The 71773-nt window shown below is 41.1% G+C and overlaps 3 protein-coding genes and 2 long non-coding RNA genes across 7 annotated transcripts in view; 2 read left to right on the top strand and 3 right to left on the bottom strand.

Moving 5' to 3' along the window:
• Nucleotides 1-22490: 22490 nt before the first annotated feature.
• Nucleotides 22491-28332, bottom strand: RPS12 (ribosomal protein S12). The gene is made up of 6 exons (XM_081855395.1): nt 28225-28332; nt 28000-28045; nt 25671-25787; nt 24141-24243; nt 23617-23718; nt 22491-22580 (listed from the first exon to the last, which is right to left on the bottom strand). The coding sequence occupies exons 2-6, from the start codon at nt 28011-28013 to the stop codon at nt 22518-22520; spliced, it is 399 nt and encodes a 132-aa protein (XP_081711521.1). The 5' UTR covers nt 28014-28045; nt 28225-28332; the 3' UTR covers nt 22491-22517.
• Nucleotides 26669-27693, bottom strand: LOC309338287. The gene is made up of 2 exons (XR_014154837.1): nt 27205-27693; nt 26669-27048 (listed from the first exon to the last, which is right to left on the bottom strand). It is a non-coding gene; the product is annotated as an uncharacterized lncRNA (long non-coding RNA).
• Nucleotides 28333-30436: 2104 nt separating the features above from the next.
• LOC309338903 lies at nt 30437-36851 on the bottom strand. Its single transcript, XR_014155099.1, has 3 exons — nt 36744-36851; nt 35036-35350; nt 30437-30460 (listed from the first exon to the last, which is right to left on the bottom strand). It is a non-coding gene; the product is annotated as an uncharacterized lncRNA (long non-coding RNA).
• A 247-nt stretch (nt 36852-37098) lies between these two features.
• Nucleotides 37099-54862, top strand: SLC18B1 (solute carrier family 18 member B1). 3 transcript variants are annotated; one of them, XM_081856418.1, is made up of 14 exons: nt 37101-37361; nt 39137-39276; nt 40726-40821; nt 41851-41924; nt 42590-42737; nt 43514-43670; nt 45544-45680; nt 46735-46836; nt 48752-48843; nt 49908-50003; nt 50673-50747; nt 52806-52899; nt 52994-53043; nt 54301-54862. In XM_081856418.1, exons 1-14 carry the CDS (start codon nt 37328-37330, stop codon nt 54365-54367), a joined length of 1362 nt encoding a protein of 453 aa, XP_081712544.1. In that variant the 5' UTR covers nt 37101-37327; the 3' UTR covers nt 54368-54862. The 3 variants fall into 3 exon arrangements, with proteins under 3 accessions (XP_081712546.1, XP_081712544.1, XP_081712545.1); XM_081856420.1 differs by lacking the exon at nt 52994-53043 and having other exon boundaries at nt 37099-37361; XM_081856419.1 differs by lacking the exon at nt 37101-37361 and having other exon boundaries at nt 39150-39276; nt 40730-40821.
• Nucleotides 54863-57422: 2560 nt separating this feature from the next.
• Nucleotides 57423-71773, top strand: part of LOC309338252 (pantetheinase-like) — an 18223-nt gene continuing 3872 nt past the window's right edge. The window contains exons 1-5 of the mRNA XM_081855344.1: nt 57423-57679; nt 57936-58066; nt 62861-63053; nt 69734-70028; nt 71183-71553. Of these exons, the coding sequence (XP_081711470.1) occupies nt 57464-57679; nt 57936-58066; nt 62861-63053; nt 69734-70028; nt 71183-71553 (1206 nt within the window). The 5' untranslated portion in view covers nt 57423-57463. The remainder of the gene's footprint in view (nt 57680-57935; nt 58067-62860; nt 63054-69733; nt 70029-71182; nt 71554-71773) is intronic.

The following is a 71773-nucleotide window of genomic DNA, read 5'->3' as shown; positions in this document are numbered from 1 at the left end:
ACTTTTGCATCTACCAAGCCAACAGAGGGGGGCGGGGGAAGAGCGACAGCAAAAGTGCATTTAGCTTCCAATAATGGATAAATGAGTGCTGACGGTAACAGATCCTGGTGAAGATGACATTCAGGCTTTGGAAGCTAAAAGAGGGCAATAAGCACATCTGATGTTGAGTTGCCCAAACAACATCAGCCATGAAAAGTTGCCCTCAAAGTCTCCGTAGGTCAAGGGAAGGGAGACTTCTTTATAGTTTGCTCAGGTAAAAAGCTCTCTCTCTCTCTCTCTCACTAATTTTGGTCACAAAGCATCTGTTTTACAATTTCTACTTTTACATTTTGCTCAGTGAATTTGCCAGCAGGTTTCCATTTTCCTCTGATACTGGGGCCGGGGCCTGTGCAGCAGCAGAGAATAGACTGACCTAGTTGAGCTCCGCCTGGATCAAGGTGCCCACTTGCACATCGTCAAAAAGATGGAAGGTGGGTGGAAGAGCATCGTGCATGCAAGCACATGCACAAACAAAAGAGGAGAAACACATTCCTTCAAAATGTGCATATATGAATTTATAGCTATAGATGTGACTTGAGAAATCATTCCTGTAATTTAAACAGAAGTAAAATACCTCACACCACAGTGGGGAAGACTGTAACGTGTGTGCATGCTCAGGCTGCTGCCCAGAAGCTAAGCGAAGATGGGAAATTTGCCACTGTGGTGCATGCTCTTGAGACCTTGCAGCTAGATTGTTGTAATGCATGTTGTGTGGAGCTTCCCTTAAAGATGGTCCAGAAGTTATCGAACACTGCTGCCAGAGTGCTGCCTGGTCCTTTAACATGCAGTTGTAATGCATGTTGTGTGGAGCTTCCCTTAAAGATGGTCCAGAAGTTATCGAACACTGCTGCCAGAGTGCTGCCTGGTCCTTTAACATGCAGTCATATTACACCCATTGTGTGGGATCTCCACCAGCTGCCTGCCTATATGTTACCAGGCTGAATATAAGACATTAGTGTTGATCTTTATGGCCATAAATGGCCCAGGGCTCAGTTGCTTTTCAAAGTACTTCCTCCTATATCTTAAACCTATGGTCAGCGAAGAAGGTCATTGTGGCGATCACACAAGGTCCCCGGACGTTTGACGGTCTATTGATCCCTGTGCCACCACTGTGATTGCTTCCCCGCTGCCACCAACCCGTTTCTCTCAGGTACACACAGAGTCCAGACAGTTGTTAACATTAAATCAAATAAGCAAGTTTATTTTATAAGCATTAACAAGTTTATGGTTTCAGATAATTTTTCTTGTCAGTTTCTTAATCTTAGTTTCTTTACTGGCCTATACCTTTCCTAATAACTTCTAACTGATTATCCCAACTGTCTATCTGACTCCTCCTAACAGTTTCTCTCACTCTCTCACAACACAACTCGACCAACCCACAGACTTATCCTCCCTCTTCCTTATCCAACTCCCAACTGACTTCCCAACATCTCCAACTCTAACTCTAACTCCTCCCCTTGGGCTCCCACTGGCCAATCACTTCACACTCATTTAACCCTTTCCTTATGACCAACCTAGGAGGACAAACGCCACAGTCACTCTCTTTTGTTGCACCCCCGACTGTGGAATTCTCCTCCCTCAGCCTTCTGCCCTGAGGCACGAATGGCAACATCTTTTCTGGCATTGCACTGCCAAGTTAAAACAGACCTATTTCTTCCAAGATTTTGGAGGAAATTGGTTGTGACGGTCCAAGGTTTCAAGTTTATTTTATGCTGCTCTTTTGAGTGATGACTGGTACTAATGACGACCATTTCTTTATGCTATATGGTGTTTTATATATAATGCTTCGAAATTGCTATGTGGTCATTTTGTCTAATGAAGAGTTGCCTAGGAATCTTCTCAAATGCTCTGCCTTTTTATGGTTCTGTATATTTAAACTGGGCAGTCCAAAAGAGGGCACCTTTATAAACAGAGAACTGCCTTACAAATAGACAACAGTTGCCTTGGTAAAATAGGAGACCCCTCTGTACCAATTCATAAACATTTGGGTATGTTGGTTAATGGGTTACTTGCTATTTAATAAACTTTGCTGAAGTTTCTTTAACGTCCTAGCATGGAAATTGAAAAATGGCTCGGCAAACCCTTTGGCTTATTTGAATGGGGTCTGCGCTAGATTCCATTCCATGTTTACAGCTGGCAAAAAAACCTGAGTTACCCACACATTATTATTTTAGTTTAAATGAACAGGAAGGCTTGACCAAAATTGATGACCCAAAGTAGGTGTCACCGCTGTAACTGTACGGTATACAGTACTGTATTCTAAACTCCAATTTATTAGCTTGTCAGAGACTTCAGTTATATTCATCAAGTGGAGCTTTACATAAAGCATTCCTCCCCTTAATTGGAACCATGCAGACACAGTTTGGTCCACATCCATATTCCTGCTCAAGTAAAAAGGGCACTTTGTTACCAATTCAGCATACTTTATGGTTAAATTATATTTTGCTAGCAATTACAATTAAGTATTAAGTTCACAGTTAACAGAAAAACTTGTAATTGCACGGAAATAGTTTCTACTTCTAAGAACATCCTGCAGTGAGAACTAACAATTTCATCTTAATAATGAAATAAACTGTCCAGAAGCTGAACACTCCCCAAATTTTTTGTTGCAGCAGCGGAAGGGCAAAGATCAGGAAGCTTGTTTAACCTTCTCACCTGCTACTTTGAGCACCGTTGAGAGCCGCACACTGAATTACAGTATCAGAGAGAAAAAAACAAGGCAGAAGAACTAGGGAGTTTAGTAAAGTGGCATGAATGATAAGGAGCTAAATCAAAATGGGCTCATCACACAACTTCTTCGGCAGGGAGCAAAGGTCAATCTGAAACAAACGCTGAGCTAAAAAACTGCAACACAAAACCATTGGGGGGTATCCAATGCTGTGTTCATAGAGTTCCATTCATGCACCACTCTCCTCTCCCTGTATGCCCTGTTCTGGGGGAGGGTCCTCTTATCCTCTGGAACAGAGTCTGAGTTGTGTGGGGAGGAGTTGGACTGGAAATTTCCATTGTGCAGCCCAGTGAATTTTAAGCTTGAATCTGGACTTTCACATTACGAGGGTCATATTATTCAGTATTTTGCTTTGATTCAGCAAAGGCATTCTGCATGCAGGAAATTGTGGGTGCAAACTGTGCACAGAATAAGGGTGTACATAGTGTTCAAAACTTCACGCATCACCTAGAAGTGTGCACATATTTCTAAGCATACGCTTGGCATTATCAGCACTGAGGGTGGAAAGGTGTTTGAACACAGTCACATATCATAATTCTGCTTCCACCTTTTGCCTCTTATCATAGTAAGTGTTCATTAAAGCTAAGTTTCAGGTTGTGTTGAAATTAAATAGTCAGTATTTTTAAAATTTTGGATTTGGGGTTTTCTGCATATTTAAGCTTTTGCTAAAGTGGCATGTACACCAGCATACAAATTATGGTTCCAGAATTCAGTGTTTGTTAGCAATATTTTAATGTCCAAACAAAAAACATGGCACTCTCTCTCAAAAAAAAATAAAAAAAATCCAAACATTTAAACGAAGCAATTCTGAATTCGGAAAATCCATAGGTTCTTAAATGCTGCTGAGTATCTTTCAGCTGCATTGTGCTGAAGTTTTAAAGGAGCACATTATGGAAGTGTCAAAAGATTAGGTAATGCTGGTCAGTTATACTCTTGACAGATTTCATCCACCTTGTTGGTAAAAACTTGGTGGCTAAAGATTAAATATGTTTTTCTTCTCCTTGAAAGAGTGTTTACAGCAGTGGTGCTTATTTTACAATCTATGGAGTTTAATCTTACTTGCCACAAGCAAAAAAGGTTGGTGATGTTAATTCGCAGTGATTGAAACAACATTCCAGGTTAATTATATCAATGGAACTTCTATTCAATCTGTTTTTATTTTGCTTTTCTACTCCTCACAGCTGATTTCTCCCTTCTATTCTCCCATCTTTCATAGGGCTAAACTAGAAAACACATTCAATGTGTACATTTACTTTAAAAATAACAGCTGTAGAGGTCCCCTCCCCCCAATCCAGATCATGACTATGACACACAGGAGTTATCCCATTCAACTCTGTGATGCAATCCTGGTGGAAGTGTCAGATGCTCTTAGCAACTGGTGTCTTGCTTTCATCAGGACTGTAGTGATGGAGAATCCCAAGTGCCATGATCCCAATCTGCACCTTGACATTTGGCCTACACCACCATTTGCCACAAAGCATGTCCATCTTCCCCATACTGGCATATGTGTGGGGCAGGTAGAAAAGTGACTCCCCAGAAGTGGCAAATCCTGCTTGTTGCCATTTTATGCAGAGGTTCCCAAGCTCCCAATGGCCAGCTGGGGTGGGGCGGAGCCAAAAAGATTTCCTTGTTAATGTTATTTATAATTGTTTAATTCGCTCTGAAATGGAGAATGCCTGAAAGTTCTCTCAAACCTTTATTGGCATATATACAAGATTCCAGTAGGGTTCAGTACAATAAAATTGCTTATTAAAATCCTGTATCTAACACTTAAGTTAACATTCAGGAATCCTCATTGTGTGTTGCAGAAACCTGGCTACTATCTCCATCTTACCCACATCTAGTGTAAACATAAAGAAGGCTACATTACATTTGTCTGAATTCCACTCCCTACTAACAATCGATTAATAAACTTAGAAAGAATGGTATAATATCAGGGGCAGTGCAAAAGCACATGCACAACCAGGAGTGCCCACTTGAATAAAATATGGGGGGCAGGTAAACCTCACCCCACATAATCACAAGACATGGCACACACACACCATTTGAATGGCAATGCTCACCAACTTGGGGAGGGGCAGCCTCCTCAAATATTTTATCAGGAGAAGTTGGCTCCTATGTGCATGACTGATTCTATTTGATTCCTTCTACAGAGGCATAGTCATTCTATAAGTGTTATTTTCTGGACTCTCGCCTGTAGTATTTTGAAGGGAATTGCTTTTGGTCTTTTGTTTTCAGGCTGCATGGGAGAAATCATCAAGTTTGCTGATGACACTACGGTGGTGGGGCTCATTTCAGGAGGGGATGAGTCCGCCTATCGGGACGAGGTGGAGCGGCTTTGTGCTTGGTGTGGAAAGAACAATCTGGCTCTTAATACGGCTAAGACCAAGGAATTGGTGGTGGATTACAGGGGAAAAAAAGGCGGACATTCAGCCCTTGTATATCAACGGGGAACGGGTGGAGAGGGTGGCGGAATTCAGGTTTTTGGGAGTGACTATCGATCAGGGCATGACTTGGAGCGCAAATACCACTGCTCTGGTGAAGAAGGCCCAGCAGAGAATTTATTTCCTCAGACTTTTAAAGAAGAACAATCTGAGTGAGAGACTGCTGGTGTCCTTCTACCGAGGCTCCATAGAGAGCATTCTCACATACTGTATTTGTGCCTGGTTCTCCAGCTGTACAGCTAGGAAGAGGAAGGTGCTCCAGAAGGTCATAACCACAGCCCAAAGGATTATTGGTCATCCCCTCCCATCTTTGGAAGAACTGTACGGTTCCCGTTGTCTTAGGAAAGCAAACAATATCCTGCAGGATGCATCTCACCCGGGACACAGTCTGTTTGTACTACTGCCTTCTGGCAGGAGATACAGAAACATCAAGTCAAGGACAAATAGACTGAAAAATAGTTTCTATCCAAGAGCTGTGGCCTTCTTAAATGCAGTAACTCGATAGTGTGACCTGGGAGTTTGATGGGTGTGGGTGTGGGTGTGGCTGGAATGTGGTTTGTTTGGTTGTTGTTGTTGTTTTGCTTTTGTTGTTTTTAAGGGATGGCATCCAATTTCGTTGCACTTGTGCAATGTTGCACTTGTGTAATGACAATAAAGAATCTATCTATCTATCTATCTGAAAATGACTCACTCCAGGAGAACACATCCTCAGGCTGTAATGGAGGCTGGAACTGGGAAAAGACAGAGATTTGATCTCAGTCTTGTTTAAAGTTATTTTTAATATGCTGAGCCTGTGCTGGACATGCACATGAGCTTATGGAACTGTTTGGATGTACCATTTACTGTTTTTGTTCCGTTTCGAAGAAAGTTCTGCAAACTAAGCTTTGACTAAAACTTATGGGTCTGCACAATGATTTATTGCAATAGGAGTCAGTTTGGGGTCATTCAGCTGCTTCATGCTGCACAATATTAATATCTGCAATACTTAAGCCCCCAGTTGTTTTGTCTACTGAGAGTGAATTTGCAAAAGAAAAGAGAATTAATTATGATTTTTTTTTAATTGGTTAAGAAAGAAAGCCAAAACATTGACAGGATTTTAAAAAAATGCAAAGGGGGGGTACATTCTGTGATTTGGTAGCATAGCCTCAGTGTGGACCATAACATAATTGAATCTTTTCTTTCAAAACTATTGAATGAATAGTAGAAGATTGTGGTACTGAGGGGTATTACAGTGGTACCTCGGGTTAAGAACTTAATTTGTTCTGGAAGTCTGTTCTTAACCTGAAACTGTTCTTAACCTGAAGCACCACTTTAGCTAATGGGGCCTCCTGCTGCCGCCGCACCACTGGAGCACAATTTCTGTTCTCATCCTGAAGCAAAGTTCTTAACCTGGGGTAATATTTCTGGGTTAGCGGAGTCTGTAACCTGAAGCGTATGTAACCTGAAGCATATGTAAACCGAGGTACCACTGTACAAGTTTGTATCAAAATGGCTCCTAGGCTCTGCTAGTGTGTGATGAATGCCTTGTAAAATGTGTGGAAAGGCCCTTAGGATCAGTTCTCTTGACAAAATACTGCTTGTGCAAAAGCAACAACCTGCCTAAACAATCTGATCTGCCATCTTTTACTATTTTAAGAAATAATACAGTATGAAAGTACAATGGATCTTGAGTAAAACAAGGCCTTCATTCAATTAGACTCATTGTCATGATGAGCCAAATGCATGGTAAGACTATAGTCATTCTGCTAAACCGAAAAATACTGTTTTCTTTCCAACACCCGTATTCATTCAACCTTCATCTGTAAAACCAAATCTACATTTTACAATTCACTGTCAAATCCAATCTGCTCTTTAAACAATTCTGGTTAAGAAATGTTTTCTTCTGTATATTTTTAATAGAACATTATCTTTGTTGTGTATTATAGCAAATAAGGTATAACTAAACAGCACATTAAAAACTGTAACTCCAGCAGAGGTTTGTTGACATTGATAGCTCACTCAGGTTTCTCTTGCGGGGCCAGGATCATTAGAGTAGCTCAGTAGAATTCTGCTATTCAAGTCTGGTTTTTCATGTGGTTGTGGGCACTGAGGTGAGTTTGAAACATAATTTGGAAATCCTAGCCACAGTTCTGAACACTGAAAACACAGCTTATATTTTCTCATTATGCATACAATTTTGATATACTTTTTTAGCTTATGTATTTTCTTAGGGCATGATCCAGCCAAAGTTAAACACTTTGAAGTGCTGCGAGTTTTATCCAGCTACTGTTCATAAACGGCCTAGAATTAGGGGTGAGCAATGGGGTGGCCAAGTTTGCTGAAGATACTAAATTGTTCACGCTTGTTAAAACAAAAAAGATAATAATAATAATAATAGTAATTGATAAGATATTTTGAAGAGCTCCAAAAGGACCTCTCAATAAAAATAAGGTGCTCCATCAAACTAAATTAGGAATCCAGAGTCACTTTACTTTTTAAAAGAATCTATAAGATAGCAAACCAATATATTGTTCAAAGCAAGAGGGTACCATACAATTAACTTTATCTGCAATGCACCAAATGTCTATATTCCATTTTTTGACGCAACAAATATTTAAAAGCTAGCAGAACAACTGCTGAACCAATTGTTTAGACCAGGAATGTACAACATGTTGATCACGATCTACTGGTTTATCCCTGCAAGGTTTTGGTAGATCACGGTCAATCGCTGGCCACTTTCTGGCCCCACCCCCTGCGCCGGCTACTTTTACAGAAGGGAAGCCGGAGTTTAGAAACAGAGGCTGTTATATGGCCAGCAATCGTAAGGTTAGTGGCTGCTGCTTCTGTTCCTCCCTTCTTCATGAGAGCTGCAAAGAAGTCCCTCCTCCCAAAAAAGCTCAACAACTTTGACCTGAACCCCTAAAAAATGGGGGTAGATCACTGCCAGATTTTAATTTTGAAAGTAGATTGCAGTCTCTTGGGAGTTAGTCACCCCTGGTTTAGACCACACATGTGGAAAGGTATAGAAAAAGGACCTTTCTATATACCATATTAACCCTGACTCATCCCCAGTTTTTTACTTAGCTATCTTTAGTCTAACACTGGAATCTCATCACAGTTTTCAAATGTCGCCTATCTTCCAGCTGTTCTTGCCCATTTATTTACATCCATTCATGCAGACTAAGTGTCTACTTAAAAATATAAACTTTCCACTCAACTAGGCTATTGTTTTAAATTCTGGATTCTTGGCAGGGTATGATTAAACTATCCACCTGATGTAGCTATTTATTTTCTCTGAGTTGAATTATGGTTTGAAATATAATCGGGAAAAGGTGCTTAACTTTTCTTATTCAAGAGTTTCTGCAAGTAGCTGAGTGGGGCTAAATACAGTTAAGTTGTGCTTGGAGAGTTCCACATCCAATTATAAAGAGGGGGGAAGTAAAATTTTGAAATGGTTGTCTTCCTCTAAGAAGTTTCATAGTGTGCAGAACCCCACTGAAAACAAGACTTATACATGGACCGGCTGTTCATGCCAGGAAAACAGGGGAAAGAATAATGTCAACAGTACTTGGAATATGCAGAGAGTACAGTATCAAAAGTATTAAACTAGTTCCAGCGGACCTTAGAGCTGTTTTCCCTCTTCAAACCGTAGTCCCATCACTGTGCCACATGACACACTGCTTTTGAAACTATGCAGAATTTTAGGAACAGTTTGTGATTAGGCATGGGATTCAGTTGCCCAAAAGGTGATGGGAAATAAATCCCATTGGGCCATGGCAAGATCCCATGCAGTTCTTTGGATCTCACTCATCTTCATAACCACCCTGTGAGACAAGTCATTACTGCTCCTTTTTTTTTCCAGATGGAAAACTGTCTAAAAGACACACCCTTGCCATCCAAGAGGCCCAAAGCTGAGCTGAAATTTGCACCCATGTTTGCCAGATCCAAGTTCAAATACATGAAGTATTAGGACAAACTGGCTTCCAGTAAGGTAGCATGCCTTTATAGTCTTGGCCACTCAAGCTTTTGAGGATTAGTTACACTAAATAAGCAACCTTTTAAAAAGCCCAAGATCACTATTAAGGGTAGATCTGTATGAGAAAGGTTTTTCCCACAGTAATTTTAAACTTTTCTTGCAATTATCATGCAATGGGAATCAACTTCCACGTTTCAATGCAAAATGGACACCAAAGCCAACACTTGCTAGATTTCCAATCATCTCCCAGTGAACCTTTTCTATACTGTCCATCAGTTATCTTAACATTCACACCCTTCCTTGCAGACAGTTAAAGGCTCAGTTTTTTCAGACAACTCAGGTAAATTTGACTGTTAAAGTAGGACAACTGTAAAAATCAACACAGGGAAAACAGTAACTTGCCTGAATCCACATAAACTCAGGACCACTTTTCACATGTTGCATTTCCTCCAGATAAGATTTCCACTTACAAGACATTTATCTGGCAATGACCGCTCCCCACTTAAAACGGGGGGCGCCTTTTGCGTGGACGCGTGCAGCCCTGGATCTGGAGTGGCCCCATCAGCATAGGCTTTGCCTTCCCCCAGGTGGGATACCTGGAGGTCCCCGCCTACCCCAGCGAGTTGTCCAATCCCACCTGGGGGAAGTGTTGCCAGGGAAACCAGGCCAGGTAAGGGGAGGGATTACCTGCCCACACAATAGAGGGTGGATCTTAATTGTTAATCCTCACTTGGCCAAGGTCTACCCACATTTGAAATTTAATAAAGTTGTGGCCAATTTAATCCCATAGCACGTTGTCTAGAGTCGTTATTCCACATGACGGGGGGACCACTCGGGATCTGGGGACTCCGCCTGTCCACGCAAATACATGTATGTTTACTTTGCTGTACACATGGCAAGATCTCTGAATTATGGAGGACTCCCATGACATATCTATGTACATATCTTGAAAAATACATGATGCTGCACATGCCTTTTTGTATACGAAAGCACTATCTGTGTAGAATCTGCAAAGATGGAGCTACAACAAAATAGTCAGCACCTTGGACAATTTTAATGTTGCACATAATGCTGCTTAGACTTCCAGTCACTTTACTGACTAGACTCATTTTGTCTTACTTTTGGTAGCATTGGGTTTTATTCTGCTCCCCCATCATTAATAAATTGGTTAGCTAAGTGCTGTTGAAGGAATCTCATTTGCTTTTAGATGGAAACGCGTAGCTTTAGGTTGTTGTTTTTTCACAGCCCTGGTAGAATTTCATTGCTAGCAATTAGGAAGAGAAAAGCAGTATTTAAAAGGAGACAATTTGGTCAGGGATCAATGAAAAATAATTTAGAATTTCACAGTGCTGTTGGACTTTCATGGAAGTTCTACCACAAATATGCAAAAACCCAGGACAAAGCTTTCCATGAGATTTGACTATTCTGCATTTTAAAATCTGCATTACCATCCCACCACCCAACTTTAAGGTAGTACTAACTTAAGGGTAGTAGTAATGAAAAAAAATATTTTGATTAAAGGCAGTGGGATTTGCAGTGTTCTTTTGGAGCAGCAAGTTGTACACATGGCAAATAACTCTCAGAATGTGTACTGCTGGCAGCCACAAGACGACAGAAACTTACTGGCACTCCTAAAGCCCCCCACAGAAATGCTATGTCAAAAGTGGAAAGCAACAGAAAGGCAAAATAAACTTACTTTTCCAAAAAGAATAAAATGTATTTATTTTCCTTTCCAGTGGAAGACTTCAGTTTTTATAGTAGAGTGAACCTGCCTGCTCATAAAATTGTGGCCAGCTCTAAGCATATCACACTAGGAGGCACCATTTAAAGTGCTGCTAGCATTGACCTATCAAGCCCTAAACTATTCAAGGCTTGGGCAACTGAAAAACTACCAGACCAGTATGAATTTGCCATGCTAAGAAGATCTTAATTGGAGGTCCAGATCAAGGTGCCAACACATGGAATATACAGGTTATTTTCAACAAAGTGATCCTGCTAGTGCAAAGACCTTTGCCTGCACAATGGGACTTCTTCTTCCTGTGTGCCTCCTACATCTGCTCCAGAGGGGTGGAGGAGACCTCACCTGGTCAGACCTCACCTGGAGTACTGTGTCCAGTTCTGGGCACCACAGTTCAAGAAGGACACTGACAAACTGGATCGTGTCCAGAGGAGGGCAACCAAAATGGTCAAAGGCCTGGAAACGATGCCTTATGAGGAACAGCTAAGGGAGCTGGGCATGTTTAGCCTGGAGAAGAGGAGGCTAAGGGGTGATATGATAGCCATGTTCAAATATATAAAAGGATGTCACATAGAGGAGGGAGAAAGGTTGTTTTCTGCTGCTCCAGAGAAAAATGTTTTAGGTAGTCTGCCATCTTTTGTCACATTTTGGCTATGTGACTTATCCATGTTGGTCAATGCCACCCCATTCATGTCTCCCATCATGATGATGTTGTCATAGTTCAGATAGTCCAGCATTATCTCATGCAGCTTCTTGTAAAATTCCGATTTCCCCTCATTTGGCGCATAGATTCCTAATATCAAAAACTTTTCTCCTTGGTTTTGTATCTCAATTGCCAAAATTCTTCCTTGCTCATCTTTAAATAAAAATTTTGGTGACAGGCTCTCTTTTGCATATATCACCACACCTCTTTTCTTGACTCTGACCGAAGAAATAAATTATTGGCCTAATCTTTTGTTTATTAACACTTTTCTGTGGAGCCTGGTCACATGTGTTTCTTGCAGGCAAATAATGTCCAATTGTTCTTTTTTCAATATATGAAATATTCTTCTCCTTTTTTCCGGAGAATTGGCACCATTAATGTTCCAACTCAGAAGTTGCAGAGACATTCTGGACAAATCTGTTATTTCTCTAGTGGTGGTATCTTTTCCTCCTGGTCTTCTGACCCCGAAGGTGCAGGTGTAGGTGCAGGCACTGGTCCAGACCCAGAAGGTCTTTCTATCCCTTTCTGAAGGTCCTCTCCGTAAGCACTCGAAAATTTATCTTTATCCTCGGCTGTTTTAATTTTCACTTTCTTCCCTCTAAATGTGAAAGATAATCCTTGGGGAAATTCCCACCTATAAATGATTGAGTTGCTCCTCAACAGTTTTGCTAGTTCAGTATAGGTGGATCTAAGGTCCAGAAGTTGTTTTGGGATGTCTTTATAAATCTCTGCTCTTCTATCCGAAATTTCAAGTGACTTATCGTAATGTAGACCTAGTATTTTATCCCTTTCCTCCTTAGTTCTCAAAGTAATCAAGCAATCTCTGGGCCTGTCTTTCCTTGTTAGTTTTCCAAGTCTGAAAGCAGTCCCAATTTTAAAGTCCTTTTCTTCCTCCAAAGGCCAAAACTTGGAAAATTCCTTTGTCAAAAACTCAATTAAGTTCCCTTGTTCAAGTTCTGGTATGGACCTCAATGGAGCTGGGCATGTTTAGCCTGGAGAAGAGGAGGCTAAGGGGTGATATGATAGCCATGTTCAAATATATAAAAGGATGTCACATAGAGGAGGGAGAAAGGTTGTTTTCTGCTGCTCCAGAGAAGCGGACACGGAGCAATGGATCCAAACTACAAGAAAGAAGATTCCACCTAAACATTAGGAAGAACTTCCTGACAGTAAGAGCTGTTCGACAGTGGAATTTGCTGCCAAGGAGTGTGGTGGAGTCTCCTTCTTTGGAGGTCTTTAAGCAGAGGCTTGACAACCATATGTCAGGAGTGCTCTGATGGTGTTTCCTGCTTGGCAGGGGGTTGGACTCGATGGCCCTTGTGGTCTCTTCCAACTCTATGATTCTATGATTCTATGAGAGGAGGAGGAGGGACAGGAAGTCTTTGTGTAGGTGGAAATCCTTGTACTAATGGGACAACTTCACTGGATACAGCCCTATGTGCTCAAATTACAGCAACAAAAGACAGATCTTTCTTACATGTAGCGCCTTATGTGGTGGGGCACTCAGCTCCTTCCACAATAGCCTTTAAGTGCCAGTAACACTGCTATTTGTTCAATATATTTATGGACTCTAGTGTGTTGTTTTTATTGCTGCTTTAGTTTTATTGGGTCTGCTTCACTTACGGATTGCTTACATTTTGTTGCAAGCTATCCTGGAAACAACTGTTGAGAGTACGTATGTATTTATTTTAAAATATTTATATGCCAGTCTTTATCCGAGTAATACCACAGTGGTTCATAAAATGCAAACAAAATTACAAAAAACACAAGAAGAGCCCTGCTGGATCAGGCCAAAGGCCATCTAGTCCAAAACTACATTCTCATAGTGGCCAGTGGTAGACGTTGGGCTCAAATTTCAGTGGTGCCCTGTGCGACACTAAAATTTGTCCCCTCTCTTGTGCTCCATTCTACAGCATTGTTGTAGCACCCCCTGCAGCACAGCACCCAGTAACACTGCACCAGTCACGCCATCCAAAAACAGCCTCTGGCAGCACTCTCCTCACTTATGATTCCCAGCGTCTGGTATTCAGAAGAATACTGCCTCCCAAAGTGGATGCAGAAGCTACCCATTATGGCTAATAGCCATTGATAGCCTTATCTTCCATAAATAGGCTTAAAGCCATCCATATTATAATACTAATGTCATTATATAAGCCTGCCTACTTCAGTCAGCAATGAATTATTATTATTATTATTATTATTATTATTATTATTATTATTATTATTATACCTCCCTATACCAGGGAGTCTCAGGGCGGTTCACAATGAAATCAAGATATAAAACCACAAAATACATAATAACAATAAAAACAACAACCTAATAGTCCCCCCCCCCAAAAAAAAATTTTTTTTAAGGGCATAGGATGTCAATTAGGTCAAGCAAAGGCCTGGTTAAAAAGGAACTTTTTTTTTGCCTGGTTCCTAAAGGTGTATAATGAAGGCGCCAGGCAAACTTGCCTGGGGAGAGCATTCCACAGACAGGGAGCCACTGCAGAGAAGGCCCACACACCTGTGCAGCCATGCAGGTTCTCTTAAGGCTTTTAAAGATACATATATGCATACAACCCTACCTTTCAAAGGCACAGGAGTTCTGTTCCACAACAGCTAAAATACCTGTACTTAGCGAGCAATTCTGAAATGGATACTTGGGTCTCTCAAGTGCGCCCAAGCTATGCCTAAGTTTTTGGGCTAGCATTTACTTAAATTATAAATTTCATTTGTATCCAAACTGCATTTGTAATTTTCAAACCAACTGCAAAAAGTATGGCACTGACTAAAAAAGCTTAGCTGCTGATACATTCCTTCAGAAAAATAAGCAATAGGTGCTTCAAAGGTTTTTCTTCTTATTGTTATTTTCTACAACATTAAAAGGAACCTGTCCCAGCTGTGAACAGAATTATAGGCTCTCTCGGTAAGGAAAGGAAGGAGGATATTTAAATCTGCTGGGTCTTGCAGTCTCTTTGCATCCTTCCCCAATCTCCAACTCTCCACCCTTTTCCATGTGCCACTAGAAGCATGCGGAGAACTATTTATGAGCTCTTGTGCAAATTCTTCAACTGATAAATTTAATTTCACATTCCCCAGCTTAAGCAAAAAATAAAATATTGCATGCCCCTTACACATGTGGAGATAATATTACACACAGAAAAAAAAAAATCCAGCAAGCTGTACATTATGAAGGTAACCACAAGCCTTTAAGGGGGAATGTTCTAAATACATTGCACTGTGTGTATTGCAATATTTTTGAACTGCCATAATGTATCAAGACAGTCGAGTGGAGAAAAGAAGTTTTACATTGTTGACCTTACCTCAAAACACAGGCAGTGCTGTCTTTTCAAGAGGAGCTCTAAAAGCTTAAAATTTAGCTTTGACAGCCTTGCCCCCCCCCCAATTTCCCTGGATATAAACTACAATAAACATTTAATGTTTAAGCAAAGAGCTGTGCAACCCAGACTGAAAAATGCTTCTCACTTTAGTTACATAGTCAGTGCATATTCCATCGCACATGTCTGTCCACACACATACACACAAATATGATTCTTGAATTCTGAAAGCTCATTTCTGACCCTCTTGCAGCAGTCCATTTTCCGTAGTGTTTAACAATTAATTTTTGTATCTATAGATTATGGAGCAACCAAGAAGCGACAAAAACTTCACTCCTGTATGCATTTTCCTGCAAGGAAACTCCACTGAACTCTCTGATACTTACGTATGAGTAGACACGTGTGCGGTTGCACGATAAATTGCATTATTGCCCAGAGTTATCACAACAATATTACTGGTGGAGTCTAGAACCCGTGAGACTCAAATACACTGAGATCACAAATATGTAAAGATCACATCAATTTGACTCCTAATTCCTCCATCCAAAATAAACAAGCGTCTCCTGGCTGTGTACTCAAGGGAAATTTAAAACCACTATTCTACACAGCAACACAAGTCAAGAAAGTAGCTCCCATAGTGCTGGTCTGCAGGCTGAATTAGTGGCTTCTTAGTGCTGAAGCTCAGCTTTCAATACAAAACTGAGCTGGGTCTATTTCTTTACAACTAATTCTTCTTCTTCTTCTTCTTCTTCTTCTTCCTCTTCTTCTTCTTCGTCTTGTAATACAGAGTTCAGCAAAACTCAGAATGGATCACTGTGGTCCGCAAAACTAATGCAGCGGAAAACTATATAAAAAATGCAACAATATTTTAATACAGATGCCATGCTCTCTCAGAATACAATAGTCCCAATGTGCTCCAGAGAGCGAAAGGAGCGTATATTTTAACAACACCCAGGACAAAAGCTGACAGCTTACTGTTCCAGTTTCTCTAAAGACAGGTGTTTATTGGGGGATCAGGGGGTCCTCACGTATATATTATTATTTTTGTGCAGCAGCCACTCGGATTAGTTGATATCAAAAGACCAACCTGTATTTCCCCCCATTTGCTTCAATAAGTTTAAATCAAAAACAAAAAAAATCTAAACACCTTGGCAGTAACCTGTTTGCAAATTACGGATGGAAGCCCCCCCTAAGCTTAGGGATGGATAGCTGTAAAGATCTTTCTTCCTCAGTCCTGATTCCACCACTACCATCACCAGCCCCTCTGTGTTACAAAACATACAGTAGGTAGAAAGAAAGGAGATGGAAGCTGCTGCTTAAAAAACACCTTTCTAAAATTCTGTTTACAAAACAAAACTCATTTGAATATTTTTGCCAGGGAATGGGCCCCAATGTTGGAAAATGCACAGTCAAACTGCACTGTGTTCAGTGGCACTAAACAAAATCGTTTCACATTTGTTTCCTATGTACTCAACTTGAAGAAATCACAGCAACACCTGCTGCTAAAACTCCACCAGCAATCAGCACTGGCTCCCCGACTGCTCTTGGCATGCACTTGCTGCTTCTGATCTGCAGCAACACTGCCACCTTCTGCTTCAGCCAATTTAAGGAACTCACTATCCTTCCTCATATACTGGAGCATTCCTGGTGGTAACACTGTCGTATTATTATTATTACAGAATATACTACTACCTTCCCATAGAAAGTAATGCAAAATGGATTCATCTGTTCCAGACTTTTAAAAACAACCCCTAAAATAGCAATTTAACATGAATTTTACTATCTGACGAGACCAGTGATCCTTAAAATGAAAGCAATAATCAATGTACTGTACTATAAAATAAATAAGACAGTATTGTAGATGATATTTATTTTTTCTCACCTGCGCTGATGATAGTCATTGTTTGAATGGTTTTTTTTTATCCATTTCTGCAGTCCATTTTTTTATCCATTTCTGCAGTCACATAGTCAATCAATCAGTATCTAAACTGGGTTCCACACAGTCACAAAAACAAATTAACCGGAAAAGCCTCAAAAATAAAAACGCAAAATAAATAGCAAAAGCAAAAGCGCCAAACTTAATCTGTTCTGGAAGTCCGTTTGACTTCCGAAACGTTCAAAAACCAAAGCACAGCTTCTGATTGGTGCAGGTGCTCTGGAAACAATAGTTGGCAACTGCATCAGACATTTGGCTTCCGAAAAACGTTCAAAAACCGGAACACTTACTTTCGAGTTTTTGGCATTTGAGAACCAAGGCATTTAAGTACCAAGGCGTTTGATAAGCGAGATCCCACTGTACTGCGAAGGTTATGGAAAGGTATTGAAAATACTGGTCAGGCCTGAAAACTACATGTTTCCCTCCCCTCTTAACAGAGCAAACCAATTCCTTTTCACGATGCTAGGGGTTGCTTCCACGTGACCTCTTAAATGACCATTCATGTGGATTTGTTTGTATGGGGGTTAGATGACCTCCCTGATAATGCCAAGTTTGTAGGTTTCATCCCCGTACGAGACAGCTGCATTGCAGGGGGGTTGGACTAGATGATTCTCAGGGTCCCTTCCAACTCTATGAGTCTATGACCTTGCTTGCTATCTCACTTTCCTGTGTCTTTTCCCACCGCTGTCCTTATTGCAAAAAGTCCCTATCTTTGGGGAAAGTGGGCTTGTCGTGCAAAACCTCCCCAACTGAGTGTAATTCTGCAACCAATGGCTTCAAGTTACAAGAAATGAGATCCCAATGAAACATCAGGAATAACTTTCAGGTGGTAAAGGTAAAAAGAAAGATGGTCAGAGCTGTTTGACAGTGGAACGGACTCCCTCAGAAGGAGATGGACTCTCTCCCATTGGAGGTTTTTAAGAGGAGGTTGAATGGCCATTTGTCATGAACCAGGGTGCCATCTTGAAGAAAATATTGGGTAGGGAGGTCAGACAAGGAGTGTGATATGGGAGAGAGGTTGGGGACAGGGAAGGAGGAAGAAGTACAGCTAAAAAGAAATTGGTAAAGCTCTGGACAGTATCTCTCAGGGCATTCTGGGGCGTGCCATTCTTGGATCAGCAGAATCTCAAGGCACTGTCCCTCCTGAAACTATGCCAGTGCTGGAGTTCCATTGTTCATTTCCCTCCCATTGTGATCAACCACTTTGGGAAGGGGGGAAACAGGAAGAGGAAGAGGAAGAACTAAAAATCATCCTCACCTTCCATCCTGGTCACAGTGAGCAAACAGCAATTGTCACAGATTCAAGCCCCCTGCTCTCCGCTGAGAGGATTTTGGCCTTAGAAATTTAGGCTTTACCCCAAAATGTTTTCTACACTTAAAAATGTCAACCTGAATGCATTTGTTTCCGTATGAATTCCCCACCCCCCACATTGAATAAATGTGCCCCTCACCCCTCAGCAGTCCTCCAGTATATTTATTAATCAACTGTGTAAATCTGAAGTCTAAAATTCCACAAGTCAGATCTGTTGCTACTGTAATGCCATTAACTTGAGCATAACTACAGAATGGATTAATTGTTCCAGAATACTTACCAGCAGATACCGTGCTTGCTGACCCAGTGAACTCATATATATATACACACATATAATTTTTAGAGACAGCACACATCAAAATCAGAACAAGGTTGTAATTTTGCATTAACGTTGATGTTAACATTTACTTTCTCCATTATGGAATACAGTATTTATTATTTTTATATCTCCCCTTCACACATAATAATCTCATATGTCAGCAATATGAAATATCATAAACCTTTTTAAAGAATGTTTGTATAATAAGCCAACCAGGTATAAGTAAGATTTTTATAACAGTTTATAAATTTTAAAGCATGCAGTAAGGTTAAGTAAAGGGGAAACTGGGATAGTTACAGAAGGGGGGGGGCAGGAGCCGTGTTATACAATCCCACATTGTTTGTGTGTCTCATGGCAAAACTATTTAAATACTTGCACTTTAAGTGTGTAAAAATAATGTTCTGATTTAGGTAACCTTTTGCTAGCCTCAAGGGTCCAAAATCAATTTTAGAATTATTTTTGCTACATCTTTTAAAATGTAGACTTGAAGTTTTATAGCATAGCTTTTCTGGGAGTGGAAAAAAGCAGGTATGGGTCTTAGTGCCTGAAAAGGAATCTGAAAAAGCAACAAAGACCCTACCTTCCAGAATGGCATAAAATGTTTACTGAAAGTAGCAATAACCAACTTCCCACCACCCCAATGGTCTATATCTCAGCGTGGTTCTATTTCTACACTATCGAGCAAGGAAACTAGCCATTGCACAACACAGGGGGCAACCAGGAATACACGCCTGGCAATACCATTGTCTGGTCTTGAGTTCCACCAGCTTCAGTGTGTGTTGTTGCTACTACAAGAAATTGGCCATCTATGATCTGTAATAATAGAGCAGGATTTCAACCTGCTTTCCATTATCTGAGCTGTGTGACTGCTACCACCTCTATTATAGTTGCTCTCAGGGTACTCTGGTAATGTGTAAAAACTCCACTATATGCATCTGGCAAGCAATTTGGTTGTGTGCCCACACAACATGGAGGTCTAATCAAGGGACCTACTCTAATTGTGTGCAAGTTTTGCCTCTTAACAGAATGACAGCAACCTGTCATGGCTAGTCTCACCAGATATACTGTAAAAATCTAGTCACCGCTAGACGAGTCCAAGATTTTTAATCGGAAACTTGCAGATAAGGTTGTTACTTGAAATGAATCAATGCTGGAAGCAACCAGAAATTCAACCACTGTTCCAGCTTCTCTATTTTTTATATTTCAAGTAACAAAACATACCCATACAAGGAATACAGAGCTTACAAGTGGTCCAGAACAGAAAGGAAAATATCAACTGATGGTTGTAATTTTAAACGTTCCAAGAAAGGCAATCAAATTTCAGCATTTTAATGCTAAGGATGTTGGCATGTTTGTAACATATGGCAACAGACCGGCTGGAATGAGACAGGTCGTGTCGGAGCCAAAAAAATGAAAATGAAGATTAGGCATAATTGGCTCTTCTCTGAAAGCACCTAGACATCATGACATTTGTACAAGTCCTGAATTATATTTCTCCTTACAAAGCTTTAGTGCAATCTTAAGGTTTTGCTTTGGGGTAACTTACATTTTGATTTTGAATGAATGTGCGCATGACTTGCAAAAGTGTGCAAGTAAAATAAGCAAAATGTTTTTAAAATGTTTTGTAAGGTATGAGGGGTGCTAGAAAATGCAAAGTGCAATGTTTCCCCTTAACTTGCAAACACAGGATCTTGAAGCAACATTTTAAAATTACTTATAGTAAAAACATTAGTTCACATAAACTTCCATACCTATTTGCATTTTGTTTGTTGCTTTCTATTAAAATATATGGGCCATTCTGTTGCTCATCCATCCTTTTGGAGCTTGCGTTTTCACCATCCTGAATAACTGGGTGCCATTCACAAACTTGACCAATCCATTCTTCAATGAATTTAATCAAATACCAGCATATACATTTGAAAAACACCCAGCAGGTGGAGATGGCCAGAGATGGTCCACTCGTAAGCCCTCCATAGACCACTGACAACCATTTGGTAATTAGCAGATAGATGAAGGCAACCTACTTTGGTCTAAACCACAAGCACGTGAGCTCCATTTGCTGTTCCCAGTTCCTGCCAACCTAGCAGTTCGAAAGAATGCCAGTGCAAGTAGATAAAATAGGTACCGCTGCAATGGGAAGGTAAAGGGTGTTTTGTTGCGCCAGAAGTGGTTTCATCATGTTGGCCACATGAGAATTGTCTGTAGACAAACACCGGCTCCCTCAGCCTGAAATGAGATGAGCACCATACATCCATCATCTTTGACTGGACTTAACCATCCAGGGGTCCTTTACCTTTACTGTGCAAAGCATTTGAGTGCATTTTTACTACCAGATTGTGTAGTCCTTCATTGACAAGGATATAGTGTAGCTTAAAAGGAATGACTGGAACCAGCAACCAAGTGCTTGCCCAGTCTACTGATTTCTTGCCGTCAGTCCCAGATCCTTTGCCACTGCAAAACTTAGCAGTTTATTATATTGGGAAATCCTAATGTGAAATGAAAAGATCTGTCTGCATGATAGATTTTGAAGTTATTTATGCAGACATTCAGCTCTCATGGAACACTGGCAACTTGAACTCCTGTTTCAGTACAATTTGTATAAGGGACAAAACTCAAACATTAGTCACCCAGTTTCAAAATGCCACGCAAGAAGCCACGTTGAGAGAAATCTTGGCAAGAACTAAGCAGGAATATTAAAATCTTTCTGCTGACCTGTCGCATTACTGCAAAGTGATACGGAGTGTTCACAACACCTTGGTAACACCCTAATTTTGTGTGCTATGGGAAAATGTGAGATATGGATACCCAGGTAGTTGCTGACACCACAGTAGAAAAAGCTGGGAGCAGCTAAAATGGTGCCGTCATTTGGAGCAATGAGCACGGATCCTAGGCATGCAGTTTCTGCGTTTTTCTGAAATGACATCAGAGACCATTTTCTGCTTCAGCACAAACCCAAGTTTAATGTCTGTCAGCACATGTAAAAAAGCACCACTGTGCTCTGTATTTGACATACCTGCTGTTCTCTCTTGCATCCCTTTTTTTAAAAAAAAAATCCTTTATTTTCTGTACATTCATTTGATAAAATGGACTCTGGCCCATTAAACCTATAGCCTCAGTACATTTGTTCATACTTATCTGGGAATACCACCATTGAACCCAAACACTGTTGAACTCAGTGGAGCTTGTTTCTGAGCGAAGTGCATGGAACTGCAGTGTTGTGTGGCCGCCCCTTAATACAGGCTCCCAGCCAGACTGTTTGGCTGAGCAGGCACTGCCTGCCCCTACCAGAGGGTCCAATGCGAGCAGAGGTGGGTGGTGCCAACTATCCCCTGAAAGATGGCAGCACCTGCACTTTTCCCATCTTAAATTAGTATCCCAGCTAAGACCCAAGGCCAATAACCTGGCTTTAGTCCAGAAACTTCCACTACTGAACAATATGGCAGCAATTATGACCTTATTGCACTGGTTTGCTCCTTGACTGGGTTTTCATTAGCACATGTTCTGCCTATACACCCCAGCATGGCATGGGACTTCCATACCAAAAAGGAAGACACGGCTCTCTAAAGTGCCTACTTAATGGAGGGTGGTTTCAAAGAGTGTTCAAACCAGCTGTCTCAAACATGTCTGCAAGTAGAGACAGCATTATGTATAATCTGATTCAAGTTGCTTCCTGTATGGTTTCTCAATAAACTTATTGAGATTGACTTACGATTACATACATACAAAACTGTCCTGGAAGGAAATGGGAGTAATCTATCTGTAGCCTCTCTACATAATTAAAAGTCCAGAATGAACACAATACCCATGAACATATGACATAGAATTCAAATCACTCCATTCTTCAATTTTCCTTGTATTAAGGCAGATAATATTACTGTTCCAAAACATACACCGGTACTTTAGAAATTAATGCATGTGTAGAGACCAACTAGTTCCACTGGGGCGGAGGGGGAGGGGAGGTTGTCTATCTCAAGACCAGCAAAACACAAACACTGTCAGGCGCAAATATATTTTATTGGTTCATTTCTTGCACTTGAAGTACTCTTCGATGACATCTTTGGCCTGAGATTCCTTGCCATAGTCCTACAATAAGACAATGCATTAATAAGACAATAAGCCAAATGTCAGAGCCCATTTTGGGGTACTAAAAACAGGGCATTCAGTAAAATAAAGTCAACCCATATTTAAAAACAAAAATGTAGCCATTTATTGGGACCTCAATGACTACCTAAGTCTTCAAGGCTCGTACCCTGGCTTTATTATTGCCAGCAATAGTTTGCATTTCTGCAGAACACTTGAAAGTTAAGCAGATTTTATCCAGCTGGCAGTGCTGCCCATTAAACAAAAAAGGGAACAAATAATCAGTTTGTGCACCATTACAGAACAATCATTTAAAATGTTTTACTTATAAGAAATATGAGGTGCACGTTTTAAATTTGGCAAGTATTTAGAAGATTAAAAGAGCAACAAAACATCAGTTAACTGTATGGGTAGGGAAACTGCATCTCTTTCAATATTCCCACATGCAGAAAGTCCCCTCTAACCCCAATTTCTCATTCACCCACCACAGGCGCCAACCAAAAATTTATTTCTCTTCAAACAGTAGCAAAGCAGCAAGTGGTGTGCTTCTTTGCTGTTAAGGTCAGCGGTTCGAATCCCTGTGACGGGGCGAGCTCCCGTTGTTCGGTCCCTGCTCCTGCCAACCTAGCAGTTCGAAAGCACGTCAAAGTGCAAGTAGATAAATAGGTACCGCTCTGGCAGGAAGGTAAACGGCGTTTCCATGTGCTGCTCTGGTTTGCCAGAAGCCGCTTAGTCATGCTGGCCACATGACCCGGAAGTTGTCTGCGGACAAACGCCAGCTCCCTCGGCCAGTAAAGCGAGATGAGTGCGCAACCCCAGAGTCAGTCACGACTGGACCTAATGGTCAGGGGTCCCTTTACATTTACCTTTATGCTGATAACAGTTAAGACATTCAGGTCTGGATTAATCAAGCTCAAGAGCTGCAATTTGAGACCAAAATGTAGGCAACAGTATGTAAAGGCGCAATAAAACACTTAGCGAATAAAACTGCTCTAAAATATGTACCCATTTTTTTAAAAGAGCACTTTCCTCAACTTACTTTGACAACGACACAACTGCAGCCCACAACTTTACGGGGTTTTCCTTCTCTGTCGATCTTGCAGAGACCTACCCATTCACCCAGTTTCTTGTTGTCATCAACCTGTCAAAGATTTTTATATTCCATTAGTACTGCCTTCAAAATACGATGGTAAGCACAGAAATCAAGCAAGCTGTACACTCAGAAATAAAGGGTAACGTTAGTGGTTGTTCTCCTCACAAGCCTCAGTAGAGGGAGCCAAGTTATCATCACTGTACAGCGTGAACAGTACTTAAAAAGTCAAGCATCTAGATCAGGCATAGGCAAACTTGGCCCTCCAGATGTTTTGGGACTATAACTCCCATCATCCCTAGCTAACAGGATCAGTGGTCAGGGATAGTGGGAGTTGTAGTCCCAAAACATCTGGAGGGCCAAGTTTGCCTATGCCTGATCTAGATGCTACATTCAGTAGAAAATATTTTACTGAACAAGCAAAACAGCTTTTGCATTCAATTATCAATCTAAAAGATGTACATAATCATTACCTTTATCAGGTTGATTTGATGTTCAGCACAAAGTGCTTCAACCAGTTTGACATACATGGGCTCGTCACAATTGGATGCAAGAACACAAAGGTGGGCTTGGCGTCTAAAACAACAGACCATTATTAGTTACACACTGGACTACAGCAAAGATCCAATTCCAAGTTGCTCTTCTGTTCACCCAGAGAGGCCAAATTCCACTGACTCCCCACCTGCACTTTCCCCAAACCATTCCCATTAGTCCACAAATCAATAGGACATTATCTGGGCAAGTATAACAGGAAATCTCTTTCTGTGTGTTCTTTTCAAGTCACATGAGGGAAACTGGGATCAATGTCATGGATCATAAACAGTATTTTTCTTTTCTTTAGACTTTGAAGTTAGTACCAAAGAACGGCACAACCAGTATACTAGTGAATTTCATACCACTGCTGCAATTTAAATGTAGCTTAAAGTACCAGATGCCCTGTCAGTAACAATTTAGTCCAGGTTTTGTGTTTTATTTACCTAGTTATGAGTAATGTTAACACAACCAATTAGAATTTTTCAAACTACACTGGGTGCTTTTACCGTATTACTCTCACCACCATGACCTTACTAGACTATTTGTGGCTCCTACTCTTAAGACCAATCTGTATGTACAGGTTTGTCAGACTATTATTCTCACTCATAGTAAGAGTGAAGGGGTATCCGACTTTTTAAGAGAGTCATCATTCAAAACCTGTAGCTCTCATCTCATAAACTGTTGAACACTTTGTCCTGCAAGCCATAGAAGTTCTTTCTCTACCCGTCTTTCACTAATTTCTAAATACATTTTTATTCTAGCAGCCTGTTACCTGCTAAATACAGTGGTACCTCGGGTTACATACGCTTCAGGTTACAGACTCTGCTAACCCAGAAATATTACCGCGGGTTAAGAACTCTGCTTCAGGATGAGAACAGAAATCACGTGGAATAGATACAGCAGATAGATAACCAAGATAACATTATCCGAAATCGAGATAAAGGGAAGTCGATCAATGTTGTTGTAAAATTAATGTTAAGTTGTGTTGTTTATGTAGTATGTATTGTATGTTTTTCTTTTTCTTTTTTTCTTTTTTATGTTTGTTTTATTTATTTTTGTCTTTTGTATGTCTGCGAAATATATTTATGCAAAACTTAATAAAAATATATTAAAAAAAAAAAAAAGAGAGAACAGAAATCACGTGGAGGCGGTGTGGCAGGCCCCATTACCTAAAGTGCTGCTTCAGGTTAAGAACAGTTTCAGGTTAAGAACGGACCTCCAGAACGAATTAAGTACGTAACCAGAGGTACCACTGTATATGCGGTTTTAATTTTTATTTGTGGTCTCTGCCATGGTTGTATTTTAATTTTAATTATATCCTGTAAAAATTTACAGGATATAAGGTTTTTTTTTACTATTGTAAAAAAAATTTAATTTACTATTGAGCAACTTCCTTTTCACATTTACAGGAAATGCACGACCAAACTCCAACATGGAGGCACACATACTAGTTAACATCCAGCACTTACTTGTCTAAGGCTTTGGCAGCTTCACGAATTCCACGGGCTAAGCCATCGTGGATAAGTGCGGTCTTCAGCACTTCTTGAAGGGCGGTGTTGACATCCATTACACCTCCAGCAGCAATGCTAGCAAATGAAAAATCACAGAAGAACATGAACTTGCTTTATCTCACCAACGTTCACCTAGGCCCCTTTTGCTGTTAACAGTGGCCAGCCAGATATTTTTGAACTGGCATGGCACTTAAATCAACATCTGGAATTGGACATACATTGTACCCAAACACTGATTCATTCAACTGCGACAGCAACGAGATTTTTTTGGCACAGGTATTAACAAAAGGTCATGGCTTAATTTGTTAAATGCATGTATTTCTTAACAAAGCCCAGGTCAGCAAATGTCTAATACTTAAACAATACAATTAGAACTTCTAAAAACACCTTACTTATAACAGTGGACTCCATGACGTCTTTGCATTCTAGTTCCTCCTCGCTACCCCAAACTATCATTTTCATTGACAATTTGGGTTTTAGGATGGCAGGCAATACCAGTGTCTTCTTACGTATATTAAAAGTACTGAGAATTTCAAAAGACTACTTCTGGGTATCTTTTTAAAACAAAAGCAACAGCAGCTTATACCTTTCCTTATAGGGGAGGTCTGCCCTTGTTCATCTTAGTTGCACTTTCCTGAATATTTTTGAATTTTATGATCTCATGAGAAAGAGCTACCAGAACTGTACGAAATATTCTACATATGGGCACAATGCGTATTTATGTTTCCCAGATTGTTCTTTCCTAGAAGTTCCTAAAATTGAATTTCCCACATTACTGACAACTTTAAATGAATGTTTGGGAACACAGAATATTAAATTTGCACACCACCTTGTTTAGTAAGCAACACTACCAGACTAATAAGATCTGTTTAAATTGTGTATGCACAATTTAAAAATAATGTGCCATGGAGTTTTTGTTACTTGCAAGCTTGCTAACCTCACTGATCATTTCCCCCCCAGATCAAATAAGAAATAAAGTCAATCCAAATATGTTATCCTTTCACTTCTCAAGTGGCAAAAACTGTATCCCCAATCCCTACTTTTGGACCCAGTTTTCACAGGTGTCTTTAATAAGAGTGGCTGGAAAAAGACAGTTCTCTTTTAAACAGTCCCAAGTTCAAAACTGCAGCTTATGAGGCACAATGCTGATTTTAAGCTGATCAAGGCCATAAAAAGAATGAGGTCTATATGAATTAATGGAGTATTGTTTCGTAAATTACAATTCCAACTCTTCCACTCTGCATGCAGCAACCCATGAAGCTGCTGACTACAGCAAAATCAGCACCCTGATAATTTAATATGTGGGAGAAAGGGCAATAAGCCAAACACTGGAGATCTATCACTAGTAACAGTGACAGATAGGTAGCCGTGTTGGTCTGCCATGGTCAAAACAAAATAAAATAAAAAAATTCCTTCCAGTAGCACCTTAAAGACCAACTGAGTTAGTTCTAGGTATGAGCTTTCGTGTGCATGCACACTTCTTCAGATACACAAACCACTAGTAACAGTGGTTTGGCATGGGTTTGTAAGGAGCATATCAACACAACCAATTACAACTCAGAACACTAATAATTCTGGGATAAACTTCTACAGACTTTAGTGCAACTTTATTCTTAAAACAAAGAGGCAATGAAAAATACATGGAGTAACACCAAACCGTAACACTCCTAGGGTGCCATAGGGTTATGTTGCATAGATTAAATAGGAAGGAGGATCACGATGGAGGATCAATGCTGTAATAATGGCAATAGCAGTGAAGTCTACACGGGACAGGATGCTTTTTGAGTCTCTGTACAGCAGGCTAAAAACCGGTCTGAAATTTGCCAGGACCATTTGCTGCTCCGCTGGGATCCCACGATAAATCAAATTAATGTTTACAGACGTCCAGTTTCCCATCATCCTCCCCATCTCACATTGGCGTCCAGAAAAACAACAACCCCGTTCCCTTTCACCGCATGGAGACTCCGGATTCGCGGGGGGGGGGGGGAGAGGGCGCGCGCGCGCAGAGTTGTCCGCCAAGGAGGAGGAAGAACTGGAAACTTTCTTCCTGCAAACTTGCAACACGGACGGAGTGGCCTATTTTGCACTGAAGCGCCATGTTCCAGTTATCTGAAAGAGGAGAAAGGCTCTGCGGGGCCTTCGCTAAGCACGTGGTTCAAGCGGCCGCGAGGAGAGCAACTCGGGCCCAGCCACGTGCAGCCAGAAGGCGAAGTCCCCGCGCGGGGCCCGGAAATCGGGGAAGAGAAGGAGGGAAGCTTCCGCCCCGTCGCCGCCCGCTCGCACTTACCCTTCCTCGGCCATGGTTGGTGGTGACTCTCCCGCCCGGGGGGTGGCTGAAACAAAAGAACGGAGCCTGTTAAACGGGGAGCGGCAGAAAACGAGAGGAAGCGAACAGTAAAGAGAATCGTCTTTCCCCTCTCCCCCCCCCCCCTAAAAACAAGGAGAAACAAGGGGGGGGCGAGAGAGAGAGAGAGAGAGAGAGAGAGAGAGACCCGACACGCGCTGCACCCACCTCACAGCTTCCACGAACCGATGGTGAAAAGGAAGGGGCGGAGCAGCCCGCCCGCCTATTTAAGGCCGCGAGGACCCCGCTCTCCTTCCTCGCGCAGCCGCGCGCGCGCCTACAATTTTAGGCGCCCTACCATTTCGCCTGCTCGGAGGCGAAAAAACAAACGGAGGTTAAAGCCCCGTTGCCGGTAGTTCCGTAGGAAACCTTTCGGTTTTGCTGAGCGAATCATCAGTTTGCCTTAATATAGAGGGGCGCCCGGGTGCTATAAGTGCCCGTTATCTTGCCCGGCTGGCGGCAGCGGCTGAGCGAGGCACTGAGACCCGCCGTGCCTGCTCCGCCTCCAGCTTCCCTGTTGTCCTGCGCAAACACACAGCGCTCCTCACACTCGCAGTTCGAGGCTTCTTGGCGGTTACTGCGCGGAGAGGAGGAGGCTGCCTAATTCTCCACGCTGGAGAGACAAACACACAAACACACAAACACACACACACAACACCGAATCATTCAAAGGGCACCGGCGGGCGGACCAGGCTGCTCCGGAGGAGATTCGGGTCTCTGCGGAGACGCCCCTCCAGGGTCGCCCTCCTCCTCGCCAAGAGTCGCTTTTATTGTGGATCTTTCGGGGTCTCTTGGGTAGATTAAGTCGGTGTAGGAACGGATGATTTGGGGAAGAAGAGTCCCGAGATCATGGCAAGAGATGCGCCCCACTGTTCCTTGGAGCGCCAGCTGGGAATTGGCCGGAATGGGCAGGAGGGGCTGGGATTGTAAAGATGGACCTTTGCCAAATACCGTATTTTTATGCCGGTGGTTGGCTGGGAGAGGTTTTTGAGGTTTTTTGGTTTTTAAAAAAACTTAAATGGTGTAGGCATAAGTTGGCCACATCACTGCCACACGTGGTAGCTTTGGCGCTTCCTAAAAGCTGCTTGGGGCGTTTGTGGAATGCCCTTCTACGCAGAATCCAGAAGGAGTGCATTTGCTGGACTAAGATTTAGATTATCCAAGTAGCAAAAGTAGACTGCATCATGTCCTCAAAAATGCTGTGCTCTGCAGAGATGGCAGGATCCAGTGCAACACACAAGAAACAATGTGTGTGTACTGTACATTGTGCTAGAAAGTACCCACACATTTGAGTACACTCTGCTACATGCAATAGGAAGGTTTTGGTTTTTTGTATTCTTAAAACCCTTTGAGTGACAAGTTCATTTGTTATCAAGAAGTATATCCCACCTTTATAAAAGATAGTCAAGACAACTTACAACATACCAGCAAGGAAATAGTCAATGGTAATTATGCAATAGGCAGTTATAATTCACAAAACAGTTGTTGGTAACACAGGCATCCTGGTACAGTATTGGTAACCCACTGAACACATATACCATGCAAATCATTCATTGTATTGCTTTGTATTAAGTCATCTTGAGTAAGGAGGACAGAGGAGCATTCATTTCAATGCAATTTGCTTTAAGTAAGCGTGTTCAGTATTTCAGGCAGCTCATATTTCCTGATCCATCATGTAATGATTTTGGGGCAGATGTCCAGCCAGCAGAATGAGTAGGACTCTCCCCAAATGGGGCTGGCTTACCACACTCTGGAACACACATGGCCACCTAAAAGGGGTGACCCTCTGGAAGGCATGGTTGTCAAACAATAGAAATACTTAACTGACCAATCACATCAATTCTGCCCACCCCCACAAAAAGCCTGGCTACGCCCATGCTGGAAGGTCAGTGCAGAGTCTAAAATTACCAAATTGCTTCTGGTAACAAGTTATTTTAAAAAATAATAGTTCTATCCTCCTCATTCCAAAGATGCTCAAGCTGGCTAACAGTAATACACACAGAATATTTTATTTTATAATAATTTTTATTCAGTTTTTAAAACACACAATTAAAAAACAAACACATCACAAAATACAAACAAACACAAACAAATCAAACATAAACAAATTCATAATCTTATTTTCTTGTAACTTCTTTCAATCGACTTCCCCTTACCTCCCTTTCGCTGCATCCTTATTTTAAAATTTTTTAGCAACCCTTTAGTCAATTTATCAACAGTTTTTCAATTTTACAACAGTTTTTAAGATATATTTTAAATTTCTTCCAGTCTTCTTCCACTGCCTCTTTCCCCTGGTCACGAATTCTGCCGGTCATCTCTGCCAGTCCCATGTAGTCAATCACCTTTGTCTGCCATTCTTCAAGAGTAGGTAGTTCTTGCAAATACACACAGAATAAAAACAAACCTATTGAACTTTACAAGGACATTCCTAAACAACTGCTTGACCTTAGATCTGACTATTTGGAATTGGTCAGACTGCTGAGGAGCAACTCAATTATCTTCAGGTGGGAATTTCCCCAAGGATTATCTTTTACTTTTAGAGGGAAGAAGGTTAAAATTAGAACATTGGAAGACAGAGATAAATTTCTGACTACATACGGAGAGGACCTTCAAAAAGGAATTGAATTACCTTCTGGGCCTGGAGCACCAGGGGTACCTGCACCCTTGGACCTTGAAGACCCAGCGAATAAGGTACCACCCCCAGAAAATTAACCAGATTTATTCAGGATGTCTCTGCAACTTCTGAGCTGGAATATAAATGGCTGCAACATCCCGGAAAAAAGAAGGAAAATTTTTCACATATTAAAAAAGGAACAATTGGACATTATTTGCTTACAAGAAACACATGTGACTAGGCTCCACAGAAAAGTGCTAATAAACAAAAGACTTGGTCAGGAATTCATATCTTCCAACAGAGTAAAGAAGAGAGGCGTGGTGATATATGCAAAAGAGAGCCTGTCACCTAAATTTTTATTCAAAGATGAACATGGAAGAATCTTAGCAATTGAGATACAACATCAAGGAGAGAAGATTTTGATATTAGGAATCTATGCACCAAACGAAGGGAAATCGGAATTTTACAAGAAGTTGCATGAGATTATGCTGGACTATCTGGACTATAACAACATCATTATGATGGGAGATATGAACGGGGTCGTATCAACTAATATGGATAAGTCACAAAGCCAAAACGTTACAAAAGATGGCAGACTACCAAAGACTTTTTTTGAAATGACAGACAATATGGATTGGATTGACATTTGGAGAACAAAGAACCCCTTGGGAAGAGAAGGAACATTTTTCTCTGAGGCCCAGCTGACTTGGACAAGAATCGACCAAATATGGATATCTAGAGGTCTGGCACCCAAGATTAGAAAGGTGGAAATCTGCCCAAAGACCTGCTCCGACCATAATGCACTGAAGATGGACATGACATTACTACCAACCTGTTCCTTTAGATGGAAGATGAATGACAATTTGTTTAGAGATCAGGAGATTACTAAGAAGGCCCAAAAAGCTTTGAAGGATTACTTTGAGATAAACATGAACACTACGGTGGAAAAAAGAATTATCTGGGATGCAAGCAAGGCTGTGATGAGAGGTTACAGATAGGTAGCCGTGTTGGTCTGCCATAGTCAAAACAAAACAAATTCCTTCCAGTAGCACCTTAAAGACCAACTAAGTCAGTTCTTGGTATGAGCTTGGTATGAAGAAGTGTGCATGCACACGAAAGCTCATACCAAGAACTGACTTAGTTGGTCTTTAAGGTGCTACTGGAAGGAATTTGTTTTGTTGTGATGAGAGGGTTCTTGATACAACAGAATACTGTAAAGAAAAGGATACAAAATGAGAGGAAAGATAAGATTTTGGAGAAAATCAAAGAATTGGAGAAGAAGTTAAGACTAAATCCGAAATCACAGCCGATATTGAGAGAAATTAAACTTCACCAAGCACAATATTCTAAACTGATAAACCAGGAAATAGAGTGGAAGATTAAACTAATGAAACAAAAAACTTTTGAATCGGCAAATAAATGTGGGAAACTGCTAGCGTGGCAGTTGAAGAAGAGACAAAAATTAAACACAGTTACAAATCTAGAAATTGAAGGAAGAAACATTCAGAACCCCGCGGAGATCAAAAAGTGCTTCCAGAGATATTTCAAAAAATTATATACTCAAGGGCCGCAAGATGAGGTTGAGATTAAACAATTTTTGGAAAAAAATGGACTAACAAAATTGTCACAAGAAAACAGATCAATCCTGAATAACAAAATAACACGACAAGAGATTGAACAAGCCATTCAGAATATGCAATTGGGCAAATCCCCAGGGCCAGATGGCCTGACCTCCAAGTATTATAAGACATTAAAAGACTACTTGATTCAACCACTGATGGAGGTCAGCAACGAAATTATGGAGGGGAAGAGGGCGCCGGAATCGTGGAAGGAAGCTTTCATCACATTGATACCAAAATCGGAAACTGAAAAGACACAACTCAAGAACTATCGTCCCATTTCCCTTTTAAATGTGGATTACAAAATATCTGCAGACGTCTTGGCAAGTAGATTTAAAAGAGTTTTAAATGAAGTAATTCATAAAGATCAGGCAGGCTTTCTCCCAGGTAGACACATGTTTACTAACACAAGGAACATTATTGACATTTTGGAACTTTTGCAAACAGACATAAACACAAAAGCAGTGTTAATCTTTATAGATGCGGAGAAGGCCTTTGATAATATCTCTTGGAAATTTATGAACGGAAATTTAAAAGAAATGGGAGTGGGACGGGGTTTTGAGAATGGGATTGATGCAATATACTCAGAACAAAAGGCCAGTTAGTTAACAATGTGGTTACAGAAGAGTTCAAAATTGAAAAAGGAACACGACAAGGCTGCCCGATTTCCCCTCTGTTATTCATTTCGGTTCTGGAGGTGCTCTTGAATATGATCAGAGGGGACCGGTTGGTGGAAGGGATTCAGGTCGGAGCGAAACAATATAAACTTAAAGCCTTTGCAGATGACCTAGTTTTGACTTTGCAGGAGCCAGAATCTAGTACAAAAAGAGTATTGCAACTGATACAAGACTTTGGTCGGGTGGCGGGATTTAAACTAAATAAACAGAAAACTAAGGTGTTGGGAAAAAATTTGACAGATACAGAGTCAGAACGGTTTCAGAGAGAAACAGAACTAACTGTGGTTAAAAAAGTAAAGTACCTAGGGGTAAACATAACAGCAAAAAATCTGAGTCTATTTAAGGATAACTATGAAAAATGTTGGTCTGAAATTAAGAGAGACTTGGACAGTTGGACAAAATTGAAGCTTTCTTTGTTAGGCCGAAATGCTGCTATTAAGATGAATGTATTGCCAAAAATGTTGTTTTTGTTTCAAACACTACAGATTGTGGACAAGACGGAGTGCTTCCGGAAGTGGCAGAAAGATATATCTAAATTTGTCTGGCAGGGCAAAAAGCCCAGAATTAAGTTTAAGATATTAACAGATGCGAAAGAAAGAGGGGGCTTTGCCCTGCCAGACCTAAAGTTGTACTATGAAGCCGCAGCTTTCTGCTGGCTAAAAGACTGGCTACTTCTCGAAGACACTGACGTACTGGACCTGGAAGGTTTTAACAATGCTTTTGGTTGGCATGCATACTTATGGTATGACAAGGTTAAGATCAATAAGGCCTTTAAGAACCATATTGTCAGGAAAGCAGTGTTTAATGTCTGGACAAAATACAAAGACTTATTGGAAAATAAAACTCCAAGGTGGCTTTCACCTCTGGAAGCTAAGGCCCGAAAAAGACCCAATATGGAGGCCAAATGGCCAAAATATTGGGAAATATTAGAAAAAGATGGAGACAATTGGAAATTGCAGAGTTTGGAGAAAATGAAGGATAAAGTGCGAGACTGGTTACATTATGCTCAGATTAAAGAAGTCTTTAAAAATGACAAAAAGCTAGGGTTCCAGGTGGAGAAATCGAAGTTAGAAACAGAATTGTTAGAACCAAAGACTAAGGTACTTTCAAGAATGTATAACTAGCTGTTAAAATGGAATACACAAGACGAAACGGTTAAATCAGCTATGATAAAGTGGGCACAGGACATTGGGTATAATATCATGTTTGAGGACTGGGAAAGGTTGTGGACCACTGGGCTGAACTTCACTGCATGTAATGCTTTGAAGGAAAATGTAATGAAAATGATATATAGATGGTACATGACCCCAGTTAAACTTGCCAAGATATACCATTTGTCTGATAATAAATGTTGGAAATGTAAAGAAAATGAAGGAACATTCTTTCACCTCTGGTGGACTTGCCCTAGGGTGAAGGCCTTCTGGGAAATGATATATAATGAGCTGAAAAAGGTATTTAAGTATACCTTCACCAAGAAACCAGAGGCCTTCCTTCTGGGCATTGTCGGCCAGAAGGTGGTAAAGAAGGACCGAACATTTTTCATGTATGCAACAACAGCAGCAAGGATACTCATCGCTAAGAATTGGAAAACTCAAGAACTACCCACACTGGAAGAGTGGCAGATGCAACTGATGGACTATATGGAACTAGCAGAGATGACTGGCAGAATCCGAGACCTGGGAGAGGAGAGGGTTGAAGAAGATTGGAAGAAATTCAAGATTTATTTAAAAAAACACTGTAATTTGGTTGAATGTTAAGAAAGGATGCTAGATCATAAATAATTGTGCACCACTAAATTAGAAAGAATTAAGATGATAAGTAAATTTGAGAAAAAATTATAAACCTTTTGGAGAAATTTATAGATTATATTTAAATGAATTTGACACAAGAGTGTAAACAAGATGATAAATTGCTGGCAAGAATTGACAATGATGCAAATGGGAGCGGGAGGCGGGAGGGAGTCCAAGGATGTTATGAAAAGATGTTATGATATTTGTTATACTGTTCTTTATTTTTGCATTTATGTTTAAAAACCCAAATAAAATATATTTTAAAAAAACCAAACAAACCTAATCCCTACAAACTTCCAATGCACACTGACCTTAACAAGTTATCAATAACTAACAATTCTGCCTTTGATTATAAAGTCAGTGATACAGAATAAGCAATTAACTATTTCTGATCTGACCTTGCAGTTTTGAATTTCTGCTCCTCCATTATGTTAATGAGGCACAGCATTACTTGGAATACTATTGACCATATTTTGCTTTAGAGAGAAAACTAAGAGAGAGTTAATACCCTTGATAACCTCTGAATCTCCACCAAGTGTCTTCATTACTTTATTTCTACTAACATCTTTGGCTTTCTTTTCTTTTCTTGTCTATCTGTGATGGAAAACAGACATACTTGGAATATTGCTGTTCTCTACTGAAAAGCTGAATCTTTTAATTTGTTTCATGTTCAGCAGTAACTTGAAAAAACATAGTATGCTGCTGCTTAAAAGCCTAGCATGCAAGTAGGTTGGATTTGAAGGAGGTGGGGTGGTGAAGTTATACCAGACACAATTACAACTGCTCAAAAAGAAATGAGATGCTTGAAAAGAAGTGGGAGATCATCCCTCCCCATTTCAAGAACCTGGTGCATCAGATATTAGTTTAAAGGCATTTTGATGACAGGACTTTGGAATATAAAACAGCCCAATTATGGGGTTGGGAATTTTAAAACCAAGAAATGAATCCTACAAAGATACACATATATTTTTTTTAAAAAAAATATTCTACTGTGAGTAAATTGTACACATATATAACTGCAGAAGTAAGCCAATCATTCTAGGCCTGAAAATTTAAATACATTGTGTGTGTGTGTGTGTGTGTGTGTTTTAAGTCCTAGGTGCCACTCCTAAGCAGCAGTGTGGTGAAGCAATACCACTTACATCACAGCAAAGGTCAGTGATATCAACTCTTGGTGCAATAGTCTGTGTGCCAAATAAATGAGCTTTTGTTAGAGAGACAGAAAAATACACACTAATGAGGCTGAAACATGCATAGCTAAGTCTTAAGCTAACACATTTATTCTGGAAAATCCCAGAATTATTTTAGTGCAACCAACCAAAATATCACAAAATAGTGAGCAAACTCTGAAGTGAGCAAACTTTTTATAAGGCTGGATGTTTTGTAAATGGGGTGGGGAAGCTGCCTTGATTCCGAAGCCAAATTGGCTGCATTGATTAAAAGTTCATTTTGCCATATAGTCTTAGAGGCGTGTTGCCATCATGAAATGAAAAACACAGCACTTAGCTCTGCTCCTACAGTTATGGAAGAGGAAACGAAATTCATTGATGAAGTGGGTTCAAGGCTGGACTCAACGCCATTTGGTTAGAATTACAATGGCAATCAGAGAGCATGTGCATTGCACTTTTGAGAATACAAATGTTTGAACTGCTCCTGGGCTGAAACCACAGAGAGGCAATTTGCCCACATTTCCGTATGAGCGCTCCATCCTAGGTAGTTTTCCACAATGCAGTTCAGACATTTGCTGGAGATGCTTCACATATAGAAGAAATGAGGTCTATTTTAGCTTTCTTACTATTCTGTGGTCAACACGTCCACCCCCTCACCCCCTGCCCAGAGGCATGCAAAAATAGCCAGTGAAATACATTGGCTCCTTCCAGAGGAGGGAATCACATTTCTGAATGGCCACTGAAACCAGAGATGAGCTGCTTACATCACTGTCGCGAATGGGTCGGTTGCACCTTGGGAGTTGGAGACACCCACGTACCTGGGAGTAAGATACATCGACTTCAATGGGTCTCACTTCGAAATCAGGCATGCTTGCAGTCGCAGCCAAGTTAGCCCCACTTAAGTAGCTCCATCAGATTTTCAGCAAGACAATTTGCGGGTGTCTTAAGTCATAAAAAACGAAAAAACCCTCTTTTCAGCTGCAAGGTCACTTCTAAAACTCCCCGCGGCCTCAGGCTCTAAGACTAACAGGACCAGTGGCTGAACCAGAGGAGGAAGTTTTACGCCTTTAAAAAGCCCCCACCCCGAGGAAAGCTTGCGGGATGAGGCAACTTCCGAGCGCAGCTTTCAACTAACCGAAGTGAAGCCTGCCGGGATCCGGAGCGGGATCCGAGTTCGGCGCCGGTTGTTTCCTCGCTGCCGCCCGGCAAAACCATTCTGCCGAGTGGCTGCCCGGGCTTGAACCTACTGGGTCGCAGCAGCTGAAGTCGTTGCCCCTCCTTGCTGGGAAGATCCGGTTGTTACTTGTGGAAACCCGGGGAGCCATCGCTCTTTTCTCGCGGGGGGAGAAAGTGGCCTGAAGCTACAGCATCCAGCCTTTTCTTCCCTTTTCCTTATTTTACAATGGGCAGCCCCGAAGCGACGGGCGAGCTTCCAGGTGGGTGTAAAAATGCTCGGAAATGCTGCTGTTCGATTAGCCTCGCTTGGAGAGGTCTCTTTCCCTCTCCCCGCGCTCTCTATCTCCAAATCCCCGGGAGGGATTGAATCCTAATAGCGAGTTGACTTGAATCCTAATAGCGAGTTGATTTACTCAGAAATGTATCCCACTGGTTTTAGAGTTTACTCACAAGTAAGGGTGATAGGGTCGCAGCTCGCATGCAATTAGTTATGCTTTAGCAGCCTTTTGCTATACTACACTCCAAACAAGATAATCAAAACAAAAATAACAAGGTAAATTGGCTATAATCCCAACAATTAACCCGTGTTTTTTTTAAAAATTGTGGAGTTATATACAACGACGGGGCAGTTTTATTCTGGTAAATATATGTTGCTAGAGAGCTAATTACTTTGTGCCAGGCTTCCTTTCAATATCTCATTAATTTGACTTTCTGCCTTTTTACCTAACTGTATACAGTTACATGGGAGTAAGTCCCATTTGACTCATTGGGGTTTACTTCTGAGTAGACGTACATAGCACTAGGCTGTTACTTTCCCCCACCTGAGCCAACTCCTTCCAATTTTATTCCCCAAGAAGTGAATAAAAGGGGGTGGTCTTAAGTTTTGAGTGTGTAAAGATATCTGAATAGTAGAAATGACATGAGTCTCCCTGCAGAAATGATTAAATCACAGTAGGACACACCCACTGACACTGCAATTGCATGTGGGCTTATCTTACATTAGAACATGAAGGTAACAAGGTACAGCTATTTTAGACCCCTGTACTGCTAGCCTGCACATGTTGCTTATTTCACTGTACTATTAGACTTGGGTGTGGTCCTTTCTCAATGGAGCTCAGGGTGGTTCTTTCATACATTATCCACATAACCAAACCGGAAAGGTAGGTTATGGAATAAACCAGTGTATGTGGTTAATCAAAGGTCAAATGCAGGTTTTGTCTCTTCATTTCTCCCCACTCTCAAATATTAATCTGCTTTCTGCAATAGCATTGTACTATAAATATTGCAAGAAACGGTCTTTTGAATGGAAGAGTTTACTAATTTGGACAAAATGCATGTATAGAAATGCATTCTCCTTTCCAATGTCAAACTTAAAGCTAGTACCTCAAGGATAATCTCCAGCTCACCATGTTTGTTAAGAAATATCTCTATGACTTGAGTTTCAAAAGCTCTTAGCAAATTAAGCATGTGGATCTTAAACTGTATGTTCTTGTTACAGATAGGTAGCCGTGTTGGTCTGCCATAGTCAAAACAAAACAAATTCCTTCCAGTAGTACCTTAAAGACCAACTAAGTCAGTTCTTGGTATGAGCTTTCGTGTGCATGCACACTTCTTCAGATACACTTCTTCAGATACACTGTGTATCTGAAGAAGTGTGCATGCACACGAAAGCTCATACCAAGAACTGAACTAGTTGGTCTTTAAGGTGCTACTGGAAGGAATTTGTATGTTCTTGATCATACCAGAAGACTTTCTCAGGCTAGTACAAAAATACAACCTAATATGTGCTTTACAACTTAATAAGTTTCTTATTTCTACCCTTTTAGCACAAGTTTATTTAGAATGTTGGCCCAGATTACTGGACTCTGAGGGTGCAAGTGGATCAAAAGGAATTGCATTGGACTCTTGAAAAATCTGAACTTTTTAATATTTCTAATTTAACCTGTGAAAACTGTACATGTATTTGTTTCTACTTTTAAAGTCATATGCTATCTTGCTTTTTACATTCTAAGAAATATATTGTTTTCCTTCTAAGACAATGACATACCACAGGTGGCAACTGAAGAATCCCGAAGGCTCTCTAAAGAACAGATATTTATACTGGTAGCTACAGCATCTATCAACTTCAGTTCAATGATTTGCTACTCAATCCTCGGACCTTTTTTCCCAAGAGAGGTAAATGGATATACAACTTGGCAATCCAATGCTTACATCATTACAACTTTTTAAATGAAACCTTTGATAGAATTGCTTGATGACACTTTGCCCAGCAACATGTCTAACAAAAGTCTCATTTCCCATCGTCTTTTAAAAATCGGGTTTTTCCTTGCAATTTTCCATTGAACTGCAAATAAGGAAAAACAGGGAGGAAACACTATATAATTAGAATCATAAAAAGCAAGGGTGGAATACAAGGAGAGTTGGGAGGAAGAGAAGGTTAGAGAGGAAAGTGTGCTGTGGTGTTTGATGTAAAGAAAACCCAACAGATAAACTGCAAAATGTTGCTGGTGAATCCAATTTCTCTACCCATAATTTTTTAAAATCTTCTATTTGGGAGGTGTCTGAAGGCACTTTTTGCCATTTGTTCTCATGGATAATACTTGAAGGGTTGTGAACTCTCTAGACCAGGGTTGGGGATCTTGTAGCCCTCCAAATGTTGTCATCTCTAAAGAACAGATATTTATACTGGTAGCTACAGCATCCAGCATCCATTAGTCATAGTTCCTGACCATTGGCTGTGCTCTCTGGGGCTGATGTGAGTTGGGAGTCCAAGAGCTTCTGGAGGCCTGCAGATTTCCCATCCTTGCTCTGCTAGACCTCTTCCCAGAGACCTGTCCCACCAACAACTTTCTACCGTGGGAGGAAATATTTAGATATCTACTTTTCGTGTAGGTGCATTCGTACACCCCTGTGTATAAAATGCAGTGTGGAAAGCAGCTTTGAACCCATGCATAACAAATGCCATATAAGCAGAGATGGGGCATGTGGTGTGGTGTTTTGTTTTCTTTCCATGACTAGGTGCAGGGCACATTCTCTTCTTCAGAAAATAAAACACCTTGGCTAAGTGCCTGGTAGATTGCAGGTCTGTTACAAAGTTCTGCTCAGGTGAATTTTGCTTTTTCTCTCTCTCCTCCCCACATTCTTTTGGTGCAGAGATTCATAGATCCACAACCACAGGGTTGTTCAGCAGCAAGCCAGCTGTTCTGCTACTGTGTTTCTTTGGACTTCCTTGTCAATACTAAGGGAGACTTGAGAGACTTCTGAATTGGAATTCCAATGTTCACCAGCAACGTTTTGTAACAATTAAGCCATTTTAACTGCCAGTATTTGGAATTGGAATTCCAATGTTCACCAGCAACGTTTTGTAACAATTAAGCCATTTTAACTGCCAGTATTTCTGGCTTGACATAGATTATTTTGTTCTAAGTCATTGTGTTTAAAAGAAACCTTTTCTCTGGTGGAATCCACACACACACAAAAACGCTGTAAAAATGCTTTTAAAAAAAAGTTTTAAAAATACATTGAATTTTGCATAGCTCACTATTTGTATATTACACTTTACAACACATTTAAAGTGTTTTATTTGCATCTGTAAAGCTGAGTCCTCTTTCTTTCTTGTTTAAGGCAGAAAAGAAAGGTGCTAGTAACACTGTAGTTGGACTCATTTTTGGATGCTTTGCTTTATTCAACTTCTTGACTTCTCTGATCATGGGAAAGTATGTAAGTATGTTTGACAATTTCCATAATGTAAGCTTCGAATATCCTCAGAAGAGCAATGTCATTTTCATTTGACTATCTTAAACTCCTGTCTGTGTACATCCTTACTAAGGTGTTCTAACACATCTAGAAAATCTCAAGCTTCCTAAATGAATTGCCATAAATTAAAGGGAAGGGTTTTCCATGCTTATGGAGTCATTACTTTGAATACCTTTCAGTCTGTCTTGTACCCTATGCAAACAGGTAGACTCACTTGAAAGGTCCTCTCAGCAGATCCCAGAATGTGATGAGACAGGAGGTCTGTAAAATTCATACCACCCAATGAATCCAGGTCACTATAGCCTAATACCCATTATCCTGAATTGTACAGACAATGAAGAGACATGTGGCTTGAAGCAATGTGCTCCCATTGAGCTTCATCCACCATCTGCTATACCAGTTCTTGGAGGTGGTGATGGACTTAATGCGGGACAATAAATGGAAGGTGAATCCTAAGAAGACACAGGTGTTATGTGTGGCGAGATCTTGAGTCCAAGAGGTATAAAGGCAACCTGTTCTGGGCAGGGTTGTAGTCACCTGGACAGAATAGATCTATACCTTGGGAGGATCCAACATGGTCACTGGAGGCTCCTAGCCTTGGTGGCTAGGAGTGCCTTTTTCCATCTGTGGCAGGTTCACCCCCGTGACCCCCTCTTGGACAAATGACTTGACCTTTGTATTTGGACTACTGCAGTGGATTTATTAGCTAATGGGAGTGCTGTGGTGCAGCATGAAAAATAGCAGCAGCAAAGAGTGTTGTAACAGTTAATTGCACCTGTTGCTGTTGTGAAAGTAGGTTAATTCACTTATCCATTTAGAATATTTTTAGGTGTGATAATGAGCTGGATGTAAATCTGTAGAGTGGGGATGTTAAGATCACAGATTTGTAATTTTGTTTTCATAAAAAACTGAAGGAAGAACAGTAAATTTGAGTACTAATACTTCTATAAAACTTGCAGAAGCACTATAACTTTATTGTTCTGTAATTTGCAGCTTGTACAGATTGGTGCAAAGTTTATGTTTGTTGCTGGAATGTTCATCTCAGGAGTTGCCACAGTTCTCTTTGGGTGAGTGTGTGTTGGGATTATGATGCATCTTAAAAAAATAAAAATAAAAATTATTAAAAGTACTTTATACAAGACTTCAACTCAGTAAGCTAGGGCCTAAACCATTGCTGTTCTCCTGGACCTTATATATTTGGCAGGATATAGCATCTATTAATATTTTTTATATTTTTGGCCATTATTGGAACTGCATTTTTAAATTTTCCATGCTTTAAGAAATATAAATCTATACATCGTTTGTATGATCCAAAAGATTTCTTAAATGCTTTGCCCAAAGCAGCTCCTAACCCTTACATGCAAAAGGACACAGGCTCAAGATGTGGACATGGATTCTGCTTCACTCCAAAGTACATTTCCCTTTGAAATCCCAAAAAAGTGGAAATGTAAATTGGTTATGGGTCTGTTCGTTGATGCCTGATGTCTTGTCCAAAGCAGCTCCTAACTTACCAACCTTTGCTTAATTGCAGTTCTTTTCTCAGATATCTTTTATGGATTCACTGCAGACGACAACTTTGCCAGGCAGATTTGACCCAATACTTGCCATAAGGTGCAGCCTTCACTACTTACGCAGGAGGGCCCTGCCAACATGTCTATTATACGAGAGCACTGTACTAGATGTTTATGCATAAGAGGCCTAGGAGCTGTATTAACTTTTCTTTTGATTTTAGGATGTTGGACAGAGCACCCGATGGGCCGATATTCATAGGGTTGTGTTTTGTAGTTCGAGCCATGGACGCGATTGGCTTTGCCACAGCCATAACAGCCTCGTTTTCTATTCTAGCAAAGGCTTTCCCCAACAACATTGCTACAGTTATGGTATGTATGAAGCCAGTAGCTGATTTTGAGTAATGACAGTTAATAGGTAATGTGGCATGATACTGCTTTAAATGTGTGGCAGCATTCTCTGCAGGGTTCTGGGCTGGAGTCTTTTCCATCCCTGTCTGAAGAGACAAAAGGGGGGAGGGGTTGAACCTGTGACCTTTTGGCTGTGAAGCAGAAGTTCTAACACTTCAGATGCTTTTGGGACCTCTTGGGACTAGGAGACCTGCATCACACAGATAACATCTTGGGTGTCGTCTCAATACACTGAAATTAACTTGGGAAAGTTTCATTTGGTGAGGGATGTTAAGATCGTGATGTTTTTATTTTGCATGACAATCACAAGTAACTAAACTACAAAGGCAGGTCTGTGTTGTTGCTTTAAGAGCTGACCTTTTAGCTGAATGCTGATAGCACCAAACCAGAAAAAAACATGACTAGATGATAGTATATAATAGCTTTCACTACACCATGTGAGCTTAGCTTTAGTATCCTTGGACCAATATTGTTGTTCTCTCCACCCCCTTTTATTTTAAGAAAACAAGCTTGTGCTTTGGCATTGGGGTAAAGATTTATTTTTTAAAAAAGAGATTAAAGGTTTATATATACTCAAACGCTCCATAAGCCAAGGGGGAAAATAGTTAATACATTCATAGTAGCAAAACGTAGCACTTCATTGATGCTAATGAAATTTGTACTTATCACTAATTCTGTCCTGCTGCACCAGTTAGGCCACCTGATCTGATGTCATTGTTGTCCTTTCTTTTTTTAAGGGCAGCCTTGAAATTTTTACTGGACTGGGACTAGTGCTGGGCCCGCCTCTCGGTGGCTTTTTATACCAGTCTTTTGGCTATGAAGTCCCTTTCATTGTACTTGGGTGCCTAGTGCTTATCCTGGTGCCGCTGAACATGTTCCTCTTACCAAAATATGGTAAGTGGTGTCTTTATTGCCTTTCAGTTCGAATTGGGTTGGAACTTCCCTATTCTCCACTGTGAAGATTGTCTCTTGGAGGCTGTTTTTCCACACATTAATGTAGGAAACCTTCCTCTCACCTGTGGTAATACTGGTGATGGTAATAGCTGTGCCCAGTCTATCTCGCCATGCAGACTGTCTCGCCAGAGTGGTGCATGCTCTAGTTATCTCCCGCTTGGACTACTGCAATGCACTCTACGTGGAGCCCCACGTAGGTGACCCGGAAACTGCAATTAATCCAGAATGCGGCAGCTAGACTGGTGACTGGGAGTGGCCGCCGGGACCACATAACACTGGTCCTGAGAGATCTGCATTGGCTTCCAGTATGTTTCTGAGCACAATTCAAAGTGTTGGTGCTGACCTTTAAAGCCATAAACGGCCTCGGTCCTGTATACCTGAAGGAGCCTCTCCACCCCTATCATTCAGCCCGGACACTGAGATCCAGCGCCGAGAGCCCGGACACTGAGATCCAGCACCGAGAGAAGCGAAGTTACAGGGAACCAGGCAGAGGGCCTTCTCGGTAGTGGCACCCACCCTGTGGAACACCCTCCCTTCAGATGTGAAGGAAATAAGCAGCTATCCTATCTTTAAAAGACATCTTAAGGCAGCCCTGTTTAGGGAAGTTTTTAATATTTAATGCTGTACTGTTTTTAACACTTGATTGGGAGCCGCCCAGAGTGGCTGGGAAAACTCAGCCAGATGGGCGGGGTATAAATAATAAATTATTATTATTATTATTATTATTATTATTTATATTACAGTGCCCATGTATTATAATAATAACATAAATAAAATAATAACAATAACAAGAATTATACCATTCTTCATCAAAACATCACAGTATAAAACACAAAATACATAACATAATAGCAAATAAAAAAAACCCCAAAACATGCATACTCAGGAGGGTTTTTCCAGTCTATCCTGAATGCTAGCTTTGCTTTATTTTCCCTACCAAAGGCAAGGACAGTACTGGAAAGGAGAAGATGCAGCTGATTTGGGAAGCGTAGTAAAAAGTCCCTTTGGGTGTTGCAGATAGTGGCTTTCTGTGTGTTTCTGTGATACTTTTGAAGTGCCTTAAAGGTGGAGATGAAATTGATGCAGGTTTTTGTAGCATTTTGAAAGCCTGAGAAACCTGTTTGGCCCAAGTCAAGATATTGGCAGTTTCGTTTTCAATTCTTTTCCTAATGATCCCAATTGTGGAATTTGCTGTTTTCACTGCAGCCGTGCATTAGCTCTGTTTTCATTGAACTAGCCATCGCAACCCCAAGATTGCTTTCCTAGTAATCACTTCCACCTCAGAGATCCTTGATATATATGTATGAAGTTAGGATATTTTTTGCCCAAATGTGCCCCAGTATGCTCTTGTTTGCATTGAGCCAGCATTCTAATGTTCATTCCCCTAGGACAAAGAGATCCTTTCGGAGCTCTTTGCTATTCCAATAAGTTGGTGTCATCAATGAACTTGGCTGTCACAGTATTCACTTCCTTCCTCTAGTCTACATAATTTATGAACAATATAAAAAATAGTGGTGCCTACTAGTATTGATCAGGTGGGGGTGGGACGCACTGTTCACTCTTTATTGCAAGAACTTTCCACTCCATTTATTTCTACTTTCTGCTTCCTGGTCTCTAATCAGTGCTTTCCCCATGACTGCTAACTTTGCTCAGGAGTTTTGTTTTCCTTTGTCTTCCTCTGTTTTCCCAGTGTCAACTTTAAAAATTGTATGCTCCTTTGGGGCAGGGCCCTATCCCATTCTGTAACATGTTATTCATACCGAGTGTGATTAAAATAAACCTGCCCAAAATGTCACTCTTTGTCTTGTTACAGATTCCACTCCTAGCAAAGATTCATTCTGGAAGCTTGTTGTTCTTCCAAAAGTTATTTTCCTCTGTTTAACTATCTTCACACTGAGTGGATGCTTGAGCTTTCTGGATCCTACCATGTCACTATTTGTCTTGAAAAAGGTAGGTGCAATCGGGGGGAAAGCCTTTCATACAAATGCTTTATCTAAAATTATCAAAATCAACTAAAATTGTATAAAATTGTCAATTTTGCGAGGGTCCTGGTGGGAATTTCATAAGGGTCAGTCGCAAGAGGTGTCCTAATGGCAGTTGCTGTCTTGTAGCTTTAAGGCCAGATGAAGTAGTGGAGTAGGAAATGCAGTGCTGCAGGTAGAGCTCAGCCAGGTGAGCAGATGACAAGCTCTTCCTCTCTATCACTGCAAAGTGGAGCCAAGTTAATTGAGTTAGTGGACATTCCTAGCATTCATAATGCTAAAGCCTAAGTGAAATAAACACGAATACAATTTTCTGCTGCATCCTAAGCAGATAACAACCCTTAATAATTTTTGTTTGGTTTTATTTTTGTTTTTAAAGAACTAGGTTTAAAAATAAATAAATCTGTTACTCATAACAAAGTTGTGCTTTGTGTTCCAGTATAATTTGTTTGATTTCCGACACAAAGAATATCTAAACGGTGTACAGAAATAAAATGTGAAACATCATGCCAATGATAAAAGAGTCTTAAAACTAAAAAACAAGATTCTTTAAATGCAGAGATTAAATAGACTAATCTTGGAGAAAACTAAAAGTATTCAGCAAACACTGAAAATATTAAACTGTTGGGGCTTGTTTTACTTCTAAATAAGAGCCCATTTCTCTACCAGTGAACTTTTTCATTTTGTCCAATTTTGTTGAGGTTAGAGATAGGAAGGCCTGGGGAAAAATACGGGGGTGGGGGTGAGATGCAGATTTTTGCCCTCCCCCCCCCGTTTCCCCCCCAAAGTAGTTTTATTTATTTTTTATTTTAAAAAAGTTGCAAGTTTTTCTTTTAAAAATGCAGAAATGATGCCTTTTCATTTTTATGTTTGGTTGTGTGTGTGTGTGTGTGTGTGTGTGTATAAATTGCATAAGAATATATTACTTGTAAATCTAATTTTGCCCTGCTGCAACAATGAACTTTACTGAGGGTCAGATGCTATTTTTATGAAATATCAAAAAATCTGCTTTCTTTTTCTAGTTCAAATTGCCTGCTGGTTATGTGGGATTGGTCTTCTTGGGGCTAGCACTCTCCTATTCCTTATCTTCACCATTGCTTGGTTTTCTCAGTGATAAATTCCCGGTGAGTTCAAAATCCTGCTGTGATTCTACATTATAGAGTGATTAAAGTTCAGTAGGCTTCATAATTAGAAATTCCTGTTCTGAAGTCAAAACACAACCAATCCCACAGGCCTCACTATGGGTAGAAACAGTGGTGCCTGGTGCCCATTTCAGCCAAGCCATATCCCACTGCCTATTATGTAAGATTTTGGTGATTGTTCTAGGTCCTGGAACCTCTGCAAAATGCAGATGCCACCTTTAGACAAATGAACAGGGAAAACTTTAAATTAATGGGTAAAAGCTGCAGTGACAATAGAAAGCTGAAAAACCAACCGGTTTTGAAATGTTACAGATAGGTAGCCGTGTTGGTCTGCCATAGTCAAAACAAAACAAATTCCTTCCAGTAGCACCTTAAAGACCAACTAAGTCAGTTCTTGGTATGAGCTTTCGTGTGCATGCACACTTCTTCAGATACACTGAAACAGAAGTTTCCAGACCCTTCTATATAGTGAGAAGGTGGGGAGGGGTATTACTCAGAAGGGTGGTGGGAATGGATGATTGGCAGATAGCTGTGATGAGCCTGTTGACGACTCTTAACGACTGCAATAGGTCTTACAGGAAAAAGCAAGGGGTGAAAAGGTGAAAAATGGCTTTGTCATGTATAATGAGATAAGAATCCAAGGTCTTTGTTCAGACCAGGTTTCTCCATTGTTTTGAGTTTGGTGATAAGTTGTAATTCAGCAGCTTCTCTTTCCAGTCTATTTCTGAAATTCCTTTGTAGTAAAACAGCTACTTTGAGATCTTGTATAGAATGTCCTGGGAGATTGAAATGTTCTCCTACTGGTTTCTCTGGGAATGTCCTGGGAGATTGAAATGTTCTCCTACTGACAGTTCTCTTTCTCAAGCTCTGGGAGGAAGACCTTTCATTGCCTACAGACAGCCACCCAGTCTTAAACAACTCCTAACCCACAATAATACTACAACCAGACCTAACACGGACACTGGCACCAGAGCCTGCAATAAACCCAGATGCCAACTTTGCTGCCACATACACCCGGACAACACCATTACTGGCCCCAACAACATCACACATACCATCTCGGGACTATTTAATTGCTCATCGTCTAACATTGTGTATGCCATAAAATGCCAACAGTGTCCTTCAGCTCTCTATATTGGACAAACAGGCCAGACCTTACGCCAAAGAATAAACGGACATAAATCGGACATCAGGAATCACAAGACAGAGAAACCAGTAGGAGAACATTTCAATCTCCCAGGACATTCTATACAAGATCTCAAAGTAGCTGTTTTACTACAAAGGAATTTCAGAAATAGACTGGAAAGAGAAGCTGCTGAATTACAACTTATCACCAAACTCAAAACAATGGAGAAACCTGGTCTGAACAAAGACCTTGGATTCTTATCTCATTATACATGACAAAGCCATTTTTCACCTTTTCACCCCTTGCTTTTTCCTGTAAGACCTATTGCAGTCGTTAAGAGTCGTCAACAGGCTCATCACAGCTATCTGCCAATCACCCATTCCCACCACCCTTCTGAGTAATACCCCTCCCCACCTTCTCACTATATAGAAGGGTCTGGAAACTTCTGTTTCAGTGTATCTGAAGAAGTGTGCATGCACACGAAAGCTCATACCAAGAACTGACTTAGTTGGTCTTTAAGGTGCTACTGGAAGGAATTTGTTTTGTTTCGGTTTTGAAATGACTCCATCAATTCCAAAGACGATCTCAAAGTATGAGGCTGGATGCTGGTTTTGTTTGTACAACACAGCCTGTCCTGAATGTCACTGTTCTCCCTTAGAAAATATGAAGTGACACTTATAAAGTACATAATTTTTCCTCCTGTCAGTTGAATTAATTCAAATGTAGTTATTTTGACAAAATTCAAGTCTTCCACTTCTCTGTTTCTTGCAGTACTTAAGGAAGTGGCTAATGATTTTTGGAGGCATACTGACAGCGTTATGCTACTTGATGTTAGGACCAGCTCCCATCTTGCACATCGAAAGGTAATGCACACTTGGTGTATGTGTCTCTGGCACTGGCAGTCTGCCCATGTTCTGAAGCTTTCATACTTATTCAGAAATCAGTAAGCAGGGCAGTGTATGTTCTGCCCTCAAATATTCATATTTTGTACCCAAAAGCTGTTGAATTCTAACACCACATATGTGGTCCCCTTATGACCTTATTCAGCCTGTACACAGCCTGCTGTTTATTCTGCCAAGAAAAGAGTGTGTACTATTGAGTTTTTGGTATTCCTTCCCTCTTACTTTTAACTTGAAATGTTGAGAAGCATGCACCCCCTTTTTTGAAATAAAAATGAAGACATTTACTTCCATCTCATTTGTGTCTAAGGAGCTTGGGAGATAGTGTAAACGGGGGTATCCCAGCAGTTAATGCCACAGATTCAAGCTTGGCCTTCCCAATTCATGCTCAGAGTGCCCTGACAAACAATATTTTCTCATTCTGTGGGAGGTAAATTTGAGGTCCTTTCCTTGAGCTGAAAGGCTAGTTATGGAGCTGGCATTAGGCAAGTCATCATGCCACACATCGCCTCTCAACTCAACTCCTCATGGCAAACATAATCTCTGAACTACATTTGGGAAGCTGCCTGCTTCCCAAATGAAGTTCAGAGATTATGAAGGGTTTGTGTGTTCAGCACAGTCCAAAAATCATGACGATTAGCCTAGAACTTCAGGTGCCTGTCTGTGACTAACAAAATTGCAATTGCATTTTAGGAATTTTGTATTCTACATTATTGGTTAAAATTTTGGCTCTTTATTGATTTTATCTGTTTTTTTTATTTTGTATAAAGCAATTTAGCAAAAGTCACTAACACACATTGTTGTCAGAATATATTATTATTAATACTACAATTGGGGAGGGGGGAGGGACTCCTATAAAAGAAATGTTGCCAATGCTAAAAAATGTTAATATATGAATTAAAGGTATAATGAAGTGTTTGTTTGCTTATTTTTTTATTTATTAAATCTATATCCAGTACCTTCCTCCAAATGAGGAATGTTGCACCATTTCCTCAACTTATTTTAGGATTTTGATTTCCCTCCCCCAGCAAACTCTGGCTCTTTGTTCTAATGTTGGTCCTGATGGGGTTTTCCCTTGGAATGAGCGGTATCCCGATATTCCCTGAAATGCTCAATCATGCATAGTAAGTTATCGTCTCTCCATACACTTTGAAAAAAAATGTTATTCTTTGGCAGCTCATTGCAAGCTAATTGGAATAGGGTTCCCTTGTTCTGTAGTGAATTCCTTTGATGATTATAGGTCTGTGCCAGGAAACTTTATATTGAGAGGCAGAGAGTCTGTTCCTCCAAGATGTTGTTGGACTCCCAGCCAATATGACCCAAAGTTCAGAGATGATGGGAGTTGCAGCCCAGTAACGTCCAAATGACCACAGGTTCTCCACCCCATTTCACGTGCAAAGCTAAGATAACATATGAATTAAGATGATGGCAGTGCTTTTATTTTTTAGAAGAACGGCCTCCCCCCCTGAGCTAATGAACCCTTTCCCCAGTGCGAGTACCACTGGAGTTTCCAGTGTGGTACCTTACGTTTGCCACAACCACGTCTCACTACAGAATGAGATGTGGTTTCATGGACGCAGAGAAGATTTTGAAGAGACAGCACTTCATTCCTTTATTTTTCCTGCAGGGAAGATTGCAGTTGCTTTTGAAAGACAAGGCAGGTTTGTTTTGGATGCTGCTATTTTGTGATTCTATGACTTGTCTTCCAAGCTGCAGACCTCCAAAACTTGCATTTCAAAATGAAAAGTTGGTACCTTTGGAAATTATCTGTTTGTTTGCCTTTTGTCCTGCAGTGAGAATGGCTTTGAGGAAGGATTAAGCTTGTTAGGCCTGGTATCTGGACTCTTCAGCGCAGTATGGTCACTTGGGTATGTAGAAGGTCATGGATGGCCTATCATTTGCACTCCCATGACCTCCTCTCTTCTCCGTGTGTTGATACTTACAGAACCAAAGCAACCCTGCTCACTCACAGGAGGAGAGGTCTCAGTAGGTTTGGGGCTGGGGGGGGGGTGAGTACACAACATGAGTTTACGTGGGTTACATAAATAAGAGTTCCATTGGAGAAAACCCCCAAAGTATTCATTGTGTAAGAATGTGAGTGTTGTGTGCAGGGCCAGATTTAGGTTTGATGAGGCCCCAAGCTACCGAAGGTAATGGGGCCCTTTATATGTCCACCTGTCCTTTGTCAACAACAAATTGTCGCTGTTTTTTGTGTTGAATATATGCTATATATGCCCATTACTTACACAATACACTGTTGCTGTGTGTAGGTTTTATTTTGTTTTGTTTTTTATCTTCTATTTTGGAAATGTACATCCAATTTCCCCTCCCCCTTAAAATGTTTTGGGGCCCCCAAAAGAGTGGGGCCCTAAGCTATAGCTTGTTTAGCTTCTACGTAAATCCAGCACTGGCTATGTATATTGACAATGGGGAAGAAACTAGAGGGGAAATCATACAAGTAAAAATAAGGACCCTTTCAGACTCTTACACACATTTCTAAGCCTCTGTTCAAATAATTCAAAAGACCTTTTTGTTTCTAGAAATAGATACTGGACTTGATCCAACAGACCACGAGCACAGCTCAGAACACAGAACTGTTTTGACCAAGGGGAGGGGCAGAAGGGGGCATGCCCAGGTCACCCTTTCTTATAGTTGTTTGATTAGGGGCACGCCCTGTTATGCCCTTTGGGGACTGGGTTGAGCCCATGCATTTCTAGACTCTGTGGCGGCATTAGGTATTCTAGGACACACCCACAACCTAAATTTAAAGCGCAAAGCTTTCCTACCCCAAAGAATCCTGGGAAACGGTAGTTTGTTAAGGGTGTTGGGAATTATAGCTGTATAAGGGGGGAAACAGCAGCTCTGAGGATTATTTGGGAGAAGCCATAGCTATTTGATTGGTAAAAATGTGCTTTAAATATACCAAAATTGTGGAAACCTTTTAAAAAAAAAGTATTTCTGAGGTTTGATGGCTCATAACACCACTTTTTTTTGGAGTAATACCATGAAATTATTCAATGGAAAGATAATTCAATGAAGAATATCATGCAAAAAAGTTTGTTCAGTTTTCTGTATTCTATCAAAAGGAAAAGGAAGCACAACTTTCTTAGGTTGATAAGCAGCAGCTTTCCCTCATTTGAATGTAGCCAATGAGCACGAGTGTTTCATAGAATCATAGAGTTGGAAGAGACCACAAGGGCCATCGAGTCCAACCCCCTGCCAAGCAGGAAACACCATCAGAGCACTCCTGACATATGGTTGTCAAGCCTCTGCTTAGAGAGCCAATCGGGTGTTATGAGCCATCGAACCTCGGAAATACACTTTTTCCAAAAGGTTTCCACAATTTTGGCCACTAGTGTGTGGTGCGGATGTGAATCTAGGTTAAATAATTTATCTGGATCCAGAGGTGATTAGTGATGTGGAGCAGAGGATAAGGGCGGGAAGGGTACCAGTTCAGAAGACTTGAAAAATTTATTGGAAATCTAGGTTTCAATCCATGATAAGTTAATTGCACTTTGTGAAAAGTTACTCTTGACTAAGTGAAGTCCCATTGAGAACTAAGAGTGACTAATGTAATAATAGTTTATAAACTCAACATGTTTTGAGCTGTCAACATGTTTTTTTTAGGGGCACTAACTATGCAAACCAGTCTTTTATAATGTCTTGGGCTAGCCACACCTTTCTGGTCTCTTGTCTTGCAGAACATAGTAAGCAGCTGCTGCTCTGGCAGGGGGCAGAATTACCCGGGATCCTTCCAGTGGCCCATACTGGGGGGAAGGGATGTTTTCGCTTAGCTTTTCTTAAGAAGTGGTGCAAATTCTTCAAAGCACCTTGAATCATAACCCGGGATGCAAAGTCTGTGCAAGCTGCATTGGTCATTATTTCTCAGACCTACGTTAAATGTGTGTTTCGCTCCCTTCTCCTAGGTCTTTTGTAGGTCCAACATTAGGTGGATTTCTAAATGACAAGCTGGGTTTTGAATGGGCTGCAGCCATACAGGGAGGATTTGCGCTGATAAGTGTATGTAAACCAGTGTTTTCTTGATATGAGCTTTTATTACGTTTGTATCTGAAAATGTGGCACATTGCAAATATACTATTTGTTTTCTCTTCAGGGGTTAGCTCTTGCAATATATTATATCTACGAGACCTTGCACAGAAGAAGGTACTGTGACTACTTTTTTTATTTAAAAAAATGAATTAAAGGGGGAAATGACTATTTTCATTTAAAGTTACAAATAACCATTTGAGCAAATTGTTAAGTCTTTCCTGCTTTACTTCTGGATTATTCAGCTTGCTGTAAACTAAAAATTATTTATTTATACTTATAGCCCACCTCCCCCCCCCCAAGAAGCTCAAGGTAGCAAACAAAACCCCTTCCCATTTTATCCTCACAACAACTCTGTGAGGTAGGTTGGGCTGAGAGAAAGCATGACTGCCTCAGAGTTGCCCAGGGAACTTCATGGCTGAGTGGGGACAATATTTTTAACAGGAAAAAGAGACCCAGCAGTAGAAATACACAATAAGTCAGAAACCAGACTACAAATGATTTCAAAGGCCTGGGTGAATTAAAAAAAGGCACCCTCCCTATGAAGAAGGAACCGAGCGAGCCTCTGTGAGGAGATGATTCCACAACTGGGATACCCCCCTCACTGCTATGTTTTCTATCAAAATACAGCTGCTGGGGGTGGGGGAAGCTGATCAGGATAGGGGCCATGGCATAATCCTGATGAAATCTGTTATGTACTGAAGTTCTCACCCTGGGCCAGCAGGGGGATATTGTAGATAGTTATGCAAATGAAGGATCGAAAGTGACGTTCAGTGATTGGATAGTTTTAGAAAGTTGTTACAATAACGTTGTACTGGAGCTCTATATAAGCAGGCTGACTGAGCCTTTCAGTTCAGTTCTGTCCTGGCCTGTGAATAAACAAGAGCTGTTTGAAGAATCGCTGTGTCGTCTGATATGTTCACCCACAACTTAACAAAATCTTTCATCTAAAGCTGCTATTTCCCACAGGAGGGAAGTTCCCAACAGCAACTTCAAGGCAGCTTCAGGGAGAGAGATTTTTCCTGGGACGGAGGCATTGGCTGGTTTAGCTCTGGCACTTAGCCATATTAGCTGTGGCAGCTTGTTTTGATTCCCCCCACATTGAAGTCCAAATATTGCTGTGTCGTGGTGGTGCATAAAACCGTGTGTGTCATCACAGCCACTAAGACTAAATCATGGTTTGCAAAAGAAAGAGGAAGGAAGAATGTGAAACCGCACTGAGGCAACACAAATCCATTTGCAGCTCTATAGCCTTCTTCCCTTTTAACAGGCAATTTTTTTGTGGGCATTTAAAAAAATTATTTCGCCTTTCTGTTTTAATATTGCTGTGGATGCTGAGAACATTTCGAACCTTGTCTTTCTTCTTTTGCGCAGATCCCATCCCCAAAACCTTCCGGGCACAGAGGAAGAAAGGACTCGTCTTCTGCCAAGTGCAACGTAGCTGGAAGCCTTCCCTGCTGCCAGTTTAAAGCTACTTTTGTACGGATAATTTAGGAGCTTGATACACAGGGAAGAAGCAAGCAAGTAACCTTTGCCTCATGCCACATGGTGGGCTGTAGGTTCTTGACCGCTGTACTGTGGCATTCTGTTTCTAGAGGGAATGCCTGTGTTTTTGGACAGTCGTGTGATAGACCTCTTTGGGCTGGTTCTACGTGAGAGCAGCAAGGTTGTCTGGCGGACAAAAGTACTTTGCACAATGTGAAAATAATATATTCCACTATGTGAAATATGTTCTGTAATGCTCTACTTTTGTACTCTAATATCACCGATGGTCAGCACTCAATAAACTTAGTTTCTTCAAAAGTGTGTGAGATGTTCTAGGGCATTTTGGTAATATTTTTTTAAAAGATTAATATTATTAGAAACTTTTAAAGGTATATTGTGACCTAAAACTTTTGTTTGCCTGCTAATTTAAAATAAAGAACACTAAAAGCTGTTTTATGTGTACTTTTTTCTGATTGTGGAAAATTACTGATTGTCTGAGAAATTGATTCGTGTCCAGCAAAATCGTCCCAATGATGCAAAACCTTTTGCTTGTGCAACTGAACTTCCATTCCCTTTTCTCTTTCTCCACACACCCCAGTTCTGTTCTGTTCTGGTGGCTCACTGTAGCCCCCCTGAGCAGATTGGTGGGGGGATTTAGAGAGAGGGGAAAGGAAGGAGAAGTCAAATTCTACAAGTGGAAGCCCTTGTGCAAACGGGGCAGTGTTCTTAGATGCCCTCATCATGCCCCAGCTGCTTGTATTGCATGCACAGTCTAACCCCAGAGAATTGTTTTGCATTCCAGTGTGTGTGCTCAGCTCCAGTAAATGTGGACTTTTCCATTACCTTCAATAAAAGAGACAAGCACATTCCTTTTGCAAGATGTAGAGCTGCCCTCTTCATTTGAAAAACATTGCTTCCTGCTTTGTTAATTATAATAATTTAATAATAATTTATTATTTATACCCTGCCCATCTGGCGGGGTTTCGCTAGCCACTCTGGGCGGCTTCCAATAAAAAGATTTAGAATACATTAAAACATTATTTTACTCATTGCACTTATATCCCACCTTTTCCTCCAAGGAGCTCAAGGTATACATGGTTCTCCACCTCCTTATTTAATCCCTTCAACAACCCTGTGAGGTAGGCTAGGTTGAGAGAACATGACTGGCCTAAGACCACCCAGTGAGCTTCATGGCTCACGGGGGATTTGAACCTGGTCTCCAAGATTCTAGTCTGACACTGCTTCCAGCAGACATTATATAAGAAAGAGGTCTTGGAGGAAATACACATGTGGGTACCTTGCAAATAAAAATCTAATTCAATGTAGCCATAAATTTGTCTGGCTTCTGTTGAAGGTAGATCTATGACTCCTGTTAGCAGGCAGAATTGCCGTTCTACAAGTGGATGGTGGGGCTCTGCCAAGATGGCATTAAGTTTTGAGTTTCCCTAAATATATTAGTTCTATATTTAATAAGATGTTGTTGAAACTTGTCAGAACACAGGAGGATGCTTTCTGCTGAGACACACACCACTGGTCCCTTAAGGGATTGTGTACACACGGGATTTTCAGTAGCTTGGCAAGATGTTTCCAATTCCCAACTGTTAGCAATAGCAGCAACCAAACAGATGTTCCTACCTAAAAGTAGCCTGCTGAAATGAAAGCGAAGCAAGAGAGGATTTCTGTGCAAAAGGACAGACTGTAGCTCTGCTCTTATCTTGAAAAGTTCCTTAGCTCTGAACGTATTCAGAGGCACACTGGGTGTTTGTTTAAAAGCACTTTTGAACTGTTTAAGAATGCATACAAAGCTATACAAAAAATGCCCCATAAAAACAAAGGGTGGGATTCAACTAAATGAGTCTCATCAACAGAAACCCTTCACAAGAACTTGCACAATGGGGCTTCTAACCTTTCCTCCCTCCTGCATGCCCCATTAAATTGCCTTGGTGGAGGGGGTCAGGAAACAGCATGGGGGGTGTGTGTGGAAGAGGAGACTGTTCCATCTGGCAAGCCAAAATGCAGTGGAAAGATTGCCTTAGAAGGAGATTGAATAAAAAAAGATTTATTGGTAGAAATTCAAACTGTGTGTATTAGGCTTCTAGCTCTGGAAGGTAGATCTTCCTGGGCTTCCAGTTCAAATAACAAAATACACAAAGTAGATTTGGCAAGCCTGCCCAGCCTCAGTCTACACTGGCTGGCAATGGCTCTGTTGCGTTTCAGACATGACTCTCAAATCTGCCTGAATATGCCAGGGATTAATCTGGAGCCCCCAAAGCAAGTTCTCCAACACTAAGCTATGGTTCCATCCCCTAGGCACAGAGGAAGATCACTGATCACCTGCAGGTCGCATAGGGAGCCACCAGCATGTGATTTCAAAAGATGGCAACAGAGCTTTCCCCCCATGAAGCATCATCATCATCATCAACAGCTAACAAATCATCCATCGTGGTGATGACTGGGTGGGAGGGAAGGACCAGATGTTGCAGTTGTCCTTAAGGAGGACTGGCCACCAACTTTTGGGAGCTGTGAGCAAGTTTGAGGTACAGTACTTCAATAACTGAAAGTAGACACAGGACAAAGGAAGCAATGTTGCCACAGAAACTCTGCCCCATGTTCTTGTTGATCTCTGCATCTGGGATTCAAGACATTACTTGGATCCCATGAAAGTCTTACTGTTGAGTGATTCTGCAGGAAAAACCTGCTGTGACTCTGCTCTGACTTTCAAAGTAGTCTATTTGTTTTTCTAGGATGAATCTTTGAACCACAATTTTCAAGTTCTTTGCCTGTTCTGATGCACCTTCTTCAGCCCTCTGCATGAACTCACCAGCTTTAGATTGGCAGCGCTTGCTTTTAGGTCAACAAACACTGTTGTTAGAAGAGCCTGCTTCTCTGCCTTGTGCAAGACTAATCCAAGGTTAATTCAGTTTGTTGAGTTTGGCAATCTGCGTTTCACAATTTTACCTCCCCATGACTGGAGCTTCAGGAACTTCTTTAAAAATCAGGTAACCTCCTAGTCTTTCTCATTTTGAGCAGCAGACGGGCAGATTCCACCAGCATGGCGATCTTCCAGCTTCACATTTGTGCTGCATTTCTGATGGGAATGATTCTCCCTTCTTCTGCCTTAGAGGATACCTTCATTGCCGCTGTCTATGAGCATGCTGTGATACTGACAGGAGACACTCCGAGAAACGTCTCTCGAGCAGAAGCCTTGGAGCTGATGAACAGAAATCTAGACATCTTAGAAGGAGCCATCAAAGCAGCTGCCCAGCAGGTACTACTGCATACCAGTTAGAGCAGATCAGCAGCAGCAACATCAGGGACTAGTTATCCTTTGGTCCTCCAGATGTTTCTGGACTGCAACTCCCATCATCCCTGGCCACTGCCCATGATGCTGTCTGGGGCCAATGAGGGTTGGAGCCGAACAGTATCTGATGGCCACAGATTCCCCCACTCTGAGTTGGATAGCAACCTTTTGATGGCAGTATTTGTCCTGGGGTTAATATGTCTGAATTGATGTCTTTTTGCAGGGCGCCCACATCATTGTGACACCTGAGGATGCCCTTTATGGCTGGGTCTTCACCCGAGAAACTCTATATCCTTATCTGGAGAATATACCAGATCCGCAAGTAGACTGGATTCCATGCAATGAGCCAAAAAGGTATTTTCTTGCCTGTTTCATGTTATTCATTAAGATAAAAACAGAAGCAGCTCCGGGGTGTAGCCTCAAAATCAGAAAATGTGACTCAGATTCTTCTTTACAAACACACCTTCATTTGTTGTGGTGAAGTAATAGTGGAGTTCCCTGGTGCTTTTCAGGATATGTGAGGAATGGCAATTCCAGTACAATGTGGCATTTGTTCCTTTTTTTGGTTGGTTAAGAAATCCTGCCTAACACTATTGACCTGTTTAACCTAGAGAAGAGGAACTTAAGGGAGACATGGGAACAGTCATTCATCAAATATCTGAAGGGCTGTCAGGGAGGAGACGGAGCACACTTGCTCTCTGTTACTCCAGAGTAGGACTAGAACTAACGGTTGGAAATGGCAAGGGAATAGATTTCAGTTAAAGAAAACTTCCTAACAGTAAGCTGTTTGGCAGGAGCACAAAGGGCTTCAGGAGGTGATGAGGAAGTTAATTAGAGGCTTAAGCAGAGGAACGTTGTCATCAGGCAAGTCCCAGCAAAGGAAGAATGGATACAAAAACTTATGGAATATGAAGAAATGGTGAAACTTACTGGAAGAATAAGAAATCAGGATAAACTTTTTATAAAAGAATGGAAATGGTTTATTGAATATCTACAGATAAATTGTAAACAGATTAAAAAAAAACCTGGCAGGATTATTGTAATAACCTGCAGCTACATAAGAGTATATATATAAAGAAAATAAATAAATAAGTTAAGTTAAGTTGGACATGCAGAAGATATTAAAAATAGATTTAAGGAACTGCAGAAAGAGGGGGAAGGAAATCAAGTTTTAAAATGTCAAAATGACTGTAAAATCAGTGAAATGTATGTATCTGAAAAATATTTAATTTTTTTTTTTAAAAAAAGGAATGCTGTCCTCAGGCAAGGGGGGTAGGCTGGATGGCTTCTTGGATCCCTTCCAACTCTATGATTCTATGTTCGCACACTTTTATTTATTTAACAAAACTTTTTTATACTGCTGGATTGTTTAAAAGCCTCCAAACAGTTTACAAAGAGATAAGATGAAACATTGCAGATTATAGATTTTAAACAGTTTTTAACAGGTTTTTTCAAAATATATGAACAATGATTAGAATCAACAGTAGCTAAACACACACGTGACATTTACATTAAACAAAAGTATATTAAACAGGTGCCAAAAAGAGTACAGGGAAAGTGTCTGCCTGAAGTCAACTGGTATGGGATTCCAAATGAGAAGATAAAAACCAGTTTGAAAATTCATGTCAGCATTCTGTTTGCCTGGATAGGCTTTCTGAATTAAAATATATATTAAGCAGGCAGCAAAAAGTACAGTGATGACACCTGCCTAAAAGATTTATTGCTTATACATGAAAAAATGAGTATGATGTACATGCAACAGTGCAAGTTCCGCAAGTCAAAGCAATTGTCTGGGCAGCTACAAGGTGGGGCAATCCTGCAAATAAACCGACTCCAAGGTGTTACGGATTTTATATGCCAATAGTGACACTTTGAATTTGGCCTGGTGACAAATGGGCAACCGGGGCAGAGATGCACCATTTTGCGCCAGCTGCAGTTTCCAGATCAAGCACAAGGGAATCCCGACACAGAGTGGATTCCTGTAATCCAGTCTTGAAGTCAGCAGTGTCCCAGCTTCTGTAACCACGCTCTCCAGTTCAGGAACAATTGCAGATGCTGCACCAATCACAGCTGATAAAAGCTCTTTCTAGCCACTGAGGTTACCTGGCCCTCCAGTGACAGAGCTGGACCCAGAAACACCCTCACGCTGCTCTTGTTGTTGTTGTTGTTTAGTCATTTAGTCGTGTCCGACTCTTTGTGACCCCATGGACCAGAGCACGCCAGGCACTCCTGTCTTCCACTGCCTCCCGCAGTTTGGTCAGACTCATGTTTGTGGCTTCGAGAACACTGTCCAACCACCTTGTCCTCTGTTGCCCCCTTCTCCTTGTGCCCTCAATCTTTCCCAACATCAGGGTCTTTTCCAGGGAGTCTTCTCTTCTCATGAGGTGGCCAAAGTATTGGAGCCTCAGCTTCACGATCTGTCCTTCCAGTGAGCACTCAGGGCTAATTTTCTTAAGAATGGATGTGTTTGATCTTCTTGCAGTCCATGGGACTCTCAAGAGTCTCCTCCAGCACCATAATTCAAAAGCACCAATTCTTTGGCGATCAGCCTTCTTTATCGTCCAGCTCTCACTTCCATACATCACTACCGGGAAAACCATGGCCTTAACTATACGGACCTTCCTTAACTATTCGGACCTTTGCTCTTGTTAAGAGTACTAAAATCAAGAAACTCTTTTGGGATTGCTCTCTTGCATTTTATTTGAGCAGTGTTTCCATTCACAAGTTTTGATAGTGACCTCATTGGGGCAGCCGCCACTTAAAAGGAATTCTCAGTGAAAGCTGGAGATGCATCCATCTACCTACGAGAATCCATGTCATTTGATTTTAAAAAATACTTACCAGATCCCATTAAAGGTGGGATCTGGTTCCTAGGAATAGTGATCAAAAAGCACACTATACTTAACCATGAACCTAGTAAATTTGCTTCAAGTAAACACATTTAGGAGCAGATATCAGATTACCTACAATGAGCAAACAAAACAAAACCCAAAATTCTAGACTTCTGTAAGTATTGTACCTGATTCAATTTAGAAGCAATGCATCTGTTTGCTCAATTGTCTGCCACGAGGTGGCAGCAAAGGGGCGCCTTTTCCGCATGTCCTGTGAGATTTTCCTTAGTCATTCACCGGACTTCCCTGCTTATTGGATCTTGGTTCTCTATAAAAGAGAAATTCAGTCATGTGCTGATTCACTCCTAGTGAATTATTTAGCAGTAATACTAAACAGAAAAACAAAACTGTCATTGTATAAATGGCCTGATTCATGTCTGCCAAATAAACTTTGCAGGAAGTATTTCTTTTAACAAATTTACCTGGTTAAAAATAGCATGTTGAAAAAGTTTTCCTTTTTAAAAAGAACAGTTTAGAATGCAGTCCTGTGCACCCTTACTTGGGAGTAAACGCTGCAAACTCAGTGAGACTTACTTCTGTGTAGGCATGCATAGGACTGCATTACCTGAAACTTATAATTCAAACTAAGTTGCATTAGTGCAAAATTACATGTAAATGTTTAATCATTTGCTGATAAATGCTGCAAAGGTAGTTGGCAGATGGCTTAAATTATATCAAAGTCAACTGGGTTTTAGCAGCCTGTTGGCAAGATTGTAGACAATGGTCTAGTAACAGGTAATAATGTTAGTAAGATGCAAAGGTTGCTCCTGGTTTCAAAAAACTGTTCTTTGCTCAGGGTGCTACATTAGAAGACCCATAGAAAAATAAATTAAAGAGGACAGATTATGCATGATCACAGAATTATCTTGAGGACAGATGTCGAAAGGACACTATGGATCCTCTGAGCCAAACCTGAAGCATTTAAAGAGCATTATTAAAAAACACCACTCAACTGCCTTAAAACAATAATATGCATTGTAAAAATTATTAGCGGAGAGACAAAGCTCCTCATCGTAAAATAAGTTGCTATATGTCCCAGGTCTTCTCTGCTTACATCATTCATTCTCATAGTATAGTCCTTCTATAAATTAAGATAATGAATTAATTAGCATAATGAGCATGAAGGAAGCTGATAAGCCCAGACTTGCAAGTTGGACAGAAGAGAGTATCTGTACTGGATAATCCAGGCTGTTCAAGACTTCTGCTGATGCCCAGTTGCATCCATATGCTTAGCACCAGAGCTGCCAGTTCAGTCACGGTCTGCACTGTGCTCCGTGACTCATTTTACTCTCTCTGCACTTATATTACCAACATGTCCTGCCTACACTGCCCACATGCTACAGAAGGTGGATGGATCATATGGGAAGGGTATACTTGCATATGAATACAGTCGTACCTTGGATCGTGAATGCCTAGACTCCTGAACAAATCAGCTCCCAAATGATTGAAACCTGGAAGTGAGTGTTCCAGTTTTCGAACGATTTTTGGAAGCTGAACATCCGATGGGGCTTCCGCAACTTCCGATTGGCTGCAGGAGCTTCCTGCAGCCAATCAGAAGCCATGCTTTGGTTTTTGAACTTTTTGGAAGTCGAACGGACTTCTGGAATGGATTCTGTTCCACTTCCAAGGTACAACTATATGGGCATAGGCATCATTTTACACCAAGGAGACTACATGCAGTGGAAGAACATGCACAGGCCTCAATCTTGGGCCTGTGCTGCATTCAAAATAGAGCCAGTATGAAGCAACTCAGAGACAACTTGTTTGGTTGTTGTTGTTGTTTTTTTAAAAAAATATTATACCTGTCACTGTCACTATAATATAAACAGAAATGTGACACAGTTTTATTGCTGCTTAAGATATTCTTGATCTTTTCTCTGGTCACTTCAAGATCTTTTCCCACTCACTCCATCTCCATCCCAGGACAAGATCTTTCCAAAGCAACATTTCCCAATCTGGTGCCCTCCAGATGTTTTGGACTACAACTCCCATCAGCCACTGCTGGTATGGCTGGTCATTTCAAGGGCACCAGGTTGGAGAAGGCTGATCTAAAGCCATGACTATTTATTGGACCAACTTTTTTTTCTCTGTCCCCAGCCTGGTAAGAATGGTCTTTATTAGACCTGAAACCATGCGTTCTTATTTTAATCTGCCTCATTCTGAACTGATAGGGTTCACAAATGATCAGAATTAAATTGATCTCTCCCCATTTTAATAGACTTTGTATCGATGATTGACTTCTTCCTTTCAACATTAGGTTTGGGTCGAATCCAATACAGGGAAGACTCAGCTGCATAGCAAAGGAGAACTCCATCTATGTGGTTGCCAACATGGGGGACAAGAAGCCATGCAACCGCAGTGACCCCCAATGCCCGAGTGACGGTCGCTATCAGTACAATACAGACGTTGTTTACGATACGGAAGGGAAATTTGTGGCACGTTACCACAAGGTAAGCACTCTTCGAAGATGGCGCCGAGGTAAGACGCTCTTATCGGAGCTCAAAGAGATCTTTTAGCTAAATGTTGCTGGCTCTCCTTCCCCTTTTGGACTTTATTTCCTTTCACCATTTCGCTGTGCTTTTGAACATCTTATCTTATCCTCCTCGGTGCCGGGACTTAAAGAAGCTAATGAAGCTTTAACGAAGGCTCTCAGACATTCCCCTCCGGGCATTAAGGCACTCCCTCCCAGTTTCTCGTCGACTCCTTGTGATAAACTTATTCCAAGGATTCTTAAGGACTTTTAATCGGCTTTTAACCCTAAAACTACAAATTTATAAAACCACAAATTTCTCCCACCACTTCTAACTTCGTGGACCCCCAAACATCTCAGTTGTTTTAACAAACTGGGAAGAAGAGGGGGTACTTCAAAGGAGTGCTAAAATTGGCCCCAGTTTTAAACTCTTCGCAGCAGCCCAGCCAGGACTGAATGAAAATTGAACGAGATTGTGACCTGAGAACCTTAGCACTTTATCACTCTATTTAGAAGTCTGATCTCATCGACTTAAGAAGAATCTAGCAATGAGAAGAGCCAAAAGACTCAGGTGTCTTGATACAGAAACTGACACAGAGTCCTCTGGTTTCAAACAGAGTAATCTAGATAATTACCTGCTACCTCAAAAACAGCACGTATCTCCTCCCAAAACCTTCCTCAACTCTTCGCATGAAAAGACAATTGAAGAGATATCCCTAGGAATAAATGAGGACAAGGCTACTACTCCCATAACAGAGGCACAAGCACTAATTGATAGAAAGGTGGAGCTGCTAGAGGAATGCTGCCTACTGACTGCTCAAACAGTTCAAAAAATCTTTGAACAATTACAAAACATCTCCAAGAAGCTGGACAACCCAGATGAAAGGAGGCAACTCACTTCCTTTTTGCCATCCTTAACAAGCCCTGGAGATAAACAGAACAAATACAAATTTATGTCTCTAAACCAGCCAAAAACTAGAGGAAGCCCCCCTCACTCAATCAACCTGATACTGAGGCCATGTGAGATTGTTCTCCACATTTTTCCATATAGAGGGCCCCTACCTCATTGGGAGTCACCTTTCTGGGCCAGACATCATCTAAATTTGCTCCTTAGCCTTGAGGGTGGAAGTATTGACTTAAAAGCAGTCAAGAGGCTTACTAACGATGGATATTCCAAAAAAGTACTACTAAGATTTGGTAGCCATAGAATTCCAACCAAACTCTTAAGGGAAAAGGCTCATTTAGCCCAGAAAGGAATTATCCCGCGCCGACACTTTGAAGATATATCACCCAGACCATTGATTGCATCTAAAAGACAGAACAAGATGAACAAGGCCATTCCACCAGAAGCCGACATCTGCCCTACTCCCGTGGAAGAACCCAGTAGATGGGAGAAACCGCAGCCAGCTACCCGGAAAATCACGCAAGAAAAATCCAAGCTCCCAAACCATGCGACTGTAGCATCAAATAACAACCTCGCCCTTGACACAATAGACTGGACAGTCCCAGAAGAAGAAGATCTGCTGAGTAACTTTACCAAGCTACCAGATAAAGAACAAATAAACATACTCAGTAAATTGACGAAACTACAGGCCAGATTGACCGAAATTCACCAACAGGGTCAACAAAATGCAGCAGAAACAACACACAATCAAACTTTACACTTACCAGCTTTTTCCCCAAAATGCATAGTCAAAAAGAGAACTACTAATGGAACTTTCAAATGTATAGATGCAGAGCTTCAAATCCAGCCGCCCTTAGAATATGAAATGGCAAGGAAAAACTCCAGTAATGAAACCACAAATTCCTGGCTGAGATATCAAATATTAGCTTCAGACGAAATAGGTACCCCTACTTTAAGTACTACAAAGGACCTTAACATTGCCGAACAAAAGATGACCTCCAACAGACCTGACACACTGAGCTCAACACCAAATGAGGCCAAAGAAATGGAAGTAGAGACTAAAAACAGTCCAACTGTCCATAACAGCCCACCAGCCACAGAAATTTCTCAGGAACAAGGAACAGTTAAGGAAGAAAATCAAGAAAGGGAGGAAATTTCAATTTCCCGCACTTTAAAAAAGAATCTAAAAGATCCACCACTATGTTCCCCACCGAAAGTAGCGACAAATGGCTGTATCTGCACAAGACAAAATCCCTCGCTAGACTTAATAACAGAACTAGAATGACTAAATGCTGTCAACCAGCCACCAACTCAAAAACGGACCCTACGCTTGCTGTCCTGGAATATCGCAGGGTGGGGAAACAAAGGCGGAGACCCAGACCTAATGAACTTCTTTAAAGATTTTGAATTAATACTTCTACAAGAAACATGGTCAACTAGAGATATCAAAATCAATGGATTCACCTCCTATACGAAACCCGCATTGAAAACAAACACGAAAGGCCGGCCGAAAGCAGGGTTCTGTTGTATGATCAAAGACAACTTAGGGTTTGAAATCAAGCAACTAGAAGAATGCTTACCACTTGCACAAGCTCTACTTTTAACCCAAAACAAAGATCCCTTGCTACTTGTAAATGTCTATATCCCCCCAACTAAAAACAACAGCAGCAGTGAAAACTGGTCACAACTAACCTCTTATATAGAAAATTTGACCGATAAATACCCAAATGCCTCACTGATAATAGCAGGTGATTTTAATGCCAGAGTAGGAACCAACAATGAACAACTATGTAGCAAACTAAATTGGAATACTGATAATGATATCGCACATGCCCTGAAAATAGGACGATTCTCCAGAGACAGGGTTGTTAACAACGAAGGCTTACGCCTACTTGAATTATGTAACAACTTTAATTTGCAGATTGTGAATGGTTCAACAAAAGGCGATAGAAGCGGGGAGTTTACATACTTCTCCCCCCGAGGATGTAGTGTCATCGACTATATTCTTGTCCCTTATAATATTATAAATTCGATCATGGACTTCAAAATTGGAACGCGCACTGAAAGCGACCATCAGCCATTATCGTTGTCTATTAACTTAAAGGACGAAACCAAAATAACTAAGTACAATACCATAGAACCTTCTCAATACAAACAAATGACCCAATTAAAATGGTCCCAGGAAATGAGTGTAGCAGTGGGGCAAAAACTTACAGCCAACCTGAGAAAACAAGTATTATCCAACTTAAAGATCACTAATTTCTACAGTGATATTCCGAAAATTTATAATGAAATCTTCCAAATGTTTGTAGAGCTTAGTACTCCACCTAAAGTTTGGGTACCTAAACATACCGCTAGCCCTTGGTTTGATGATGAATGTTTCCAGCTAAAAAGAAAACTGCGCCAAACATTTAAAAATAATCGCACCAAACTAGAGCCCTCTTATCTTGATGAAAAAAGAAAATATCATTACATTCTGGCTGAAAAGAAACAGAAATACGCAACCCAAAAATGGCTACAATTATTTGACTCAATTCAGAGTAAAAACAACAAAGCGTTCTGGAACCTAGTGTATGGAGGATTGAAAGCCGAAAATCAACTAACTCTACCATCAATTGCAGAATCCAAATGGTCCCAATACTTTACATCTGTATTTAACAATCTACACAGTGAACTTAAAGGAAATGAAACCACTAAAAATAAAATTATTAAACTCCAGGAGTGGCCAAGGGTAGAGGAAGAGGAAATTAGAGAGATAGTTAAAAATCTCAAATCGGGGAAATCTCCAGGGCCAGACGGTCTACCAATAGAATTATTTAAGACCTATATAGATTGGTGGGCAGAACCCTTAGCCCAACTGTTTACGCTTATAGATAAATATGGGATCATACCTGAGACATGGCTAAGATCAATAATTATTCCAATCTTTAAAAATGGCGACCCAAAAGAACCAAGGAATTATAGACCGATAAGCCTTCTATCAGTGATAGGGAAAATCTACGCTAAGCACCTCTTATCTAAACTCCTTACCTGGATGAAAAATCTAAATTTACCAGGGAAAGAACAAATAGGTTTCTCCAAAGGTTGCTCCACACTAGACCACTGTCTTATACTTATGCATCTGGTTGAAAAATACAGATCCCAAAGGCAATCTAAGATATACGCTGCTTTTGTAGATTTTCGTGGTGCATTCGACTCAATTGACCGCCCAAAGTTGTGGAGGAAACTCGCAGAATTAAAAATTGATCAGCGCCTATTGATTCTAATGCAAAATCTACACTCTTCCAATACCTGTCAAGTCAAACTTAACATCAAAGGTCACCTTTCATCAGACATCCCAATCTCGAAAGGGGTAAAACAAGGGTGTATTCTTGCCCCCTTTCTATTTAATTTATTTTTATCAGACTTGCCAGATTACCTTCAAAAAATAGAATCACATGCCCCTAAACTTAATCAGAAACCAGTTCCTCTCTTACTATATGCAGACGATGCTGTCCTACTATCCTTAACGAGCTTGGGTCTGAAACGTCTTATATCTTCACTGATCCTCTATTGCGAATGTAACAAACTCTCTATAAACTATGAGAAGACAAAAATTTTGGTCTTCTCGAATGGTTGGAAATTAGAGAAATGGAAAATAAGAGGGCAAGAAATCCAACAAGTGAAAATCTATAGGTATCTGGGAATCTTATTCCAGAGCAATTTAGGGTGGGCAACCCATCGCACAAATGCCATAAAACAGGCAAAGTGCATCTCATCAGCAGTTGCCCGTTTTCATTATCAGAAAGGTAATCAATTTATTCCTGCGGCAAATCAGATATTTCAAACAAAAGTGCAATCCCAGATATTTTATGGAATCCCGCTATGGGTCCAAGCATATAACAATGATTTAAAAAAGATTCACTCTAGCTTTCTGAGACGTATTCTTGGACTCCCAGCTACGATCAAATATGAAACAATGTGTGCAGAAATAGGCATACACACAATGGAATATTGGGCATGGTCCACCTCAATAAAGTATTGGTTACGCTGCCACTTTCGCTGCCCTCCATCAAGTCTGCTCGCTGATTTGCTCAAAGACTCCTATAAATCAAGATGGTATCAGCACCTCGAAAAAAAGATTGAATCTTTAGGCATCGAGCTGGAGCCCCTGTACAATTCTAATGAGCAATATATTTCCCATAATATCCTAACTAGACTAAAGGATGTCGAGAGACAAAATATTATGGCAGCTGTAAACAAAATTTGCTCCCCCATATTCTATGAATTAAATATCTTAGATAGCAGAGCCAATTACGTCACTAAACTAATAATCCCAGCCCAACGTAGGGCTTTTATGCTGGCCCGTTTGAATGTTTTTCCCTCAGCATTTGTCAGGGGAAGATATCAAAACATTCCTAGAAACAAGAGACTCTGCAGATGCTCTATGAATGTCCCGGACACTGTAGAGCATATTCTCCTTCATTGCCCATTGTACAGTACGCTCCGTCAACGCGTGCTGTCCCCTCTTTTGGGTGGTCTGGAACCGCAGCAAGGTGAATGTGTGGGATTCTACCTATCCGACGTTGACCAAAGGGTAACGGCGGGGGTAGCCGAGTTTTTGGTAGCAGTCCTCCAAGGAGCAGGTTAACAAGGAAAACCACTGACTCTATATGTATATATATATATGCATTTAGCAAACTGCTGCCTTTTTATATATATTTTAAGGCTTTTATATGTTATTTTCTCTTTTAAGGTTTTATTTCCATAATGCCTAATAAAGGTTTGATAAAGTAATAAAGTAAAGTAAGCACTCTTCTCCGTTTTGGTTCAGATGTTGCTGGACTCTGTCAGGCCCAGTCACTTTGGCCAATGGTCAGAGATGATGGGAGTTTGTGCTCCGGGGGGCTGCAGCTTCTCCATTTACTATAAAAAGCACAGTAATGCACCCTAGAGTTGACATCAGGCATAGGAAAACTAGACCCTCCAGATATTTTGGGACTACAGCTCTCATCATCCCTGACCACTGGACCTGTTAGCTAGTGATGATGGGAGCTGTAGTCCCAAAACATCTGGAGGGCTGAGTTTGCCTATGCCTGGTCTGCACAAACACAGATAGTAATGCAAATTAATATATGTAGCTCAATTTGAATCAGAAGAAAAAGGAGCCCCCATTTCTCCCACCCAAATAAGAGATAGGTATGCACTCATATGGAGCAGGCAGAGAAGCTGCACCAGTATGCATGGATGTGTCTCATTGAAAGAGAAATTACAATATTTGAGATGTTTGCTGTAAGGACTTTACTTGTAGATGGTTTTCACAAGATAATCCAGGTCTTGTAAGTGTGCTGAAAAACAGAGGCAACGCCACCAACTTCTAGGAAAATAACTGTAGGTCAGTAGTAGACTATCCTCTTTGCACACAGAAGGTCCCAGTTCAGTCCTGGCATCTTCAGGTAGAGCTGGGAATGTCTCCTACCTGAAATCCTGGAAAGCCACTGCCAGTCAGTGAAGACAAGAGTAGGCAACACAGTGCCCTCCAGAAAGTAGCAGACAGCATCTTCTATCATCCTTGACATTGTCCTGGCTGACTGGGACTGGTGGCCTTTTGGAGGGCACCATGTTGGTTTCCCTGGTCTAGACAATATTGAGCTAAATGGACCAATGGTCTGACTCAGTGTAAGACAGCTTCCTATGTTCCTAATACTATTTTTCCTGTCTCCACGAGGTGCTTTTATTCCAATAATATTTGTATATATTTTCTGTCTTATAAACAGTACAACCTTTTTGCTTCTGAAGTATACTTTAATTACGCCAAGGACCCACAGTTTGTCACCCTCAACACCTCCTTTGGGAAGCTTGGCCTTATGACTTGTGCCGACGTTCTTAATTATCGTGAACCTGCCATCTCACTGGTGGAAAAGTACAAGGTGGACACCATCCTCTTCCCAACTGCTTGGCAGAATGGCCTGCCACTCTTGTCTGCTGTTGAGTTCTACTCAGCCTGGGCAATGGGGATGCGTGTCAACTTCCTTGCTGCTAATATAAACAAGCCCAGCTTGGACATTACTGGTAAAGTGCTACCTTGAATAATTTCAGTGTAGACAGAGATCTGGCAATTTGAGCGTGGGAAAGAGCACAGAGCGGGGAAAGGATTAACCTATTAATTGCTATTTTAAAAATGTGATTTCCTTAATAGATCAACCTTATAAAATAATGATGGCAAACTGTGGCCCTCCAGATGTTGCTGCACTATAGCTCCCATTGGCCATGGTGCCTGGGGCTGATGGGAGTTGGAGTCCACCAGCATCTGCTACCAGTGCTAAAGTCACAGTTATGAACTCTCTACCTGCCTCTTTCAAGATGGGCGATGAGCGCACAATGACATTCTGCAGGCAACACATTATTTGCACTAATACATTATTTGTCTTCACATGCCCAGTGCTGACCCAATACTTTTTGCAGCTTGAGGCAAATGACAAAATGGTATGGACCAATTCCACATACAGAAGCAGTTGGACTTTACTTCAGCACTGGCAAAGGGACAGCATCCTCCACTGTTTGTGTGTGTGTTTGCTTAATGCATTTATACCCCACCTCTCCCCCTATTTAGCTCAAGGTGGTGTGCATGATTCTGTCTCCTCATTTAATCCCCTCAACAACCCCATGAAGTGGGTTACTCTGAGAGGCAGTGACTGGCCCAAGGTCACCCAGTGAGATTTATGGCTGAGTGGGGATTTGAAACCTGCTACCCCAGGTCCTAGTCCGACACTCTCACCACGACACCCCACAGGCTTTGAGGATAACATGCTAACTTAGGGGGTTGCACACAGCTCTATTCTAAGTAGAAGAGAACATCTGGGGACTAAGGCCATTTCCCAGGATCTGCTGCCTACCTTGCTTTGTCTGATGAGATGCATTCCCTGCTGAAACTATTTGTGTGTGGGACCTTTGGCTTTCCAGATGTTGCTGAACTACACAACCCATCATCCCTGGCCATTGGCCATGCTTGCTGGGACTGATGGGAACTGTAGTTCAGCAATTACCTACACCTGCTCCAGTCACTACCCACCATTTGCCCTATGCATTAGCTTCTAGCCCCAAATCAGTGAATTGAGATTCTGCTCTACTTCCCTTTACCATTGCTGTTAGTACTCCACTCATTTGGGTAAAGGAATGGAATAGTAAAACTTATGCCTCACTCCAGTGTCTTTTGCCATCCACAGGGAGTGGTATCTTTACACCTGAAGGAGCCAAGGTGTACCGCTTTGATATGAAAATGCAGACTGGAAAGCTCCTGGTTGCGGAAATCAATGCTCGCCCCCGTCTTTCCCCCACATACCCTCCTGCTGTCAACTGGAGCTTATATGCTTCAAATATCAAGCATTTCCCCGCAAGCCCAGTGTTTACTGCAAGCTTCTATTTTGATAATTTCACCTTCACTGAACTCTCTCAAGAAGCTGGAAACCACACCGTCTGCCAAAAGGGCCTCTGCTGCCACTTGAGCTACAAGATGGCAGAGAAGCGAGAGGATGAGGTTTATGCATTTGGCACCTTTGATGGGCTTCATGTGATTGAAGGGGAATATTATCTGCAGGTAAAGGGTTTTGTGAGGTAGGGTGAGCAGGCCATGTAGAAGGGAAATGCCCTACCAGTGGGAGTGGTGGAGAATGTGGCTCAGTCCTCATTTAAAGGCAAACCTACCCAGCTCGGAACAATATGTGAACCAAAACACAGCCATCATTTTAAATGGCACATTCCTGAATTTTGCACTGTACTTCTCCGGCCAAGTAATATGTCCAGCCAAGAGGAATATA

This window comes from Podarcis erhardii (genome assembly GCF_964252035.2).
Source record: "Podarcis erhardii genome assembly, chromosome: 3".
Taxonomy (NCBI): domain Eukaryota; kingdom Metazoa; phylum Chordata; class Lepidosauria; order Squamata; family Lacertidae; genus Podarcis; species Podarcis erhardii.
This window is presented reverse-complemented; position numbering and strand designations above follow the sequence as displayed.

Coding starts and splice junctions, on each gene's coding strand:
- RPS12 (XM_081855395.1), bottom strand. Junction 23,719..24,140: donor ATCAAATCAACCTGATAAAG/GTAATGATTATG, acceptor AATCTTTGACAG/GTTGATGACAACAAGAAACT. Junction 22,581..23,616: donor GCAGTTGTGTCGTTGTCAAA/GTAAGTTGAGGA, acceptor GTCTTATTGTAG/GACTATGGCAAGGAATCTCA.
- SLC18B1 (XM_081856420.1), top strand. CDS start 37,328: ATGGGCAGCCCCGAAGCGACGGGCGAGCTTCCAG. Junction 42,738..43,513: donor ACAACATTGCTACAGTTATG/GTATGTATGAAG, acceptor TCTTTTTTTAAG/GGCAGCCTTGAAATTTTTAC. Junction 46,837..48,751: donor TTCTCAGTGATAAATTCCCG/GTGAGTTCAAAA, acceptor TGTTTCTTGCAG/TACTTAAGGAAGTGGCTAAT.